This window comes from Cydia pomonella, unplaced genomic scaffold (genome assembly GCF_033807575.1).
Source record: "Cydia pomonella isolate Wapato2018A unplaced genomic scaffold, ilCydPomo1 PGA_scaffold_159, whole genome shotgun sequence".
In the NCBI taxonomy this organism is placed as follows: Eukaryota; Metazoa; Arthropoda; class Insecta; order Lepidoptera; family Tortricidae; genus Cydia; species Cydia pomonella.
The window spans coordinates 384,926-457,014 of record NW_026907801.1 but is presented as its reverse complement, the minus strand read 5'-3'; the positions used below and the strand labels follow the sequence as shown (position 1 = coordinate 457,014).

General features: G+C 37.4%; 3 protein-coding genes across 3 annotated transcripts; all 3 read left to right on the top strand.

Moving 5' to 3' along the window:
- The first annotated feature begins 20,986 nt into the window (after positions 1-20,986).
- LOC133533356 (ionotropic receptor 40a-like) lies at positions 20,987-69,098 on the top strand. Its single transcript, XM_061872314.1, has 15 exons — positions 20,987-21,362; positions 22,129-22,222; positions 22,470-22,565; positions 24,483-24,619; positions 40,402-40,561; positions 42,327-42,433; positions 44,778-44,871; positions 49,462-49,620; positions 54,333-54,486; positions 56,177-56,409; positions 56,908-57,067; positions 57,984-58,080; positions 61,992-62,142; positions 63,764-63,860; positions 68,268-69,098. Exons 1-15 carry the CDS (start codon positions 21,178-21,180, stop codon positions 68,459-68,461), a joined length of 2,118 nt encoding a protein of 705 aa, XP_061728298.1. The 5' UTR covers positions 20,987-21,177; the 3' UTR covers positions 68,462-69,098.
- On the top strand, positions 26,853-33,531 carry LOC133533350 (uncharacterized). Its single transcript, XM_061872307.1, has one exon. It carries the CDS (start codon positions 28,106-28,108, stop codon positions 33,416-33,418), a length of 5,313 nt encoding a protein of 1,770 aa, XP_061728291.1. The 5' UTR covers positions 26,853-28,105; the 3' UTR covers positions 33,419-33,531.
- LOC133533367 (uncharacterized) lies at positions 59,623-61,020 on the top strand. The gene has a single exon (XM_061872332.1). The coding sequence runs from the start codon at positions 59,812-59,814 to the stop codon at positions 61,018-61,020; it is 1,209 nt and encodes a 402-aa protein (XP_061728316.1). The 5' UTR covers positions 59,623-59,811.
- Positions 69,099-72,089: the final 2,991 nt, after the last annotated feature.

The following is a 72,089-nucleotide window of genomic DNA, read 5'->3' as shown; positions in this document are numbered from 1 at the left end:
AAAGATGAATAAATAAAATTACTTAAATAGAATTACTTACCTATGTTTAATTAAAAGAAACTACTTATACATAATAATCCTTACAGTTTTAACCTATTTAACCTACCTACCTACCTACTTTTAATAGTAGCAGTTCGGTTCACTTCGTAGAAATACCTGTTCTAAGAATAATGAAAAAGAAAGAAGAGTAATAAAAATAAAGAATCTGGAAGTCGTTGAGGTATTCCGTTCTTCATCAGCAATTCTACTTCAACAAATGTCACTTTATTGAGTAAAAATGCTTGTAATATTGATGAAAATCCTAAAATGACTATATGTATGCCTATCCTATACAATATGAGAAGCTCCTTCAGTTTCTCGTAGAACCTATCATCAGAACTGGACCTTGACACAAATGTTCCTTAAAAGCCTTACATGCTATAAACGAAATAAAATAAAAAAACGCCTAAGGTAAAATACTTGTCGTTGAAGAGTTCCATTTCAGCAGTATCAGCATAGTTTCAGTAATATCAGCAGTTTCACTTCATCAAATGTTACTTGTTCAAATAAAAAAAAACTTGATATGTTGACGAAAATCCTCCTAATTGTGAATTCAATTCGATTTAAAATCCTCAATTCCTCATTGAATCCATCATCAGAACTGGACCTTGACACAAATGTTTCCTAAGAACCTAGCTTGCTACAAACTTAACAAAGAATAAGAATCGCGCGCGTTGAAGAGTTCCCTTCTGGTCAATATCACTAACTTGTTTAAATAAAAATGCTTGATATGTTGACGAGAATCCAAACATTACTGTATGTATTGTATGCCTATAAGATTTGAGGAATTTCTTCGATTTCTCATGGAACCCATCCTCAGAACTAGACCTTATGACACAAATGTCTTCAAGAACTTTACTTGCTACAAAATAAACAAATAAAACATATCGCGCGCGAATTGGCGAGTTCCATTTTGGCCAGCATCAGCTGTTGCATTTCGTCAAATGTCACATTTTAATAAAAATGCTTGATATGTAAATAAAAATCCAGAAATTATAAGATGTCAGGAATTCCCTCGATTATTTATGAAACCCATCATCAGAACTGAACATTGATATAAATACACCTTAAGAACGTTACTCGCTACAAGCTTAATAAAGAATACAAAACGCGTGCGTTGAAAAGTTCCGTTCTGGACAACATCAGCAGTTCCACTTGATCAAATATAACTTTTTTTAAATAAAACACCTAGAGATATTGATGAAAAAAAAAACTATATGTATTTCTATAAGGTTTGAGGTGTCCATCATCAGACCTAGACACTAGACACTGGTGTCTAGTACAGATATTTCTTAAGAACCTTACTTTCTACAAACTTAAAAGTTCCGAGGAATTGTTCGGATTAATCTCTGCCGCCTCTTTCCGTCACCGCTTTACGCTACATCATTTATATCTTCACCACTTAGATGGTTGGCAATCCTCAACTGTGCATTTCTCTAGAAACTTCCTGCCTCATACAGCTAAACTATGAAATGATCTGTCGCATGCGGTATTTCCGGCCCAATACGATCTTTAAAACTTTAAGGAAAGAGCGTATTCCTATCTTAAATGCCGGCACCGCACTTACAATCCCTATGGTGTAACAGATGTCCATGGCCAGCGGTAATTGCTTACCATCAGTTGATTCGTCTGCTAGTTTGCCTCTTATATCACAACAAACAAAAAAAGAATAAAATCTCACGCGTTGAAGAGTTCCGTTTTAGTCAACATCACTAGTTCCACTTCATCAAATGCCACTAATGTGAATAAAAAAAGCTAAAGATATTGATGAAAATCCAAAATTACTATATACCTATAAAAATTGAGGAGAATGAGGAGTTCCGTCGCTTTCTCATGAAACACGTCATCAGAACTGTACTTCGACAAAAATGTTTCTTGAGAACCTTACTCGCTTCAAACTTAACAACGAAGAAAAATTGCGCGCGTTGGAGTTCCGTTTTGGTCAACATCAGTAGTTCCACATCATCAAATGTCACTTTTGTGAATAAAACTTGATAATATGTTGATGAAAATCCAATAAGTACTATATATATACCTATAACATTTAAGAAATTCCCTCGATTCTTCATGGGACCCATCATCAGACCTTTACCTTGACACGAATGTTCCTAAAAACCTTAGTACTTAAAACTTACTTGCTACAAACTTAACTAATAAAACAAATCGCGCGCGAGTTGGCGAGTTCCATTCTGGTCAACATCAGCTGTTACACTTAGTCAAATGACAATTTTTTAATAATAATGCTTGATATGTAAATAAAATCCCAGAAATTATTACATGTATGCCTATAAGATTTTAGGAATTCCCTCGATTCTTCATGAAACCCATCATCAGAACTGTACTTTGACAAAAATGTTTCTTAAGAACCTTACTTGGTACAAACTTAACGAAGAAAAATTGCACGCGTTGGAGTTCCGTTCTGGTCAACATCAGTAGTTCCACATCATCAAATGTCACTTTTGTGAATAAAAGTTGATAATATGTTGATGAAAATCCAATAAGTACTACATATATGCCTATAGCATTTAAGAAATTCCCTCGATTCTTCATGGGACCCATCATCAGACCTTTACCTTGACACAAATGTTCCTAAAAACCTTAATACTTAAAACTTACTTGCTACAAACTTAACTAATAAAACAAATCGCGCGCGAGTTGGCGAGTTCCATTCTGGTCAACATCAGCTGTTACTTTTAGTCAAATGACACTTTTTTAATAATAATGCTTGATATGTGAATAAAATCCCAGAAATTATTACATGTATGCCTAAAAGATTTTAGGAATTCCCTCGATTCTTCATGAAACCCATCATCAGAACTGGACATCGATGTATTAAGTACACCTTAAGAACCTTACTCACTACAAGCTTAATAAAGAATACAAAACGTGTGCGTTGAAAAGTTCCGTTCTGGAACACTTCAGCAGTTCCACTTGATTAAATGTAGCTTTTTTTTAATAAAACGCCCAAAGTTATTGATGTAAATCCAAAAAAAACTATATGTATTTCTATAAGGTTTGAGGTATCTATCAGACCTGGATCTAGACACAGATGTTTCTTAACAACCTTACTTTCTACAAACTTATCAGGACAAATCTATTACGGCGAGTGTTCCATCGAATTGCTCGGATTAATCCTTGCCGCCTCTTTTCGTCATCGCTCTACGCTACAACATTTTTATTTTCACCACTTAGATGGTTGGCAGTCCTCAACTGTGCATTTCTCTAGAAACTACCTGCCTCATACAGCTAAACTATGAAATGATCTGTCGCCTGCGGTATTTCCGGACCAATACGACATTTAAAACTTTAAGAAAACAGCGTATTCCAATCTTAAAGGCCAGCACCAAACTTACAACCCCTATGGTTTAGCAGGTGTCCATGGGCGGCGGTAATCGCTTACCATCAGGTGTGACGTCTGCTCGTTTGCCTCTTATATCATAAAAAAAACAAAGAAGAAAAATCTCGCGCGTTCAATAGTTCCGTTTTGGTCAACATCAGTAGTTCCACTTCATTAAATGCCACTAGTGGGAATGAAAAAGCTTAAGGTATTGATGAAAATCCAAAATGACTATATGCCTATAAGATTTGAGGTGTTCCCTCGCTTCCTCATGGAACCCATCGTCAGACCTTTACCTTGACACAAAGGTTCCTAAAAACCTTGGTACTTGAAACTTACTCGCTACAAACTTAACAAAGAAGACAAATCACGCGCGTGGAAGAGTTCCGTTTCTGATCAACATCAGCAGTTCCACTTCACCAAATGTACTTACTTACCACCCATTTATTTGAAACAGTACCTAGTACTCCATTTTGATGCCGCCAGCTTGAAACTTCAATGGCCTCAGTGTCCGATGAACAACTTAAAAATGCTGAAAGTAATAACAATTATAATAAGTTGGGGAGTAGCGACCTTACACACCCGAGTGCTCCTGGGGAGTTCTGTTACCGGACATACAATAATAATAACAATAAATAAATATTATAGGGACATTCTTACACAAATTGACTGAGTCCCACGGCAAGCCGAGAAGGCTTGTTTTGTGGGTACTCATACAACGACATAATAATATATAATATACAAATACTTAAATACATAGAAAACATCCATGACTCAGGAACTATCTGTGCTCATCACACAAATAAATGCTCTTACCGGGATTCAAACCCAGGATCATCGACTTACTAGGGCAAACCGGTCGTGAAAAAAAGAGCAAAAAAAAAGAAAAATATGTCAAAAGAAAATGCGATTTGGAAACGTTATTCGCCACTTAATATATTATTATATCTGGTTCACAGCATTTATTTGGTGCTGATATAATGTCTGCAATATTACCCGAGTACATTAAAATATGAATAAATTATCATAAATTCAGAAGATGGTCCCAATAACAGTTCATTTTTACATGGAAAAATGGCTTTCATGTAAAATGTTTGTCAGACATATTTTTGGAAGTATAGTACAATCATTAACTTAGAAATATAGGTAACATTTCCCGAATAAAAATACGGTAACACATATTTTTAATTATTTTTTTAACTTATCCTACGCAAAATAGAATTGGAGAAACTGACATAGGGACTATCATTCGACACGACACGTATAGTAAAGTATGAATCCGCTCTAAGTCCCCTTACATAGACAGTGGGAAGTAAAATAATTCTTGTTCTGAAAACAATAAAATGTAAAATGATTAGGTAGGACAATCCAAACTTCTAAGGTCGCGTAGATCAGAAGTAGATATGAATTTGTTCGACAATACGATAGGAAACTTTTCAGCATTTACATTGGCGCATTTTTTTCTGGAATACTATCTAAATTGCACTTTGTATATATGCTATATTTTTTATATAATTTGGAGCCTTTATTTTCCATGGAGTCGAACGCTATATAGCAGCTATACGAGAAAAAATAATACTTTTATCTTACCTACCCCATGAATAGTGAAGATCATCAAGGAGCATACTCTCTGAGATCAATGGAATGGAGTGCCTTTCGATTGGAGAAAATTATAGCGTATTAGAAATATACTATTTTGTAATTACAATGTTGAATATTTTAAATTGCGTGTTTTGACAATTATTGTTGACAATATTACATTCAGAGTCATCTTGACATAACTTTAGAAATCCATAAACTAGTCTATACTTTTTAAAATGATGGAGTAAGACTGACGAGATTACCGCTATGTATAAATGTTTTACGTCAAGTAGAATTTTGCTTTAGAGCGACATCTGGCGTTGAGTAGAAAAGTTAAGGCGTAATTAACTACAATTAATTAACTCATTAAATGGTTTTATTTTGGTCCCTGCAACGATTTGACCCCAGTTATATTATACGAAAAATAGCTTATAAAAATACTTTTCACATGATATACATGGCATTTGTATACACTCTTATTTCGCTGTGTATCAAGTAATTTTTAGAATGACGATTTTTTAAAACTGTACATTGTGTCCCTTTAAATACTTTATCATTGGTGTTGATACAAAAAACATAAAGCATTTTTTATATTCTTTCGAATAAAATACGCTAAAACTTTTTATATCCCGCGTATAAGGAAATATAACTGCTTATATGCGCAACTTCTTTTTTTATATAGCTCGGTCCCTGCAAGTGGTCCAAGGTTGGTGCCATACATTAAAATAATACTACGATTAAGAGCTTTAAAACGACATATGTCTCAACAGTATACATCCATGGGACACTCCCCATACAAAAGTGCCCATTGTCCTTTGCTGAAATTTGCGGTATAAACGGCTGTATCTTAGTTTCTCGGCTGTTAGTTTAGAAGTTTGATTTTTTCACACCTCCAAGGAGCAGTAGACAGACAGACGGACGGACAACAAAGTGATCCTATAAGGGTTCCGTTTTTTTCCTTTCGAGGTACGGAACCCTAAAAATGGTCGAATGAAAATGCACTATACTTTTATTTAGGAAATATAGAGCAAAACACAGTCTTAAATATTTGGAATATTAGAGAAAAGAAAATATATATTAGCAAAATAACGTCCGTTCGTTATGCCTCGCATTCGGATCTCTGCTTGGTGGGTTCGTCCCTACCCCGCGCGCCCTCACCCCGAACGACGCTCGGTACTCGTTGGCAACAAACGGCCCGAGTCGAAGAATGATTAAGACACGTTTAAGATCTAGGAAAGATCGATAACTAAACGACATGTCAAAATTGACGTTTATTTCGATTCCGCTGTGATCCCAGTAAGATCTATCTACGATATTTCTAACTTCAAAGTGACATTGGTTGCCCGAATTGAGCTGCTTCTGTCAATTATACGACATACAAACGATATCTAAATGAGAACTTATCTAAACCAGCTGTGGCAGCATGGTTCCATTTCTATCACTTGTCACTATGCCCGTCACTTTCAGGCTTACATACTTGTTAGAACGTGACAGGCATGGTGTCAAATGATAAAGAGCCGACCATCTTAGCCCAACAGAACTTATCGTTATCGTATCTCATTCTTCGAATCGGGCCGAAACATTATGAATTTGATCTGGATTTGTTACAGATACCGATCTGTGAGTGTCAAAAGTGACATTCTGTCTATGGAGCCAAAATTATAGCGGCACAAAACTACAAATTCATCAAAACATTACTGAATACACCCAGATACCAACTACGCAAAACAGTAGGATTAATTACATGACATAACACACTAAACAAACACCTATATAATATACAAACAGACAGCCCCTTGTGCAGAGCGTGGAAGAAGAGGAAACAGCGAAACATATTCTCTTAGACTGTAAAAATGTAGAAGTATACAGGAACAAATACCTCGGGAAGTGCACACTAAAGAAAGCAGTTAGCAACCTCAAGATACTGCTGAGTTTCATGAAGGAGCTGTGGTGACTAGAGTAGCGCTACCTCGCCTTAGTAGGCACAATGGTTGTCGATTTGCGGAAAATGCCCAGCATAACTAACTATGGATACGACCTGTCAGTGTCAAATATAATGGTTGACGAAATGTCACTAACAAACCCAGATCCAATTCATAAGCTGTTATTAGAATCTGAATAACTCTTGTTACTATGTTGATTGATTTCACTTTTCTAGGAAAGGTACGAAATCCTCCATTATACAGTTAGATGCAGAGATAACTGCCCGCACCCCTCCCCCCACTGCATGTTTCTACATGCTCCGATGAATGTTTTTTAACGGTTTTTTTAACCCATTTAGCGATTAGAGATTGACCCAACATCCAGGTCAGTCAATATCCACAACACAATTTATGCCCGCGGACGTTCTTGCCCGGCCAACCGGGTAAAGGCAACAATAAATTGACTCGGCTTATCTCTTAAAAGCTTTCGGCGAAGGGGTATGTCAACTTTTAGGGTAGGGTAGCCAGCGTTATACAAACGTGACGTGGGTAGGTAATTTGGAAAAATGTGTTTTGATGACGCGTTGACCACGACAGTTATGAACAGATTGTTATGTGTGATTTTATAAGATATTTTATTGTTGTTAAAAATTTACTGCGGACGAAGACAAACCTTACTGATTTAACGATACTTTTGTATTTAAGTTTAGTATTTTGTTGTAATTACCTGAATGAATAAATAATAATAATATATAAATATTGAAAACGGTAAAAATAACCTATGATATTATCAAATATAAAAAACCGAAGTGCAAAAAGCGGACTTAATGGCTCATGGCATTCTCTACGAGTTTTAGTGCTTAACAAGAAAACTTCCTGCCTTGCACATTTCAATTGTGTTATAAACTATCGCTTGCGATATTTTCGATAAAATACGACCTTCAAACCTTCAAGAGAAGAGCGTACCCCCATCTAAAATGCCGGCAACGTACTTGCAACCCCTTTGTTGCAGGTATCCATGGGCGATGGTAATTGCTAACAAGGCGATTCGTGTCTTTGTTTCTTATATCATAAAAAAGGTGTATCCTCATGACACCTGAGCTCTTTCAGCAACTCCTTCTTTTGCTTTCTTTCAACGGAGGGCAACTTTTCGACGATGACTCTAATGTAAGTTGCCTTTAGTCGCACCCGGGCAAGCGAGAAATGTGCACGTCTTAACGAGCTGCCACTCACCGGTAAAGAAAGACGGCCCGAATCGAAGAATGATTAAGACACGTTTAAGTTCTTTGAAAGATCTTTAAAAGATCGATAACTGAACGACATGTCAAAATTGACGTTTATTTCGATTTCGCTCTGATCCCAATTTATACCCTACGATATTTCTAACGTCAAAGTGACATTGGTTGCCCGGATAGAGCTGTTTCTGTAAATTATACAACATACAAACGATATCTAAATGAGAACTTATCGTCATCGTATCTCATTCATCGAGTCGGGCCGAGAGACAAACTCATGTTTAACGACAAGTACCTATAACAGAGATGAATAGAATGCGAAAATTACCTAAACTCAGCTCAATTGTTGTCAAAATAGCAGATCCGATTGAGCATCAAGATAAAAATCGAAACGACAAAAAATTACGAATTGACTGTGTTTTTAAAATGTCAACTCGTTCGCAGATTTGAGAATTGATACGTTTCAACAGCTAAATTGAATCATTTCTATGGATACCAAAAACTAAAAAAAAAAATATTTTTAACTGATGGCTTTTCAAAGCGCTATTTTTAATTGAATAAACAATGGCAATAAAACCATTCGGCGAATTACTTCATAGTTTGTTTTTTACACAAACTGCAGAACAAATTCGATAAAAGTTTTATTTTCACCACGGCAGACGATGTAGTGGAAAATGTTCGCAAGAAAACCCGTTACGTGCTGAGGGTGGTTTAAGTTGCGATCGCGCCATTATCGGCCCGATTCTGCGATGCCCGAGTTCTGTAGGGCTAAGATGGTCGGCTCTTTACCATTTGTCACATTGTCTGTCACGTTCTAACAAGTATGTAAGCGCGAAAGTGACGGGCAAAGAAACAGGTGATAAAAATGGAACCATGCTACCGCTGGTTTAGATATGTTCTCATTTAGATATAGTTTCTGCCTTCATAACGTAAAGTGCAATAACTCATATTAAAATATAATTTAATTTTTACCATATTCTCATACAATTACGATACAAATGCGAAAAATAGGAGATTCGAAACGAGTGGCGATATATTAAAACACGACCGAAGGGAGTGTTTTAAATCGACACGAGTTGCGAATTACCAAGTAGCACCATATGTACTGTAAAATTAGTTATTGCACTTGACGGAGAGCAGGTTTGTATATCGTATAATTGACAGAAGCAGCTCGATTCCCACCAATGTCACTTTGACGTTAGAAACATCTTAGATAGATCTTACTGGGATCACAGCGGAATCGAAATAAACGTCAATTTTGACATGTCGTTTAGTTATCGATCTTTTAAACATCTTTGTAAGATCTTAAACGTGTCTTAATTGATCTTCGAATCGGGCCGGAAGTCTACTTTAGCTCGTTTGTGGTGCGCGTGCCGCGGTCACTGCTGGAGACCATCGCAAACGCAGATTTCTGGCCGAGAAGTGTGGTATTTTGGCGGATCCATGTGGATCTGCCGAATACTACACTGAGACAGGTGACGCAACAGAAAACTGTGTTGCCAACTGTATTATAATTATAAAGTAACCTATCGGCCTGTATATTATTAACTCTTCACACGTAAGGTGCTGTACTGCTTTTTCAGATTACAATACGGTTGCCAAAAATGTAATTACCGTTCTTGAGGATTTTCTCGAATGACTTCATTGATTCGAATCCACATTTTTTTGCTTTCGTTCGATAGAAAAGAATCATGAACATAAGTCTAAAACGCACTTTGAAGAATTTATGCACAAAAGCTAAAAATATGAAAATTGCTTCTAAAAATGCGCAATCTTATTTCTAAGGGAACTTATCTTTTTTTTTTTGTTAAAACTTACAACAAATTAAAATTCAAAAATATGATATCCGCGGTCCTGATCACGTACATCCATTTTGCTCACGCTTAGACTCAGTAAGAGGAGAGAAAAATACGAACCTACTGGGCCTTAAACCGCTTCAGATGAAATTTCGGGTTGATGATGATGAAAATGGGGATAGTTTGAGTTTCGTGAAAGGACATCGTATAGTCCTCGTTACAGACATCTTTCTACGCAGACAAAGCTACCCTTTTATCCCTTCAAGAGGCAGGCCGTCGGCTCGTGGTTGATTACGTTATTTAAATTTGAAATTCGACTAATTAATATAAAATAAAATTCCAACTACTGAAAAATGACGTATTCCACTTGAACGGTCAAAGTTCAACCAACCAGTTCTTCAACCAGAAACGTCACTTTTGACACTCATACTCATACCCATAACAAATCCAGATCAAATTCATAACCTGTTATTACAATAAAAACGCCTAAACTCCTTCCAAAATGTAGCAGGCGCGTTGCCACGTGGTAGCTTCATTTAAAACAACAGGTCACTGCCTAAAAGGAACTTTGCAAAATAAAAAATGCAAGAACGCTCAAATGAGGTTTTTAATAGGGAAAATCTCGAGCGCGTAATTAGACCGGCGTTCCTAAGACGTATTAAAATTAAAATGGACGGTGACAATCACAAGGCTTTGTTCTCTGACGGTAATTCATTTAAGAGATAGGAGTTGCTAAACCTTTGATGGGTTTATTTGAAAGATTCTTTTATGTAATAAAGGTATTGGCTTAACAGGGATATTCGGTACTTATCTAATCTTAATAATAAAAAATCGTGATTTGCGAACCAGGATTGCCTGGCTCGTAATAGCATACGTCCTCATTGACGCTCGTCTCAAAAAGCATCACACTTTCTAAAAAATCTCATGGTTTGGTACTAAGATTAGTTGTACTCAGACTTGTACGCTATGACGCTAATTTGAGAAAAAGCGCTGCGCTGGTTGCGTGGCATACGGAGGTAGTGGAATCGAATCCTGGCTCGCACTAGTTTTTATGAGAGAAATACCATTTTATATTAAGTTTACCAGTGGTTTTTTGTCAATGATAAGATCGGAAGGGAACTAGAACACAGTTACGAAGTTAAGTTTTGGCAGTCTTTGGTGGGATTCCTTCCTTTTCACCCAACTAGGTATATGAATATGAATACACATATAGTGTCATGAGCAATTAAATATTAACCATTTTGTACCATTTGACGTTGAAACTCTAGGTCCACGGAATCCCAGCGCGCACAAGTTGTTTTCAGAAATCGCGAAGCTTCTGGAGACCGAAGAGTTGGCTTCCTCGCCAACGTATCAGTATTGCGATACAACGAGGAAATGCCGCCAGCATCTTTGGTATACCTCGATGGCCTATTTTAGATTTAAAACAATTATAGTAATCCTCTGTATATATCCATTATATAAATAAAATGTTGATTAAAAATTAATCGATTGATTTTCGACCGTCAATGACGTTGATAACATTTTCAATAAATTCTCAAGATCTTCTTAATCTTCTGTTCAAAAAAACCGCAATAAAAAAGGTTCTGTTACTTTTTTAATGTTACTTAAAAATAAATCTGGTGTTACAAGCGATGATTTTAACAACCCGACAATCCTCTTAATTATTCATAAGAGTGCTTAACGAATTAGGGGCGTATTACAAGTCGAACAAAAGACAAAACTCCCCTATTACGCGCAATAATAAATTCATCTTTAATTATACCGGGCGGGGCGATCTCGTCAAATGAGCGCGCATTAACCGAACGATTGAGCCATTATATTACCACAGTGGACTTTAATTGAGTCTGAATGTCGGCTTTATAATAGTCATTTGCGGGTCTTGGTTCATGATCAATCATTTTTGATAAACATATCCCTCAAAGGGTTTTAAGTTCGCGTTTATAGTTAGCTTTTCCCTATTGTACGTTAGTTTGATTTACCAATGTGATTCTGTTTAACACAGAATTTCCTCTTACTATTTGGTACTACCACTATGTATTAGGGTAATTACAGAAGGAAAAATTACTTGAAAAGTAGTGGATATCTAATTTCGAAAAGGGCTGATGAGTGATTTCTAAACGATTTTATGCATTGCGCAATTTTACAAGATGTTTTCTATAAGAAAGTTAAATGTTTTGTCGCGATTCCACCGATGGTCACTTCATAAAATTTTCTCATTTATGATAAGTAATGATCATGATGAATGAATGAAGAAATAAGTTTCTTCACCTCCAAAAATGGACTAATAGTAAGATGTGTACCTATACACGTGGACAAAAAACATTTCTAGTTTATAAAATTTGTTACAATAAATTTTCGTACTTAATATTGAAACCCCAAAAAGTAAACAAAGGATGGAAAAACTCAAATTTCCTGTATATATCCGGAATCTAATTAACAAATACTTGCTAGCGATATTTCATTGTTGATTTATCGCTCCTCGGTAAATCATTGCGTAGTTATAGAAACACGAGTGAGGGGGAATCACTTGAATTTCTCACGGAAAAGTCACTGGGAAATGTGGCTTATTTTCTTGTGCTAGCATATTGTTTGACCCAAATATGGTGGACATCAAATCGTCACTGTCCCAGTATATGTCAGGTCTGGCACGGGTCACCAAAAATGAGATGCTAATAAAGCGGCATCTCCTGGGAATTTGCATGAAGGATTTAATACTAAACTATTGTGAGTTCACTGTGATAACGACTCAACGAACTAAGAAATTTTTACTTTTTCATTTTCTAAGCTTAACGCGAGGTCTACAGCTCACAGAGCCACTAGTTTTATTTTTTTTTGGTATTTTTAGATCTATCCTATTGGCGTTATTGTTAAAACGTCCAGGAGTTCAATTCAAAGTTAGTCTACAAGCTATGCACAAATGGTACGCGTTCCATTAGACCCCGTGTAGTAGGAAATCCAATCGCGCTCCCCAAGGTGTCACCCGGCTGCTCATATCTTGAGTGGTAGCACAAGCGACTAGATACAGCGATTATAGATCGTGTTATTCACGACAACGCGTGCCTTGACTCGTATTGTCATGTTTTTATAGGTCGTGGATGATACGAACTATAGCTTTCAATATCATATAAGACAACGAAAGGAATCACAAGAGGCGATCAACATACATACTTATAATACCGGTTTTATCGTGAAAACGCGATGTCTTCCAGATTTCTGTAAAATAGCAAAAAAAATATGTTGTTGTCTTAATGCACTCAGGTGTACAGAGCTTTCATAGACATTCGCCACGGCTTATTATTATCGCCAGCAACCTTTAGCTTCTTTTTAGCTCAGTCCAACAGCTTGTAGTTGGCTTTTGACAGTCCGACGCCATTAGCGTACAGAAGGCCCTACTACGGCTTCATCCCGGCTGTTTCCATAGCATTATTTACTTTTTCTCTGCAGATAGTGTGACTTAACGCGTTAACTGACAGCACGTCGACAGACACACGACAACGCTTAACGCTAGTTCTTTTCCATGTTAGTCGATGATTGTCAGTATACTTCATCGTTTCGTCTGCAACACAAATGGAAATTTGTTGTCCAAGACATTAAAATGAAAAACAAATGTTAAAAGCGTATGACTTACGGCAAGCGCTCAAACTGTCAACTCCCATCCACCAGTCTGTTGTGGCTTTCAACACTATCGAAGGTAACCAGTTATTTGATGCCGCCAACTAAAGTGTTTCTGTTTCGCTTGCAGAAAGCCCCGCTTTAATACATTAAGAATGCATAGGATCGCCACATGCTACACCGTGATGAGCCCGAACCGCTTCCATATAACCTGAAACTACTATTTGGCTGTATAATAACTGTGACTTTGGTATTAAAGCTCATGTCATCTACCTATCAAGATGAGATTTGGACTACTCCAGCATTACTGCAGCATTACTGTATAGCGACGTTACTGCCGATTGTATTGCTGCCGCATATGTCAAATTTCGGGATAGTAACATCGGTTTAGGCAAACAAGCATACAGCCCGCCTGATGGTAAACAGTCTCCGTAGCCTATAGACGTCTGCAATTCAAGAGGAGTTACATGCGCGTTGCCGACCCTAAACCCCCGCCTCGTTGAGCTCTGGCAACCTTACTCACCGGCAGGAACACAACACTATGAGTAGGGTCTAGTTGGTTTTGCTTTTGTATAAACATTGTCGAGCTTCTTGTTTTATTTGTCCATGACGATACACGGACTTCATTTTTTTTTTTTTTTTTTGGGGACAATCTTACACACAGATCGACCTAGCCCCTAACTAAGCAAAGCTTGCAGTATGGGTACTAAGCGACGATATACATAAATACATACTTATATACATAGAATACATCCATGACTCGGAAACAAATTTCTGTGTTTATCACACAAATTAATACCCTTACGGCCCGGCCACGACATCGCGCGGCGGCAGCAGCGGCAAGCGGCGGCCATGTGGGAACAAAAGGTCGGATCGCTGTGTCTCGCTCCAACCTATGGTCGCCGCTTGCCGCTGCCGCCACTGCGCGATGTCGTGGCCGGGCCGTTACCGGGACTCGAAACCGGGACCATCAGCTTCATAGGCAGGGTCACTAGTTACTACCCACTAGGCAAGACCGGTCGTCATTGTCGGTCCATTTAGGGTTCAAGCTAATTTGTTTGTTATTAACTAATGGTATGAAATATCCAATGTAAAATAAACTCTAAATTGCTCAACAATTAAAGACCGTGGCTGTACCTACTAGTTAAAATAAGCCACCCGCAGTGAGTTCTAGGAAAAATAACTCCGTTCATTTCTATGCAACCGTTCGTTTTGTTTGTACAAACGAATCCTTTGTAAAACAGTTTACCTATTGCCTTTATTGGGCTATGTGTGGTTTGAGACTACTTTTATTTGGTTTTCCTACTCCTCTACTGTTATCTGTCATTTATGCATTCATTAACACGAATATAAGAACATACATAAAAGATTTCCGGCCGGTCGGCGACACCTCCTCGTAACTTATGAGGCCCTGGTACTTGCTACTTGCTAAATTAATTTTTTGGACAGTATTTTCTCAATTTTGGCCACCGTAGCCTACGGAGACTAACAAGCAACGCTAAGCGGTCTTCGTAGTCTATGGGTGTTGCTATATTACGGGTGTCACATGCGTGTTTCTGACTTATGAAGTAATTATTTTTACTATGCAACCAAATGAATATTTTGTAAGTTGGCATCAATGGACTTAGTTTAAAACCGTATTCGTTTTGGTTTTGTTAGGTTGGTAGCCATTAATCGCAGTAACGTTATAGCGTATAAAAGCACAAGAGCTTTTATGAGGAATAGACAATATAGACTTTTCTTGAAATCTTTTATGTATGTTCTTATATTCGTGTTAATGAATGCATAAATGACAGATAACAGTAGAGGAGTAGGAAAAATACTATAAAGGTTTTTTCAAAAAAAAACTGCAGTTGTCAAACAATTAATAAAATGTTCAAGAGTGTTTTGACGGGTAACAATCAGAACCCCTAGTGTAAATTTATTCGATAGCGAAACGTGACGTACGCTAGTTTCCATAACGCCCCGCTTGGCGCGCTGTTTGTAAATCGCATACAAAATGAGACTTAACGCAAAAGCGAACGTCACGTTTCGCTAGGTATCGAATAAATTTTACACTAGGGGTTCTGACGTGTTCATACAGGCGTATTCGAATTTTAGCTTTTCGATCTGTTCCAGGTATGATACTGGTTTCCCAGTGTCAAAAATGTCATTTTGGTTAAAGAAATCGAAGAGATCGGTGTGATAAAATTTGAATACGCCTGCTTGATAAATCTTAAGGTGATGTTAGGATGGTTACTGCTGTGGCCTAGACTCAGGCGCTGTCACTGTTAAATGAAATTTTTGTTTTATACTACGTCGGTGGCAAACACGCATACGGCCCGCCTGATGGTAAGCAGTTTCTGTAGCCTATGTACGCCTGCAACTCCAGAGGAGTTACATGCGCGTTGGCAACCCTAAACCCCCCTCCCCCTCGTTGAGCTCTGGCAACCTTACTCACCGGTAGGAACACAACACTATGAGTAGGGTCTAGTGTTATTTGGCTGCGGTGTTCCGTAAGGTGGAGGTACTTCCCCAGTTGGGCTCTGCTCTAGATCTGGAATGACATCCACTGGCTGTGCCCTACCACACAAAGCGAGATGACATTCACAATGCCCATACCTCTCTTTTATTAACAACTGGGCAGCAATTCGATGGCGAACGTCACCCATTTTTTTAAGGAAATTGACATCAGCGCGCGTTCAACGAGCGTTGAATCGGGCGGCGCGCAGTGCAACCAACGCCTGCGAGCACAAGCCTGAAGAAGGACCCCCGATGGGTTCAAAACATGTCGCCAATAGCGACGAATAATTCACGCGAGTATAGCCATAATATTCACGTGATACTTTAGAACATGTCTAACGAAAGTTTAATTTATTTATTTATTTAAATAGTTTTATTATTAATTCCCTTGCCCAGACCCAGTATAGTATCGGTAATAGTGCCATCTCATATACTCCGATACAAATAGACAGGCGCTTTAGGTAGGTATTGACAACCTCTTAAGAGTCAAATGAACCCGCCGCCAAAATGCCGCTCACATACAATCAAAGATATACTTTCATTTTAAACGACATGCTTGAATTACATGAAACTTCATTTTAAATGACATTTATTCGAAAGTTTTGTATGTAAAACTTCTATTCGTTCTAAATTTTAGCAACAAAAATGATTAAGTACTTACCAGATATAGATATATAAGTTACTTTTGCATTAACTTTTATTTCCGATTAATTGCAACATAGATACTGTTAAGTTTGTTGTCCCAATTTCCTGATAGATGGCGCTGTTCCAGACGCAAACTAGGTAACGCTAGTTTATCATAGAATCTGTATAAGAAACGTTACATTACATAATAAATGATTGGTGGCGTAGCAACATCTATCAATTTTGCTAAACCCCGTCGAACCGAACCCTTTGGTTTGATTGAAATCACAAATAGAATTAGCGTGTATTATATTATGCAATAGGCCCCTGCATATTGGCTTTTTCTTAAGCTTTCACGTTAATAATACTAGTGGGATATATTCTACACGATCGAGGGTCAACCCGACACCTATATTTCATTTTTTCTCGTTATATTTCGACATGATATTAATAATTCTTGGTGGATTGGAGCGACTGACAGCTTTCAAGTCAAACCCCATTTGCTGTTTAGGGCTGTGCAACACTTATCATATTTTTATATAAAATTATTTTAACTCCGGGGGTAAGAATATTTCAAACTCGGGTCTTTAATTCCCTCCAGCCTGCGGCTCTCGGGAATTAACACCCTCGTATCCAAAATTTCGCTTACCGCCCTCGTTGCATAATGTATTATAACTGAATAGCTATTGTTGTGAGTATAACAATCAGAAACATAAAAGTGTACAATACCTATCAAACAATGTACTTCATAATCCGTTTCAGTATTTTCTTCATTAAATAACGATACAATAATGATATAAAAATGATGAAGATCTTGGTGAGCGACATTCGAAATGATGTAAAGTTGACAACATGCTGACAGAAGTACGAAATACATTATTAGATGAGTAACATGAAAACATGGAAGAATCGAGCACTTTCAAGCAAAGAGCGTACTCCCATCTTGAATCCGACAACGCACTTGCAACCTCTCCGAAATAAAAATACATTTTTTATGATCTTGTTAGGTGAAATTCAGAAAATCAAACTTTTGAAAAAATATAAAAATAGAAATAAAAATGTTTTTGTACTTCAAAACTTAAAAACCACATGTTCAAATATTTCACATAGATATATACAAACAGATACTTAAACAAAAAAATAAAAAATAAATCTTATTTTTCATACAACAAAAAAATCAAAGTTTTTGATCACCCGCTTGTAGTTGAGATAAAGTTACAAAACGGCGTATTTTATCAGCATAATAATGGTAACAAAATAAGGGGGTACCCTGATGGAAAAAAAAGTTACGATAATTATTTAAGTACCTTCAGCGATTCAGCTCTTTTGCTTCCAATATCATCAAAAGCTTAGATTTTACGATTTGTTGAGGTTTCTCAAATATATATAATAATGACTCAAATCAAATGCCATAACATTTAAATTAAAACTAATGAAGTTTGCCGGTCGAAGTATTTTTCAGATGGCGCCAGCATAGGTTTTAAAACTAATCCTAAGTCAGTCAGTAGTCAAATCTTGTTTTTTTGGGAATTTCATGACCCTTAAGCCAAATCCCCTTGAACCAAACTAGAGACAGATAGAATCTATACTGGCGCCATCTTAACGATGATAGTAGCCAACCTTATTCCACAAATATGAGCCCACTCTAAACCTGGATACAACTGTACATAAACCACAGGCCGCCCCAAATCAAATCGCTCAAATTGATCATGTTCGATAGTAAAAAGGGCCCATAGCCGACCCTTGTGGCATTCGGCAAGGTGTTACATGGCAAAGCTCTCAAGCTTCAGTCAAGCGAGACCTTTAGACTGCCATTATCGAGTCACACGTCATAGCACATAGGGCTGTTAGTATGTAGACTGGACAGTAGAAGGTAAGCACTACCTATAAAACATAGGTTTGATTCTCGGTAAACGCAATATGTTTGTGAGTTTAAATGTTTGTATGTTTGCCACCAATGTATGTATGGCGGGCCGTATGCTTCTTTGCCACCGTCGTGGTATAAAGAATATTTAACCACTTTATTGTACAAGAGATTTAATTATGTTCATTTGAATTTGATTTGTAATATTTTACAGTTACTATTTTGGTTGGTGTATTTCACTCGCAACATCAAAGTTTGTTAAATCCCCGTGCCTTGAAATCTTCGCGACGCTCAAAATGCCACTTTTTGAGCCACTCACTACACTTGTAGTTCAATTTTGATATCTTTCGCTTGCTTGTGTATCAATATTAGCACGATGGGTCAAACAACACTTTGTCGCCTTGTATAACAAATAACTTCTGCGCGGATGAAATTAAGTGCGGAAGTTAGTATATTATCATGAGGGTCCATATTGGGTTGCATACAAGTTTAAGTCATATCTTTGATACGCATAACAATTTGTGTCATAATCATCATTGCGCATACAAATGAAAAGTCATATTATATTGTGTCATACATTTTTAGCCATAACATTTGATGACATACATAGCAGTTGTCTTTTTTTGTGCATGCCTAACGAACCTAACCTAAAATTTTATTGGAATTAAATTAATTGACTATAAAATTTTGACATAAGTAACTCATTTATGACAAAAACCCAGTTATGCTCAGGAATAATTCTGACTAAAGATTTGTACGACTTACAATTTTATGCATAAAGTTTTATGACAATTAAAAATATGACAAAAGTTGTTATGCGATCAGAGGGAGTCCCCATTAAACAAGCTTGTCTTAATAAAGTAACTTTCCTGTAACAAAGTGATATGAAATATTTTGTAATACGTAATATTATTCAATGATTTACATTATATGCAAAGTAACCGTCATGATGTCAGTTTCCTTTCCAGCAATCACAATCACGAGGTTGATTGAGGAAATCATATTTTGTGCTCTGATCCAATTACATTTGTACGAGCTATAATATGCACAAATGTAATGAACTATAATTACGGGAAATACCGATTGTGCACATGAAGCCATTTTCACATTACCAGAAAGCGTACTACTTACAATAACTAAGGTGCATTGGGGTAATTTTGGCAACGGGATTATTTCAAAAATCGCTAATATCTACTTAAAAAATCGCTAATATATACTAAATAACGACTGGCAGTAAACGGTCGCGGCGGCCTCGTACCACATAGAGGCGATCAGTTGAGAAGGAGGCTGCCTCAACTGGACTCGGCTGGAAAGAGCTGGAAGTTGCCGCTCAGGATCGCGACAAATGGAAAATTCTTCTGCGAGTCCTATGTCCATAATGAGGGATACCAGGATTACATCATCATCATCAATATCTACTAAAATTTAAGGTCTTGCTTATTGTAACAACGACATATTGGAAGTGTTTTATTCATAAGGCGCTATCTCACTCTTGCATTATTAAATAAATAAGTAATAAATAAATTAATATTGTAGGACATTCTTACACAAATTGACTAACAGTAACTAAGCCCCACAGTAAGCTCAAGCAGACTTATGTTGTGGGTACTTAGACAACGATATATATAATATACAAATACTTAAATACATAGAAAACTGGTGAAGCTTAATGTTACAACAGGTAGAAAACGCTTCTAGTTTTGTTTTGTACCACGCTTTCGAATTTACCCCAAAGCACCTAACAAGTAAGTAATAGAATAATAGTCAAAAGCTTACGAATAGATTGGACCAACGTATTAGGTAGAAACACCGACATGAAATATTACTTTCTGAAGAATTATCTAATCTACATAACGACTTATATAATTCAGTAACACTGTGCAGTATAAAAGCGATAGTCACAACTACTTCATAATAACTCCGAACGTACGCAAGTTTCCAACAAAAAGTTGTACTCGTTATCGTGACATCGTTTATCTCAACAATTTCGCTCCTAATAATAATTCTTTAGCTTTCAGATAATAATAAACATTTTACTAAACGACATTTTTGCGCATCATAGCTTAGATTATTTCTAGTTTTTGCCGTAATTCTTATTGGAAAAATTGCTCCTAGAAATTCAGATAATATTATAAGTACCTAAGTAATTTATGTCTCATATTATTTTGTTTCTTTTCTTTTAGCTTGTTGCTCGTTACCTGCCGTTTTTATTTTGACTTGATGGTCTCATCAGAATATCAGTCTGGCAGTCGCCAACAATATGCTGAGATGTGGCCATTCCTTAGCACTTTCTTCTTTCTTAAGATAAACGTTTCTTATTGTAGATATGTAGGTACCTATTTTGTTTCGTTAGTGTTTACGACTAATTATATTTCTATTCTATGCTATTCTATAATGTTGTTTGCATTATTAATTGTTATTTTTTATTATTAGATATTTTGTCAAACAATCATTCAGCCCGTCACATACTGTATCCTATGTTTTCTTACCAAACAATTCATTCATTTTATTTTTGTATGAACACATCAATTTAGGATGTCGATATTAATTTATTAGTAACAAAATATTTGCCAAAATTAAGCAAAAACTCTACAGAATCCAAAAATAACTCAAATCATTCAGCTATAAAACTTTCCCCGTTAATTCTCGCAAACAAGCGAAAATGAATCGCGCATTCGTCTTCTTCCTAACTTTCTGTTCGGGGCACTGTTTCTTCGACATACGAGATATAATGTCGGGCACTATGAACCGACTCCCCAGGGAATTCCCGGCGGCCATTAAGGACATCGCGGAGGGTCTGCCCGCGAAAACGATGACCGTTGTCCGGGGGAACTCGACGAATTTAAGGTAAATAATTGGGTTGTGAATGTTGTGATCATTTTGCCGTAAGTTTTGTTTGTTTTTGAAAGCTTTTCATTAGCTTGATGTGTGTGTCAGGGTCCAGAGAGTCTACTGCGAACCATGTTACACTTATGTACGAATTTACAAGTGCGACAGATAGGCAACACGTCGAACATGGCTCGCGGTAGGCCCTCAGACTTCCAACATTTCGTTTTCTATAACGGGTAATGGTGATCACATGATACTCGTAATTTCTATAGAAAACTGAAGTGTCAGACGCCTCGTTCTGGACCCGGACCCTTCGAGATGGAATCATCCTTTAGAGGGATTTACATAAGATACTCGTAAATATGTACATCGAGATGCTAAATTGTATGGACCTATTATGAATGAATTCATTCATAAATCTTTTTACAAACAAAACTAATGTTTGCTCTATTTCTTTAATAATAATTTTTAGCTACAAAAACTATAATCAGTCAAAAAACTTTGTCAGTAGTAGAAGGCGCGAAATTAAATGTCTATAGGACGATAACCCTTCGCACCTACATTGTTTAAATTTTCAACATTTTCTACTGAGGGAAATGGCTTGACAGACTATAGTAACAGTCGTAGATATATGTTACTTAATGTTCATGCTAAGTTTGACGTAATTTAAGCATGTACTTTTTACATATAAACGTAAGTTTCCAAAGTGACTTAGAAGACGTAACCATGGCAACAACTCAAAAGAACAAGTTCCGTCCAAATAAATACATTTTTAACGTTGTAGTGCCGAAGATATGTACGAACTTTTCTGCTTGCTGAGCGCGCACTCGGTCCAAGTTATCAATTTAGACATCACGACGAAGGAGAACAAAGAAAAGGTACCTAATGAATGTAATTAATCATTAGAAGATAGGAATGTTTTTAAAAGTCATAGTTCGTGTCATCCACGATGACGCGCAAATTTGTCAAATATAATCTTTAATAACATGATATTATGAGTCAAGGCTCGTGTCCTCGTGAGTGACACGATCTATACATTGGCGGCAAGTACGCCACCGCAGCCCAAGAGTAATGCAGCTGTAATTGACATGCTTGCGTTACCTTTATACTCATATGCTATTACAGTATTACACATTCGTGAAAGAAGCTCTGGACGTCTCCGAAGAAAGAACGAGTCTCATACTCTGTGAGCCGTATGAATGTGAAGCAATTCTATCAGAGGTTTGTATTCAATTAATTTTGTTCTTATTTACTTTTTTGCACAAAATACAAAAAAATGTACAAATGGCGAATCTAATGCCTGTAGGCATTCTCTACCAGTCAACCATAGGGATAAAATGGCGCAAGTAGCAAAAGTAAGAGAATTAAACTAGGAACTATTGCACGCAAGTGAAAAAACCCAATAAACTACATATATAATATACAAAAATTATAACCCTTTCGTAATCGGTGATTATTTTTAAATAGCCACAGCCGAATACAGAACCTACTCCTTCTATAAAATTGAAGTCGGTTAAAAATATCATAATATTAATATAACATACTAGACACATTTGTACTACGATGGATACTACTCATATATATGGATATTCGTTTCGGAAGATGTTATGTAGCAAACTCTTAAAAGTAACCTCGCTTCTGTATACTATCGTCCATAGCATTATGTGCGTAGCCAACATGCCAATAGTTTACCCTCCGTAGCGAACAAACGCAACTGTCGTTGTCGCACTAGTATTGAAGAGTGACTGAGAGACAACACGTGAGAGTTTTAAATTGAGAAATATTGACAAAGTCAGTATCACAAAATAAAACAGAAGAGGAAATGAAAATTTCCCCTTTTTAGTGGAATGTTTGAAACACAATAAAATTCATGAAAATAAAATTACAAGTGGGCGTAACAGGTAAATTGTGTTTATATTCAGATATTATGAACGCTTTTTATAAAAGAAAATAATACAAAAATAAAGTTATTGTTCAAATAAAATTGAAAATAACAAAATGAAAGTAGATATGAGCTTTTGAGTAATGGAATCTTAAAATAAAAGTAATAAAAAAGATTCCAACGAATCGGAAACCTCCTTTTATTGAAACATTTAAAAAGAAACAGTCATTATGCTCCAAATACTACGAATAACATTAGCTATTACCCACAACTTTGTACGCATAAAATATGAAAGTAGGTTACTTACCTACATATAAGTAGATTGTCGGCCCGATTCGAAGAATGAGATACGATAACGATAGGTTCTGTTTTATATAAGTTCTCATTTAGATATCGTTTGTATGTCGTATAATTGACAGAAGCAGCTCGATTCTGGCAACCAATGTCACTTAGAAATATCGTTGATAGATCTTATTGGGATCACAGCGGAATCGAAATAAATGTCAACTTTGGCATGTCGTTTAGTTATCGATTTTTTAAAGATCTTTCCAAGATCTTGAACGTGTCTTAATCATTCTTCGAATCGGGCCGTGTGTCATAAATTATTAATATCGTTTTCAAGGAACAGTAGCTAGTTCTTTTTGTGGCGCAGGTTTGCCTAAATTATACCGTTTTCCTTTTTCATGAAATACTCGTATTGAATTGATATACTAAACTAACATTTTTATTTTTGTGGAATGGTTGGCAGTGCCGGTCCTCAAAATATTTCAGCGCGTGATGGAGACAGGAGTAGCCTGATACTGTTAAGATAAAATATTGTATCGACGTAGATTAGGAATGAAGTGTTAAGATTCCACACATGTGTATAAGTACTAGTTAATTCAATTCAATTCTTTATCATAGATCCACACAATCCACAATACAATAAAATTATTAAAATTACATTAAATAACGTATAGAGTTAAAATAGCAGTAAACAGACAATTTTTTTAAATCCCGTACAAATAAGAAGATAGGTACATTTTAAAATTACAGATAATCTCAAAATAAATATTAATAATAGTTCAAATTCTGTCTATTAATTACATGCAGACTATTCCAGTGTCTCACTATACTCCTATCGTAAATAATAAATGAATGGACTCTCCAGTCCACACTGCTAGTGCACACACCCAGAATGCTGTTGTTATTCATCAACCGCGGCCCCCAACGTTGAAAATCAAAAATTGGTTAATTTATGTTCTTATATTGTCTAGTTGGTGGATAATAACCTGATCCACCGCACGATCCTGTATCTGTTCTACTGGTCGTACGGGCCCGTCAGCGAGCGGTTCTTGCTCACACTCTCAGAAGCTATGAGGGTAGCTGTCATCACCAACCCTCGGCCTGGTGTGTGAGTACATTTGTTTAAGTTGTTGTGTTAGATGACGGAACACAATCTGATTCACCACACAATGTGTTCGTGTTCTACTGGTCGTATGGGCCCGTCAGCGAGCGATTCCTGCTCACCCTCTCGGAAGCTATGAGGGTAGCTGTCGTTATCAATCAACCCTCGGCCTGGTGTGTGAGTATATTTGTTTTATGTCATTATGTTAGTTGACGGAACACAATATGATCCACCGCACGATCTTGTACCTGTTCCACTCATCATACGGGCCCGTCAGCGAGCGTTTCTTGCTCACACTTTTGGAAGCTATGAGGGTAGGTATTGTTGCCAACCTTCGCCCTGGTGTGTGAGTATTTTTGGTTTAAGTCGTTGTGTTAGTGGACGGAACACAATCTGATCCACCGCACGATTCTGTTCCTGCCCGATTCGAACTTTACGATACGTCAAATATTAGGTCTAGATACGATATGGATCGGATATGTCAGTGTCAAAAATTACGTTTTTGTTTGAAGAAACGTCACTTTTGACACTGACATATCCGATTCATATCGTATCTAGATCTAATATTTGACGTATTTCAAAGTTTCAATCAGGGCGTAAGTGGCTAATTATTATATTAGATACGGTAAATTATTATATTAGTATATTTTAGGGTCGGCAACGCGCATGTAATATATCTGGTGTTGCAGGCATCCATAGGCTACGGTGACTGCTTACCATCAGGCGGGCCGTATGCTTGTTTGCCACCGACGTGGTATATAAAAAATATATTAATGAACATATTAAAGTTTTGCTTGAAGTCCACCCATGCGAACATAATCTAAATAGTTTCAGTGTGAATGTTTTCATGGCGTTTACCCCAAAACGTGTAAAAATTCGATATAAAAACTACAATTTGCGTTAGCTCCTACTTAATGTATTAGGTACAATAAAATACTTACTCGTGATAGTGTCACCTGCTTAATAAATCAACATAGAACAGCCAAAACATTTTTCCGTCGCCGTAGCCGAAACCAAACATCACCCCTATTCGGGACGGCAATAATTCATTTATCTCCCCCGGGAACAAAATAGACGCCATCCAATTACTACTAATTAGTAAATAATAAATGAATGGAGTATGTAATAGGTAATTTTCCCTATTAATATTAACTATATCACTTGGGACTAGAAGTATAATATTATACCCTGTTTACTTTTAAACTGAATGGCGGATTTCTTTTTTACGTAGGTACTTAGATGAAAATGTATATTTTGCTAATTATGACTACGTTTAATGGGTTTCAGATCATATCTTGAGCGTTTTTTATTAGGGTTCCCTACCCTTAGGGTAGAAACGGGACCCTATTACTGAGACTCCACTGTCCATCTGTCTGTTTGTCTGCCACCTGGCAGTGGTATCTCATAAACTGTGAAATTTTCACAGACGATGTATTTCTGTTGCAGCTATGAGAACAAATAATAAAATATATATTTGTTCTCATAGCTACATATTTTTTTGCCGTTTTTTCACAACGGTACGGAACCCTTCGTGCGCGAGTCCGACTCGCATTTGGCCGGTTTATTACCCAATATTTCTTATAATTTAGCAGGAACCTTGTTGCGATAACTGTGTGTTATCTGATGATCGAAAGAACTTGGCACCGATTTAGATGTCTATTATTATGTCAACGAAGTCGACAAGGCATATTCTTACTATATCCACATTTGTTTGAATAATATATAATAAAAGTTAACGCAAACGATGTCGCGGGTAAATGCTAGTTATTAGTAGCAAAGATAATTTGAAGAGGTGGATTTTCAAAATAAATTTTGTAGCTCGCTCAAAATGATGCCGCCATACCTTTGGCCTATGCTCTATTAGATGGCGCCACTTTTTAATAATTCATAAATTTAACACATATCAGTGAAAGAATAAGGATCAAAGTCAAATGGCGTCCTATAAGTTTTAATAATGTGTCGAAAGATGGCAGTAGGTTTACTGTAGGTACAAAGTTTTTTTTCGCAATCCACCTCTATTTCAAAATCTCTTTGCTAGTAGTAGGGTTCAAGTGTTGAGAGTTTTTATTTGTTTTGACGACCTCCTAGCCTAGTCAGTAGTGACCATGCCCATGACTATGAAACAAGAGGTTCTGGGACTTTCGGGTTCGAAACCTGGTAAGGGAATTTATTTATCTGTTTACCACAGAATAGATACTAATTCCTGAGTCATGAATGTTTTCTAGTAATAATAATATAATAATAATAGCTGTTGCGGCTCCTACCAACGAAGGGGAAGCGGGGACTGCATACCAATAAACCAGTTGGCCCAGCTGCCGCGCCCCTCGCCGCCTCTAGACGCCTAGCGAGCTCACTTGGCTCTGAGATACGCGCTCATGTGCGCGTCACACGCATTTCAAAACATATTTTTCTATTTAAGCATAAGTATCTTTGTGGAACTCGAATTAGAAGTTTTTAAAAGTATCAAAGATTTTTATTTTAACACTCAAGACTACAAACTTGAACATGGTGACCCATCGACGTGATTAATACGCAAAGATAGCTTCTGCCCGAGTCGAACGAAAGTCCTACGTGTGAAGAAGGCAAAGGTCACGACAGCAACAACGTGGCACAAATTGGACAACCCAGCGCCAACGCAGTTTTTTGGATCCACCTGTTGGATTGTACCTATCCACGACGCCAGTTGTACTGTACAAATATTTGGAGATTTACGACGCCATTTTGGAAGCTGCAGACACCCTTACTTCAAGCCCGCCGGTCAGAACTACGCCGTAGCCAGGTTTAGCAAGGGAAGTGCACCATTCCTTCATATTTCCTACTCTCTGCTCGTACTTTCCTCCACCTATTTGACTATTTAGCTTTGCCGTCTTCACCCTTTGCCGTGCTTAATTTTAATTGTATGCCATTTTATTGCATTAGTGACGTAAACATTTGTTAGCCACGTATCCTCTTTTGATAGCAAGTGTCAGTGAAATTACCTGGTCGCTGCTTTATAGCCAATTCAAAACTTATAGCCTTTTGAGCTAATTTAAGCATTTATTTAAAACTATTTAAGAACAGAAACGCTTATTTGAGTGACATTCTTATTAGTTAATTTCATCAGCTTATACTTTTCTCCATTTCATAAAGCATACTCCTACTTTGTGCTAAATACACAAAAAGAATACTGTCTAGCGATTTTACTAATTACGCGCAGTTAAATCTCAACGCATAAAAAAAATCCATTGCATTTCATAGTAACACAAGTGTTCGTGCGATCGTGTTACAGATAAGAACCGGTCGCGTCGCTCCCCGGCAACAGCTACCACTCAGCTGCAGCTGCGGTGTGTTTTCTGCTGACTCCTGCATTTCGCATAGCACTGTTGCCGACCGAGCCAACCACTGTGACTGTGAACATAGGCCAGAAAATTTACGTATTTATTCCATATTTATATTTTTTATTTCTGATTTCCTCATTCGCTGTTTTCATTGAAATCAGATCTTTGTCATAAGATGGCTACGTTGATACCCACTAGAACGTCTATTAAGGGACGTATTACTAAATTTAAAAATTACATTGCCGATTTGAATGCTCAGGAAAGCATTTTCTCGAAAGATGTAGACGAACTTTCGTTGAAATTGGATCGTTTTCGTAGTATGTTCGCACAGTTTGACCAGATCCAAACTCAAATAGAAATTGCGACTACATCAGAAATGCAGACCGAAATTGACATAAGAGAAGAGATGGAAAATGATTTTATTTCTCTTATTGCCACGGCTCAAAAGATTATTGACAAGACAGCCGAAGGATCTGATTTCGCCAGCGTAAAGTCTGAAGTTCAAAGTAACCGTGGTCATGACAATACATGCAACGGTTTAAATTTTCGTTTGCCTGTGATTAAAATCGCTAGTTTCGATGGTTCGTATTTTAAGTGGCTCGAATTCAGAGACACATTTGATTCCCTTATTCACAGTTCCGACAACATCAAGCCGATTCACAAATTTCACTATTTAAATTCTTATTTGGATGGTGAAGCGGCTCAGGTGATTAGTAATTTAGAAGTGTCGGACAGTAATTACGCTGAGGCCTGGCGTCTTCTCTGCGAGAGATATGACAACAAAAAACAGCTGATTAGCAACCATTTGAACTCATTGTTTAATTTGCAAGCGATTGGTCGCGAATCAGCAAAGTCCCTTCGTTACTTAGTGGATCATGTGTCCAAAAACCTACGGGCTTTAAATACGTTGGGCCTGCCCACTGATAAATGGGACACGCTTCTTATACATATGGTCGCAAGTAAACTCGATAGTAACACTAGCTTAAAATGGGAGGAATTTAAAAGTAATTCATTTTCAAATGACGATTTGCCGTCATTGGCCGATTTTAATCGCTTTTTAAAGGGACGTGCTGATGTTTTGGAATCGGTTCAGCGTAATAAATCTGATATGAAAATTAATATCACAAATAATAATAATAATAAACGCGAACCTATTGCCTCGCCGCACAATAAACGTGAAAAGTCTAGCACCAAGTGTTTTGCGGTTTCAGCCACTCCTGCTGCTTCGGCCTCGGCCTCTCCTCCTGCCTGTGTGTTCTGCAGCGGTGAGCATCGGATTTACGATTGCTCGTCATTCCTGTCCCTGTCCATCGAAGACCGGATCTCCGGAGCTTCAAGGTTACGCCTTTGTCTCAACTGTTTGCGGAAGGGGCACACTTCTCATCGCTGCAGAGTAGCTCCGTGTCACACTTGTAAGAAGCGCCATAATATTTTATTGCATAGGGAGACTCCTCAGGTTGCCACTGCGCCCGTAGATGCGCCTCCGCCGCGCTCGGAGCCCGGGCTCGGGCTGTCGTCAAATATGACCGTATCGCGCTCAAATCAGGTACTTTTACCTACCGCGTACATAGACATATATAGCCCGGCTACTAATGATTATGTAACGGCGCGCGCTTTTTTAGATTGCGGAAGCATGACTTCTATTGTTACAACCGATTTTAAACAGAAATTGCAACTCTCACCGCTGCCCAGTAATACAAATCTTTTCGGATTATCTGACGTGCCTATATCTAGTAATCCGGAACGCTGTTTTGTGCAAATTCGGTCTAAACATGATAAAAATATTAAATTCGATATCTCATGTTTAGCGCTGCCCGTAATTAACAGCAATTTGCCACTAAGGCCTATCGATGTGTCGAACGTCAAGTGGCCACGTAATAAAAAACTCGCCGATCCTCATTTTAATCAGCCTGGACCTGTAGATATTTTAATTGGGGCTGACGTCTTTTGGAATTTGGTCGGAGGCGAGCAAATTGATTTAGGGCACGATACGCTTGTTTTGCGCAAATCAAAACTAGGATGGTTAGTTGTCAGTAAGTACAATGCATACTCAGCGTTCGATGAAAAGTCGTTCAATTCCTTTTTACAATGCAATCACCTATACACAACCAGTGATAATAATCTTGACGACTCGCTTACTAAATTCTGGCAGCTGGAGCAAGTGCCCCAACCTAGTCAACCGTTTACCGATTTAGAGGCGGAATGTGAGCAACATTTTGTCACTCACACTTATCGTGACGATAACGGTAGGTTTCACGTACGCTTGCCATTGGTTACGGAGCCCGATTGTTTAGGGAACTCGTATCGCTTAGCTAAAAAACGGTTCTTTGCATTAGAGAAACGATTTAAACGTAACCCTGATTTAAAAGCGGCTTACGAGCAATTTATAAATGAATATGCCGAATTAGGCCATCTCTCTGTGTCCAATTCTGACATTCCGGACCCTTCTTTTTTTGTGCCACATCATTGTGTGCAAAAGCCCTCCAGCGAATCTACGAAATTAAGAGTCGTTTTCCATGGTAGTGCCCCCACCACGTCTGGTTATTCTATAAACGACCTGCAGATGGTCGGGCCGACGATTCAGGATTCATTATTTAATATTCTATTGAGGTTTCGCACTTACAAATACGTTTTGACTGGGGATGTCGCTAAGATGTATCGGCAGGTCTTGGTTCAGGAGTGTGACCGCGATTTACAATTAATTCTTTGGCGCTCCAATGAGAACGAACCTTTAAAAACTTTAAAACTTAACACGGTCACTTACGGATTTTCAAGTGCTAGTTTTTTGAGCACACGCTGTTTATGGCAGTTGGGCGAAGAATGTGCAAATGAAAAAATTAAGACCATCATCCAAAATTATTTTTTAGTGGATGATTTGCTAACAGGATCGGACACAGAGGAGGAATTATGTTCTATTAAAGAGTCGGTTGAGCGTGCGCTGGCAGCTGGTTGTTTCCCTCTGCGCAAATATCGCTCAAATTTATCGTCAATTTTGCACGACTCAGAAAACTCAGAAAATAAAGGTCGCTTGATCATTAGCTCGTCGTCGCATACGTTAGGAGTGGACTGGGACTCTGAGACAGATATCATTCATTTCCCTACTCAATATTCGGCCAAGGACGGCCATCCTACGAAACGATCAATTTTATCGGACTCGTGTAAAATATTTGATCCATTAGGCCTCCTTTGTTTGCTGACGATTATACCTAAAGTTTTAATTCAAAAATTATGGATTGAAAAAATCGACTGGGATGCTCCCGTGCCGAGCTACATAAACGAGTCTTGGCAGGATTTTGTAAACGGACTAGCGTCTTTAACTTCGATCCAAATACCTCGTCATGTTCTATGCGACTCGCCGACGTATATCGAGATGCATGTATTTTGTGATGCGAGCTCAGTTGCATATGCGGCCTGTATTTATTTAAAGTCAACAAATGAGAAGGGCGTTGTTATGGTCAGGCTGCTGTGCGCCAAGGCCAAGGTCACGCCGGTTCAGGCTACGACTATTCCTCGTTTGGAATTATGTGCTTGCCTTCTAGGCGCGCAGCTCGCGTCAGCTGTCTCTAAGACGTTGCGCTGCCAGATTGCGCAAAAATTTTATTGGACTGACTCGTCAATTGTGATCGCATGGCTTAAAACAAATCAAAGTAAATTAAAAACATTTGTTGCCAATCGCGTGGCTCATATTTTAGAACTCACCGATGGTAGTGAGTTTCGTCACGTTCCTACCGCTTCAAATCCGGCTGACTATCCATCTAGAGGGGTCGAAGCGCGTCGCTTACCTGATTTGCAAATGTGGTGGACCGGGCCGTCCTTTTTGTACGAGCCACAGAATAACTGGCCTCAGTTTTCCTCAAACTCGGAATTCGATTTACCCGAGCTAAAGGTTAACGTCGCGATCACTAAAGATTCACAAAAAAATGATGTCGTTGATTTCGATCGATATTCGAAACTTAAAACTTTGCAACGTGCGGTAGCTTATATGCTTAGGTTTGTGCATAACTGCCGTCTCTCAACTAATAAAACTACGGGTGTGCTACAACCTGAGGAGCTCGAGGCTTCTTTTAAAAAATTGGTCGCTTTGTCGCAACAGGCTAGTTTCCCCCTCGAATTGAAATTGTTGCGTGACAAGCAATCTCTAGGCCCTAAATGCCCTATTCTATCGCTTAACCCATTTTACAATGAAGACGACAAACTTCTCAGAGTTGGTGGACGTCTGTCCTCTTCGTTTTATCAATTTGATAAACACCACCCAATGCTTTTACATGCCAAACATAGATTTACTAGATTGCTGTTTCAACAGGAACACATCCGTCTTCTGCACGCTCCTCCTCAGCTGCTTTTAGCCGCCATTCGCGAGTCGGTATGGGCCGTATCGGGGCGCACACTTGCGCGCACCGTCTCGCAACAATGCGTCACCTGTCGCCGCGTAGCTGGCAATACTTCTGCTCCATTGATGGGCGCTCTACCCTCTCAGCGCGTAACGCCTGATTTTCCGTTCATTAGTGTCGGCGTAGACTTCGCTGGGCCTTTTATGATTACGGACAGGCATGGCAGAGGTTGCAAAATAACGAAGTGCTATTTAGCGATATTTGTTTGTCTTCGATACAAATGTTTGCATTTAGAGGCAGTAAGCACGCTATCGACGGATTCGTTTATTCTTTCGCTGCGACGTTTTATCTCTCGCAGAGGGCGACCTCGCGAGATCTTCTGCGATAATGGACGTAATTTTGTAGGAGCGGCCAAGGAAATTAGCGATTATCTTAGTTCAAATTCAGACACGGTTTGCAATTTTGCAGCAAATGAGGGAATACAATTTAAATTCCAACCGGCATATGCTCCTCACTTTGGTGGTTTGTGGGAAGCAGGAGTCAAATCTGCCAAATTTCACCTCAATCGCATTCTAGGTAACGGTCATTTAACCTATGAAGAATTGGCAACTTTATTTAGTCAGGTTGAATCTATCCTGAACAGTCGTCCTTTATGTCCTTTATCGTCCTCACCAAACGATTTCCAACCCTTAACCCCAGGTCACTTCATCATCGGCCGCGCGCTCACTTCGTTGCCGTCGCCCCACCTCTCGGATATAAACCCAAGCCGTTTAGACAGGTTTCAGAGGCTCGAGGCACTAAGACAGCACTTCTGGCGACGCTGGCAAATGGAATACGTCTGCGAGCTCCAGCAACGGACGAAATGGCGTGTTCCAGGACGAGCTCTTCAACTGGGTGACCTGGTCCTAATCAAGGAAGAGAATACTCCTCCACTGCACTGGCGGCTTGGAAGAATCTCCAAATTGTTTCCTGGCGCCGACGGGATTTCGCGAGTAGCCGAAGTTGCCACTGTAACAGGCACCTATAAGCGAGGTGTGAAATACCTCTGCCCTCTGCTGGACGAGACCCATGAAGCCTTGAAGGCTAACGCCTCCAAGGGCCCCCAGGATGTTGCGGCTCCTACCAACGAAGGGGAAGCGGGGACTGCATACCAATAAACCAGTTGGCCCAGCTGCCGCGCCCCTCGCCGCCTCTAGACGCCTAGCGAGCTCACTTGGCTCTGAGATACGCGCTCATGTGCGCGTCACACGCATTTCAAAGCATATTTTTCTATTTAAGCATAAGTATCTTTGTGGAACTCGAATTAGAAGTTTTTAAAAGAATCAAAGATTTTTATTTTAACACTCAAGACTACAAGCTTGAACAATAGCCTTTTATTTCATGCAATTTTAAAATAGCAATACAATAATTACAATTACATAATTAGCAAAAAACATGCAAATAATATCTACTTATTTATCAATACTTTTCCATAAGTAATAAATGTATATTTACCGCTGTCTATTAGGTGATATTAATATTGAATTTACGAATTTTATTATGATTAAAAATAATGAGTAAATTATCATAAATTAACTAATTGCATGGCGCTTTACGCGCAAAGGCCTCCCCCAAACGTTCTCATTTTTTTCTTTCTGGAGCTGATCTCCACCAGTGTTTGTCATGACTTTTCAGATCGTCTCTCCATCTAAGTTTATGTCAATGGTTTTTCCTTTTTCTATATCTGGGCAGCCACTCTGTTGTAATTTTAGCCCATCTATATCACCTAGCATTCTACATACATGTCCTGCCCTGAATGTTTTCTAGTATTTAAGTATATCTATATAATATATATTTTGCCTACTACCCCTAACACAAGCCTTAATTGAACTTACTGTGATACAAATATTCGGATGAAAATCGGTACTTATACAATTCAGTCTGTTTATATCACAAGACCTTTGCGAAAATAGAATAAACATTTTTACAGCCTCAGTCTTTGATCGAAATCCAATTATTTCATCTCCGGTTGCTCTCTCAATTCATCAATTATGAAGCAAAATAAAATATTTACTGTTCGATAATTCAAAGGGATGCTTGATTTTCCCCATTTTCCGGGGAAACGCCAAACAACGCCCGATTGTCGGCCGCTCTCGCCGTATTTCTTAAAATTACATTTTGTCCAGAGTTCAATAAGTCAGAGTCGAAACAGTGGAAGATGTCTCACTCTTTACAATACTGTATGATATTGGGGTCGTGAGCATGCTAAGAGGATAAATAGCTTTTTATCAAACTTGCTATGAAATTATGACATGACTTACGTCAAATTAGGTCCGGAAATACTACATATCAGGTGCGATGAGTGAAGATGATATGTAAAGAAATTTCATACTGTCTTACACACCTAGGACTGTAAAGCAACCTTTTTTGTTTTTTAACGTCAAATTGTGACACAACGTCTTGGCATCCAACCATCAACTAACTTCAGTTAGCTTGGTACGGTGATTTGTTGTGCATATTCGTTGCTAAGCAACGGCGGTGGCGCATCGCACAGGCGCGCGGACTTACGCGCGTAAGGATGTACACCGCTGGTAGAGTGGCGAGCCGAGTAGGTCGCCACGAAACAAATTGACTACAATTTTTTGTTTTAATTGCAAGTTTGAGAAAAGCACTATACATATCTCGGCGAGAAACGGGGTTGCCGGCCGCGTATCTCTATCCGGCTGAGCTATTTCTATGAAATTCCATTTCGGGAGAAAACGTTTTCCACTAACTAAATCTTAATAAATCACTTTGATTTTGATTTCGATCGCTTCAGCATAATATATTCTAGTGCTATAGGTTTCGCTTTAAAAAAAAAAAACAATTTTTCTTTTTTTTTTTGTTTTGCAAATTTTGAAAAAACAGGAAACCTATAAACCTAGTTTTTCATTGTGTCAATAACATACTAAAAATCATGGAGAATGGAAAATGTTTAGAAGTGGAAAAACGTTTTCTTCTTTTGTATGGGCGATCATGTCGTTTTTTTTTTCACGATTTTCATATCGGCCCTATAGGAAACCTTGTTCAGTATGATCATCTCAATACACTGGGGATCACGACCCTGAAGTCACCCAGTATAGCCAGGAAAGCTCGGATGTTAAACAAAATAGTAGTTTATGTGACTGGTACACAATTAGAGGCATTAAAATACGAGTGTGGGTTTATGAAACGAGCCTAATTATGTACAGTTACATACAATACTCTATCTACACACATAAAGCTCTAGGATATGTTACGACCGCTATTGCGGCGGATGACATACTCAATAAAAACCGGTCAAGTGCAAGTTCGATTTACTCGCGCACTGAGGGTTCCGTACAAACTTTGAATTATCTTGTGTAACTATAAAGGCGAAAGACTTTTGATCAGAAGTACCTATACTAAGTATAATTGTACACAGTGCCATCTATCGGCAAATTATCTGATTTGCGCCAAGTAATGCACGTATGTTGGTTTTTCAATCAATGTGAACCGATTTCAAACATTGTTCTTTTCTTTGAAAATGGGTGCCTTTAATGTAATCTCATAGAAATTTCAAGTCTAATAAACACACGTAAAGTTGGTTAAATTGCAAACTGAATTCGGAAATGTTTTTTTGTTAATAAAAAGAAAGTTATCAAGATAAAGGTCTGATTATATTTTTCGTGTAAAGTTTATAGTAATGTTAATATTATGTAAAAAAAATCATAAGTTTGCTTCGGTGAACTTCGGAGATAAGGGGGGAATGGTATTTTTTTTTAACATTTTCCTTCATAATTCAATTTTTTTTTTCATTATGAAAATAAAAGAAAAAATAGTTTTGAATGTAAAATTTGAGCTCTTTTAAATGATACCTCACTTGACCTAGTCACTAGACTTTAAAATTTTGCCTCCCCCCCCCCCCTTCATATTCGGCATTTCCCATAGTTAATTTAAAAAAATACTTTCAATGTGTCCGAGTTAGCGTTATTCATAACATCATAACTATTCCGAATTTCAAATCTATAGCTTAAGTGGGTCTTGAGATATTTATCGATGTGACAGACAGACAAACGGACGGACGGAGTCGCACCATAAGGGTTCCTTTTGAACATTTTTGGCACGGAACCCTAATTATCTCGACTAATACTAGAAACGGTTAGGTCAAATCAAATTCCTTTGTTATTATTACGCAATACTAATATTTTTACAATACGAAATTTGGTGTAAGTAACAAAATGGTTTATCTTTTTGCAGGCCGTAATTTGCGGTTTTTGAACGCATTTTTTTGTACGAAAAGTGTGTAGATAAAGTCTGTATAATGAAATTGTGTTATTCGCGCAGTACACGGTTATGGCATTTCGCGGGTACGAGACACATTAGTTGTCTGACAGTTGACAGCTGTCAATTTTATTAGTATGGATACGTTTATTTTATTTTATTTTATTTTATTCGGAAAACCAACAGCTTAAGTAAACTAAAACTAGGTTAACATAAATATGTATCAGGGAAGCCAATTACAGGTTTCCACAGACAGGATACAAAGGTAGTCATATTACAGGTTAGCACAAAATTAAAGACTTTACAAACGCCAAAACATGAGCTATGAGAAAAGAAAGAAGTAATTTGTTTCTTATTTAAATCAATAAATTAAAATTAAACCTATGCTAATCTTCTGCAGGCAGGGGAGCAAAGAAACTAGATGCCATGAGGTTTTTAATTATAGCAGGTTTCATTAGATGTAAATCCAGTTGATCGTTGCTATGACACAGTTCATTCATTGACCTCGGAGCTCGGACAAAGTATGAATTTTGACGATAGTTGCTTTTGGTCGGTGGAAGTGACAAAGGTCGGTAGTGCCTAGAAGAAGCTCTGGGGATACGAAAACTAATATTAATAGTTGTCACATGAAACTTACTTTTTTTTTGTAAAAACAATCGATTTTTAGGGTTCCGTAGCCAAATGGCAAAAAACGGAACCCTTATAGATTCGTCATGTCCGTCTGTCTGTCCGATTCTGTCACAGCCACTTTTTTCCGAAACTATAAGAGCTATACTGTTTAAACTTAGTAAGTGGATGTATTCTATGAACCGCATTAAGATGTTCACACAAAAATAGAAAAAAAACAATAAATTTTGGGGGTTCCCCATACTTAGAACTGAAACTCAAAAAATCTTTTTTCATCAAACCCATACGTGTGGGGTATCTATGGATAGGTCTTTAAAAATTATATTGAGGTTTCTAATATCATTTTTTTCTAAAATGAATAGTTTGCGCGAGAGACACTTCCAAAGTGGTAAAATGTGTGTCCCCCCCCCCCCCCCCCCCCGTAACTTCTAAAATAACAGAATGAAAAAACTAAAAAAAATATATGATATACATTGTCATGCAAACTTCCACCGAAAATTGGTTTGAACGAGATCTAGTAAGTAGTTTTTTTTTTAATACGTCATAAAATATAAAAAAAAAATTTTTCATCTAACCCATACGTGTGGGGTATCTATGGATAGGTCTCCAAAAATGATATTTAGGTTCCTAATATCATTTTTATCTAAACTGAATAGTTTGCGCGAGAGACACTTCTAAAGTGAAAAAATGTGTGTCCCCCCCCCTGTAACTTCTAAAATAACAGAATGAAAAATCTAAAAAAAATATATGATATACATTGTCATGCAAACTTCCACCGAAAATTGGTTTGAACGAGATCTAGTAAGTAGTTTTTTTTTTAATACGTCATAAAATTTAAAAAAATAATTTTTTTCATCTAACCCATACGTGTGGGGTATCTATGGATAGGTCTCCAAAAATGATATTTAGGTTCCTAATATCATTTTTATCTAAACTGAATAGTTTGCGCGAGAGACACTTCTAAAGTGAAAAAATGTGTGTCCCCCCCCCTGTAACTTCTAAAATAACAGAATGAAAAATCTAAAAAAAATATATGATATACATTACCATGCAAACTTCCACCGAAAATTGGTTTGAACGAGATCTAGTGAGTAGTTTTTTTTTAATACGTCATAAAATTAAAAAAAAAAAAATTTCATCAAACCCATACGTGTGGGGTATCTATGGATAGGTCTTCAAAAATGATATTTAGGTTTCTAATATCATTTTTTTCTAAACTGAATAGTTTGCGCGAGAGACACTTCCAAAGTGGTAAAATGTGTGTCCAAAGTGGTAAAATGTTGAACAAGATCTAGTAAGTAGATTTTTTTTAATACGTCTTAAATGGTACGGAACCCTTCATGCGCGAGTCCGACTCGCACTTGGCCGCTTTTTTTTTAAAAGTAATTGTCAATTCAGAGGCGATATTTAAGTTCCGAGTAAAATGCCTGTAACATACGGACAGACGTGACAAAATTATAAAAATTTAGTTTTTGCTGTATATTATTACTTAATCTGCTAAAGAAAGTAAAGATTAATTTTATTGATGGATGCGGTTATATTTAATAATACTTTCAATAACTATCTAGTGATCAATCTTTATATACTTTCGTCTTTCACGAAGTTGCACAGAATACAAGCCTAGCGGCCACGTACTTAGTAATTTGATTGGCCGTCCGGTTAGGACTTCGAAACATGTTTTATGAGTACCAACGAAAATACGACTTATTGGTCTGGAAGTTTTTTTCACTACTGATGTCTTGGGTTATTGGATTTCGTGATTGCTTGGGGCCAGACAGGCTTAATTTTTGAGTGGCTAGGTGGAACTTCGTCCAATAGAAATGAGGAGCTTTTAGTTTCGCGTGTTGTTCAAATGCTTCATCATTATTACGTCAAAAAAGAAATATTGTAAGAATGTGCCATCAGTACAACGACCTGGTATCTAAGCATAGGCATATTGATATTTTTAACTCGAGCTTGCCATCTCTCGGAAACAAGTTACAGAAGTTCTTTGCCATCAATCACCATTACGTTAGGTTTGTATTCATCTTACACCTGTGTTTCAATCTCATTTTATTCTTTGCTTTATTTTCTTTATGCAAATTGTTTTGTGTCTAATAATTGTTTTATTATGTAATTAAGTGTAGTTAGTATAGTTGTAGTTTTCGCTCTTTAATGTGTAGTATATGCTGCGCATACATGCTTTGGATTGCATTCCCAACCAAAACTCAACTTAAAATAATTATTACATTGTGTGCCTAATATAAAATAAAAAATAAAAACAATAGACATTAGGTACGTTGTCATGTAAGGTAAAAAATAAAATGTATGTAAGGTAACATGTCATTGTCTTAAGAGTTCTACATATTAGATTGTGTCGGATAATTTTGCACGCTTTACTGTGCAAGATATTATTGCACGTGATTATACATAATTGTCTTATTGTTTTCAATCAATTTCCCATTAATTAAATGTAATGTAAATATTTACAGGATCGGCCGTCCGCATATTGCTCGGTATCTTGTGTTTACTTTATAATTAATACAATAATAACATTGTATAATTTTTAATTTGTTAAAGTAAAAAAAAATGTAAGTAAACAAATGAAAAATCATTATGAGAAATGAATCATTATGGTGAATCATTTTAGGTCAAACTAAAGGACAAATGAGAGAGCTTGGGCTACGCTACCCCAATGCGGATTGGGGACTTCGAATACACCTTTGAATTTCTGTACAGATGTATATAGGTTACCTCACGATGTTTTCCTTCACCGAAAACCTAGTGGTAAATATCAAATGATATTCCGTACATAAATTTATTTTATTTATTTTTTATTAAGAAACAAACGATTACATTTACAATTCAACAGAAATATATGGTAATATTAAATTAAACCTACAGTTTCCCTAATTGAAGATACGATAGCTAATTACAATTATAAATACTTTAAACAAACAGATCTGAGTTATAAATGAATTTATTTATCCGGGTACAGTCAAGGTCGCAAAATTACATTATCATTAGTACTTAATCTTTTATTGTTAACATCGTATATCGTGCAATTAAATATATCGACTTCAGACAGTTTGAATTATTATTAAATAACTTACAAGCACGCCTGACATAATTATGTACATAACTAGTTCTAGTTTTCGGTAGGTACAGTATGATTCGAGCCCGCGACCTCCGGATTAAAATCTGGACGTCATATCTCGACCACCACCGCTGCTTTTGCCTCTGTACATACTATCCGTGTTGATTTTTTCCACAGATTCCGTATTTACTACAACCAGGCTACGCCCCACCAAATCCACCATCTTTCTCTAGTCAACTGGTGGTCAGGAACATTGTACAAGTCACCAGTGTTGCCGCCTGCTGACAAGGTGTACCATGACTTCAAGGGGAGGGTGTTTAGAGTACCCGTGTTACACGTAAGTTACATCCACATGTATTTGTCTACTATAAAAAATTATATTAGATAAATTGAGATGGTCACATTTTTGATATTAACTAATTATACAGTGGAACCTCAACTTCAACTTCAACATTCGATAACTCGAATCTCGATAAGGCGAAATCCTTGTTAACACGAAATAAAAGGTGGTTTCCTTCGAAGCCCAAAACCTTCAAACCTCGAAATATGTGCGCGCGCATGAAATCATAGCAAGCAAATGTAGCCCTACGAGGGATTTTTTCCAGTACATTTTTTACCTCCATATGTCGAAAAATGGAAGTTGACCTCTATAACTCGAAGCAATACAACTGTACTTTACGCATTTGTATAATTAAGTACCTCTTCAATACGATTTTTTCTATCGTTTTACCTTTCTAATTCGAAACCTCTGTATGAAGAACATAACCTTATAGAGACTTCTCTAAGCTGATATTATGAATTCGTTCTATCGAGATTCCACTGTAAAATAACCACCGAGTTATAACTTTAGAGTGCTCCCGCATTGGCTGTTATAAAATGCTATATAAGATCGTGTGACAGGGACATCATGTTATTATTTATTAAGTTGTCCCCATCACACGATGTCATATAAAATTTTACAACAGCCAATATGGGAGCACCACTATGTACACCGCGCTGTTCTTTACGCAAGTCTCGGCACCGAATTACCCTCTTTTACGCATTTTAAGAGGGGTCGATTTTTTAATATGTTATTGACACAATGAAAAACTAGGTTTAAAGGTTTTCCTTTTGTTCAAAAATTCCAAACAAACAAAATGTTTTTGTTAAAGCAAAAGCTGTTAACCTAGAATATATTATGCTGAAAGCCATCGACATCAAAATCAAATTGATTTGTTAAGATTTAGTCAGTGGAAAACGTTTTCTCCCAAAATGGAATTTCATAGAAAAAATACCGTTATTACGCTAGGATCGCAAAGTTATTCTTCGATCTTACCCTTACACGTGGATGACCAGCCCGCGTAGCCAACATGCTCAGCGTTAACGCTCCGCAACTGTCACTGTCACACTAATACGAAAGAGTGATAGAGAGATGACTACGCTACGCTACGGAGCGTTAATGATTGGCATGTGAGCCACACGGGCTGTTTTCCATACAAACGTTGTCCCATTTTTTTTTCTCCGGACATTGAAATTAAGTATGCGAAATATTTTAACACAATTGATTAACCATAGCTGATTGATTGACTTATATCGATTTTTAACCGACTTCAAGATTTCAAAAGGAGGAGGTTATCATTTCGGTTGTTTTTTTTAATGTTACTCCATAAATTCGTCATTTCTGAACCGATTTTGAAAATTATTTTTAAATTACGATTTGATTTAAATATTATATTTACTTATAGTTGTGTCACAGTAACTTTGTCGGCGGAGAGTTAGGTTCTGACTTATTGTTAGATTATCTCTATTATTTCGCTTTTCATCGCACTTGCTCGTAGAAGGTACGTACGCGATGCAGTCCGTAAATCCTAAATTTCGACCTAGGGCTGTAAAGCATGTACGTAATAGACAGCAGTTTTATTTATTTCGCTGTTTCTTCCTCACGTGAAGTGTGTTGAAAAACATTGTGTGTGCCAGGATTGTACAGGAACTACGAACAGTACGAACTCGTTGTGACTAAGCCCTCGCTTTTGGCTTCGGGCTTCAATTCACACTGGTTCGTAAATTCTTGTTAACCTTTAATACACAATGAACTATTTTGAATTGGAATCACATTTCCACAGGCTCCGCCCTGGCACTTCGTGAAGTACAACAACGACTCGACCGTCAACGTCACCGGGGGACGAGACGACAAGTTACTTTCCCTGCTCGCCAAGAAACTAAACTTTCGGTAAGTAAATTATTTTCTTACCATCCATCCATCCATTTTCGTTTTTATTTTGTTTAAAAAGAATTGTACAGTTCACGTCAAAGATGTGTTTACACTGTTACCCTTGTAATAAGGTAAAAAAATGTAAACATCTTTGACGTCGACTGTATATATCTATTAGAAAATATTATATTGTGTATTAAGGGCGATAAACAAGAATTTACGAACAAGCGCAATTTTTGAACCCGAAGCCGAAGATGAGGGCTTAATTAACACGAGTTCGTAATTCTTATACCGCCCGTGGCACAACGCGTGGTATGGTGGGTTAGGGTCGGCAACGTGCATGTAACACCTCTGGAGTTGCAGGCGTCCATAGGCTACGGTGACTGCTTACCATCAGGCGGACCGTATGCTTGTTTTCCAATGTCGTGGTATAAAAAAAAATCATCAATTGTTTTATCACACTTGCGAGGAATAAACTAAATTTTAAGCGAAATAATTCTTAAATACGGTGGCTTTTGAAACTTTCGTCCGCCATATTGTCGTTATTGACAGGTTCGGCATCGAAGGTTATCCGACATTCAGCCATGATTGAATTGTGTAAAAAAATAATTAAATTATCAAATTAAATATTTATACATTCGCAAAAAAAAAATTTGAACGATAGTATTTTAAAATTAATACTCATTTTATACCTACCAGAAGAAATATTATGCCCATAGGCGTAATGAAATTAAAAAAAAAACTATTACGCCCGTGGGCATAATATAGCGCATTCCATCTCAGTATGCTGTCATATAATAACAACGTTTACGAGCAAGTCTGATGAAAAAAACATTCCGGTTATCGATATAAACTGCAATGTGTACCTACTGCCAAAAGTCAAAAGTACTGGCAATACCTAGTTATTAGTGCAACAAGAGAGGAAAGTTAGTTTTTCTTGCGAGTGTTGATTTTGAGTCCTGAGTAAGCGAAAGATTCTATAATTGAATCACGAACGAAGCGAGTGATTCTAAGTAAGAATCTTGAGCGTAGCGAGGGACTCAAAAACACGAGATGTAAAATAACTTTGGTCTCATGTGACATATGCAACTTTTCACCTCAGTAGTCAGTGAGAACATATTAAAGGTTAAAAAAATTCAACATCAAGTAAGGTTTTTATTCCTGTATTCATTGCCTTCACTAAATTATAAAGCTACTTTGTCTCACTCCCTGGAGTGACGAAAGTAGGCTTGTTCGAGCTGCTGAGGTGAAATGAATATTTTAACACGGTTATTCAACTTGTATGCTACGCGCTATGCTTTGCTACTTCCTAGCCTAAAACATGCTTAGTTTTGCCGCTGTTGTAGCAAAAATGGTTGACTGGTAGAAAATTCCTTATAGCATCAAATACGTAATTTTTACTCTTTTTTGTAAAGGAAGATGGGCAGATTTGTATGGACACTGGCCCATGGACCAATAAAAATAAGCGACATATCATCGGAAAGGTTATTTTTATATAATTTATTTTTTGTTGTATGGCGCGACTTGTCAAAATTCTGTTTAAAAAAAATATATGAATAAAATATATATTAGAAAACTAATAAAAAACTAAAATAAAAATCATCGACAGTAGCAAAACCTTTTGAACACAGGAACTTAGTATCGTAAAAAAAAATACAGTGACGTTTCAACTCACAGTATTTTTTGCGGCGATAACTTTTTTCACACAAAGATTTGTGAGTACCTGCCATAGTAAATTTTTTACAACTTGGAATAACCTACCCGGTGATTATATGGCTTGCCCTTATTGGTCAAATAGGCCAATTAGCCCACCTTCCTTTGTGTAATAAATTTTAAATAAATAAATAAAATGTTTTTAGTGGCTTCATGACAATATATCGTGATAGAGCTTAATGGGTTAATAAAAGTTTATTTTTAGGGTTCCGTACCCAAATTACTGAGACTCCGCTGTCCGTCCGTCCGTCCGTCCGTCAGTCACCAGGCTATATCTCATGAACCGTGATAGTTAGCCAGTGGAAATTTCTACAGATTATGTATTTCTGTTGCCGCTATAACAACAAATACTAAAAACAGAATAAAATAAATATTTCTTTCCAATCTCGAGGTTCTCATCCAATCACCGAAGTTAAGCAACGTCGGGCGGGGTCAGTCCTTGGATGGGTGACCGTTTTATAGAATAATGTAACTATATAGTCCGACTAGCACTTTTCCGGTTTTTTTAATTTAAATTCTTCTTTAGATTGGTTTCAGTATCAGAAGGATGCGGGTAATGTGTCCTGCATTACCCGCCTTCAAAAAGCAAATGTTCTACCCGGAAAAAACAGAATTGGATTTACATTTTTCAAACGTTTGACTTGTTTAGGTACGAATACTACGACCCACCCGATAGAAGCCAGGGATCAGGGATTTCTGGAAACGGGACTTTTAAGGGCACGCTTGGCCTAATCTGGAAGAGGGTAAGATGATTCAAAGGGTGCTTCGTATTATAAGTATTTTTACTTGATTTACATTCAATCATCTGATAAGATTTCGCTACACGCGTACAGAAGATACACGCAAAATACTAGGACGATTGAATTTATATTATGTTTTAACTCATCCAATTATTATTTAGGTCCTATTTATTTTCTTGCTACATCCTATGTTCGAACCTTCTAGTTGTTAAAAATTGTGTAATGAGAGCTTTTATATATGTGCTTGTCGAAATTGTTAACACTGATATTTTCCACGGGAAAGCCGCTGTTTTCCGAAACCTTTTTCAGCCAATTGCCGAAGCTAATTCGTTTTAATTTGATTTTGATTTTCTACCCAGACATGTCTTTAAGTGTACCCAAGTGTGAATAGGTAACATTAGGAAAATAACATAAGTATATGAAGAATTTCGGTGTTATTCACGATTCCAAACTTATATTTGACAAGCACATTGCTAGTATTATTAGTGCAGCACTAAAAGCGTTAGCCTTTATAATACTAAATAATACGAAATCCTTTATATTTCACCCAAGCTAAAACCCTTAAAGTGCTTTATTGTGTCTATGTGAGGAGTAAACTGGAGTACGCATTACAAATCTAGACCCATTGCTATAATACTTACGTTGACCGAATCGATGGCGAACAGCAAAAAATATCAAATATTTATGCTTAAAACTGAAATTTCCCTATAGTTCGTCGTCGTCCAACTATTTTTTAGAAGCACCATCTAGTCCCCTTACAAAAAAGACGTGAAATGTCTGATATTAGGTACCTTTCTCCTGTACCCCTAGTGTAAATTTAGTCGATAGCGAAACGTGACGAACGCGTTTGGGTTAAGTCTCATTTTGTATGGGTTTTTGAACAGCGCGCCAAGCGGGACGTTTTGGAAAGTCAAAAATCTCATACAAAATGACACTTAACGCAAACGCGTACGTCACGTTTCGCTGTCGAAAATATTTACAATAGGGGTACTGAACATCAGCAGTGGCGTAACTGACTGTTCCGAGCTACTAAGCATACTTTCATTCAATACTCCCTACCTATCTAACAGGTACTATCCCCCTATATCTGTAAACACTGCGTCCTCCAAGTAAAGGCAGCGGCGGCATCATGGTCACTATTTTTATTACTTGTCATGCCATACGTCACTTTCGCACTTACATACTTGTTAGAACGTGACAGGCATGATGACAAATTATAAAAAGCCGACAATCTTAGCCCTGCAGAATAGCTTCCTGCCGGCCTAGCTATCACTCACTATCGCTTCGACAACGAAATGCTGTGTATCTCTCTATCACTCTTCCATATTAGTGCGACAGTGACAGTTGCGTTTCAATCGACCTGGTTTTCGTGAGTCGAAAGCTAAATGAGTTGTTGAAGGAACTTGATATATTCAATTGTAAAGTTCCTAATGTGTAATGTCTGGTTAAGCGGTATTTTATGTAGGCGTTCTTTCTATTAATGTATTATTGCATATATACTCGTACTTTTTTATTTCTTTATTATGTTTTGTTTTCATTGCGCGATAAATGCATTTAATTCATCAAACTTCATGTATTTACATATGTATTAGCTTGATATGAACTTGAAAATATGCTTTCAGCATTAAAATCTGATAAATTTACTTTATGTTGTTTTCTCTCAGTTATTCAGGGCGCTAATGAACTAAGTTGTTCGGAACCTGGGATCTATTTGTAAGGCTTCTATTTTAATTTTAAATTGTGTTTTAATTTTTTCTCTTTGTACGCATGTGTGTTTGCGTAAGTGCATTACTTTTTTTAGAATACTTTGTAACTAAGTACCTGTGAGTGTCTGTGAGTGTGGCTTTTTGTTTTAATCTTGTTGTCATAATGTAAGTTTAAAGCTGTTGGTTCTCTTTAACATAAATAAATACATAATTGGTAGGTATTGTAACAATACATACTACTAATTTTTAAATTAAAGAAAAAAAAATATTCACCGCTTTGGGCAAGACTCCAAACTTGGACCCATCAAAGTGTGACCAATACTCAGAATGATGTCAACTGTAGGGTCAAGGCGGCAACAGTGGCTTAGTCACCCAAATATCGCCTCACTCACACAATGTTTTAAATACTTCAATTATGTTTAACAGAAAACAAAACGTTTTTCCACTTCCAAATATTTTCCATTCTCCATGATATTTAGTATGTTACTCCACACGTAGGAAAAATAATTATGTTTTAACTATTCCAACAATCAAAACTGCATTTGCTAGGAGCACTGGCTAGGAGGCAATACGCTTCACAATCTGATTACGTATATAACTTAATTAATAAATATATAGATATTTATCCCTCTTCCAATTTCGAGTGCAAAAATAAAGTAATAAATCACACACACACACACACACACACACATACACACACATACACACACACACACACGCGCGCGCGCGCGCGCGCGCACACACGCACGCGCACACGCACACGCACATGCACACGCACACGCACACGCACACACACACTCACACTCACACTCACACTCACACTCACACTCACACTCACACTCACACTCACACTCACACTCGCACGCACGCACGCACGCACGCACGCACGCACGCACGCACGCACACCTATATAATATTCTGAAGCGATCGACATCAAAATCAAAGTCAATTTGTTAAGATTTCTCCCGAAATGATATTTCAGGAATAGAAAACGTACCGTGATTTCATTTCATTGTACTCCCATACAAATTGTGAGTTTAACGTCTTTTTTTATACTGATATTTGGTTTGCCAAAGAAGCAAAGCAAAGAGACACAGGCAAAAAGGGAAAACCATTCAAACTCTGAAGAACTTGCTCTGAGAAATTACCTGGCCATTTTTAGATTTTACTCAAATATGGCTCGAACTAACGTGACTTTACAGCTCTAGTCAGCATTAGAAGTTCTAAATAGTCTACTCGGCACAACTTTATTGTAAGGGAGTAGATATAGTTGCGTGTGCAGAATAATTTTATCCACCTAATCTGCGTAGCCACTTCTGCTGATTGTACTTATTTGCGTTCCATATTAGCAAAGAACATTTGAAATAGAGGTGGATTGTTCAAGAAAGCTTTGTAGCCACAGTAAATTTACTGCCATCTTTCGACACAAGATTAAAACTTTTAGAACGCCATTTGACTTTGAACCTTTTTATTTCACGTTTGTGTTAAATATCAAAAAGTGGCGCTCAGTAAAGTGGTATCAGTGATAGAATAAGGATCAAAGTCAAATGGCGTTCTAAAAGTTTTAATCATGCGTCGAAATATTTTCTTTGATAATCCACCTCTATTTCAAATTCTCTTTGATATTAGCATTCTTTTCTCAGGATAACGTTTCCATAATGACAAAAACGGAAGCCTAATAGTTTCCTCATGTCCGTCTGTCTTTAGTTTATGACTTAAAATTTAAAAAAATTGAGGGGGCACTCCATACATGTAACTAAAAGTGAAAAAACAATCAATAAATATCAAGATTTTGCTGATCATTCGATAGGATTCGAAAAGCAACTAAGATTTCATAAAAAAGTTTTTCGATAAAATGAATACATTTGAAAATAATCGCTTCGAAAGTACAAAAAAATCGGAACCGGGCATACAAAAAAAATTAAGAAATAGCTTAGAACATACATCCCACGAAAATTGTTTTAAACATGATCGGTTGGGCTATTAATGAGTTTTTCCAAAAATCTTATTCTTTGTGAAAAAAGACGTAAGTGCCGCGAAGGTGTGACTTTTTTATTTTTATAGATTTATCGTATCGTATGACGGAACCTTCCATTATGCGTGCCCCGACACGCTCTTTGCTGGTTTTCATAATCAAAGCCTGCCCAACGCCTTTGACTTTTATAAAATATTTTAACAATTTAATGAACAGAGTATTAAACTTTTTTGGAGACAGTAAATTATATAAATTCGCTCGAACGAATTTGAACAAAGACATAAGATTTAATATTAATTTTTTTTGCACTTCAACACTGTTTTCATTTCATTTGATAGATTGTAGTGTATTGAGACAAGGGCCCTTTCAATTTACTTTGCAAATAGTAATTTAGTTTTCGAAGAGAATAATTTGTGTATATTGTTTTGTTTGTGTTAAAATAATTCTGTCTCAATTGGTATGTATAACGATTTATGGGATATTTACTATAATCCATGGAAATAATTACTAAAGTTGTCTTCTCGTTCGCAGCTATAATTCTGTTCTTTTTTTCTTTTAAGATGAAAGGGGCCACCGGTTCTCCATACAAAATTAGTCCCCATTTTCCGCTCTAAATATTGATATTACTGAAAATATTTTATCTAAAGTAGTCCTTCGTTTGATTTTTATGGAAGTTTTTTTTAATTATTTGATTTATAAGAGCTACGAGCAAAAAACAAATTCCATGCAAATGTTTAAAAGCTCCTAACTGTTATTATTTTATTTTTTTCGTTTTTTTTTAATCGAAAAATTCAAACATAGTCCATAACCATTAAATTGTGTAAAATTTTTTTCTATAAATTCCATAGCTTGGGAGGAAAATGGTAAACCAAGTAAGAAAGCGACCTTAACTTAAAACAACTTTGTTGGCAGAAAGCGGATTTCTTTCTCGGTGACGTGTCAATGACATGGGGAGGTCTCCAAGCAGTAGAATTTTCATTCCTGACCCTAGCAGACTCTGGGGCCTTCCTGACTCATGCACCAGCCAAGCTCAGCGAGACCCTGGCCATCATCAGACCATTCCAATGGGAGGTAAGGCACATCATGGAAAGGTCTACCAGTAGGAAATATCAAATATTTTGATGACATTTGGTCGATAGATAGAGTTGTCTATTATTGTACAATATAAGTGTGATTCCGCCGTAAGTCCTAAAAAAAACGTTACGAAAACATATGATACTTTTCTAATTCCACGGAAAATTACCTTTTTTTTTAAACAAGTTGGGATTATTTTTCCGCCCAGACTGAGGAGCTCTTAAAATGAGCCAAATCTCCAAACCAAACGAAAAAAAATCTTCAAGATGATAAGTCAATCCAGATAGTGTTAAAAAACTTTAATCGTTGAATACAATATTACATTTCGATCGATTTTATATAATATGCTTTTAGTTTTTCATGAAAATGGAAGAAGTTCGAAACCAATATCGTTAAGTGGCTTCAACAAACTCGTTTTAACTTTGTTTGCAAATAAAATACATTCTCATATATTACATATATTCCTAAAACTTAAATTGCAGTTTTGAATCAAGTAGTTTAGTCACCAAAAATATAATTTGCTAGTTCATCGATGCGCTTTAAGTAGAATAAAGGCACTCATATCGTTTCTACATTATAATAAATACGTTTCCCGGTGCAACATAGACATATTCATTTATAGGGTACCACATTGTCCGTTATAGTGTCCGAGATATCGATAATTTAATAAGTGAAGTCAAAATTTACTAAATGTTATTTTGTTCAGAAACAGTCTCTAAACACTTAAAATAATCATGTGCAGGTATTATACAAAAATTGCAAATCCCAACGACAACTTGACAAAAATGCCTGAAGTTTAATTACAAGGGTACCTCATTGTCGGTCGTCCTTACGATCGACAACCCTAGTCGTTAAACTTTTACGTCGAAAGGTACGATACAGTTTAAAAAGCCTTAACATGTTTAGGTTATTATTAAGTAACTTTCAATATGCCTTTTATAAGTTCCCATAGTCCATAGTATTTATTTCCTAAACATCTGTACTAGTTAAGACGATTAAATTTATGATCGCATATCTTTGACCACAAAAGATACGAGAAACATATGTGCCAATGCCAATATGGCGAATGCGATCACGAAATGTATTTATAAAAAATTACAATGCGCTTACCGCTGCCTTCACCGTGTCAAACAATATACGGTCATTAAGATTATTTGATTTAAAATGTAATTTTTCCTACATTCCCTTGATTACATGCTTTCAACGCTTCGTTGATCGCATAAAACAACCGCGCTCTAATTAGTTTATCCTCACACCCTTGAACCTAAATGGTCGTGCACCGTGCGGTTTAAGAGGAATTTCCTCTCAAGGACGCTCCGGCTGTGGAATGAGCTTCCTATCGAGGTTTACTCAAGGGACTACAAGTATGGGATTCTTGAAAAAAATAGTGTATATGTCAGTCAAGGGCGTAGCCAGCCAGTGAACAACGGAGAGGGGCAAGTGGGTCGCGTCATACATTATATTGCATGTTCCTTCCTACCTACCTTCTCCCAAGCCCGGAGTTTCAGGCATCCAAAGGCTACGGAGACCGCTTTCCACCAAGCCGGCCGTACGCTTGTTTGTCAACGACGTGGTATAAAAAGTGGTCTCTGAACTTTCAGCGGCAATCGATTTGGTAAATATTTATTAATATCAATGCACTTTCATAAATTTTACAAAACAATACAGTAAATAAAACAAAGATAGGTATCTAATCCAATCTGAGCTCATCAAAAGTACATTCTAGAATAGATCCACTGGTTGATTCATATTCATTTGGTTATCAAATTGGTAATCCCCCGGCTGCAGACGGACAACGAACTTTAATTGGCTAGGTGAATGTTCTATTACATTTCGATTCCAAGGAGAGGGATTTATCGAATTCGGGGCTTACGATTCACCGCCCTGCAACCTAATCGTAATATCTCGCGGCGATTTTGCACCTTTATTAAACGACTTCAATTTCGTAGAAGGAGAAGGTTCTGTATTCGGTTGTGGCTATTTTTTTAATATGATATGATTTAATACTAGCTTTTGCCGCGACTTTGTCTGCGTGGGATGATGATGATGATTGATTAAAATAACCCGATATCCTCTCCTGGGCCTCAAATTATCTTCATACCAAATTTCATCCAAATCGGTTAAGTGGTTTTAGCGTGACAGACTGTCAGACTGTGACATGCGATAAAAATGCAACCAAGCTGCCACCGCAGGAAAGAAAACCTTATGTCGTGTTTTCAGGCATTTTATTTCGGTTGTCAAAAAGGAATTTACAATCACTACGCAGAGTTAAGCATTTTTATTTACTTAGTAGGGATTATAAGAATGTAAATTTTATTTGGTTTGGTCGTGTTTTCGTTATATGTGTCATTCTCAATCAAAAGTTAACTTATTGTCGGTATTGAGTTATACCATACACCACCACCATATAGCCACCATCACGATGTACATAGTTACCAGCAAATAGTTCAAAACATGCTCTTTTATATGCAAAAAGAATCAAGCCTTTAAGTTTAGTACTTATTTTTCTATGTTTTTTTGAAAATTTACCATGTAAATGTACTGTTTAGAGATATTTGTAAACAAGCATTGTTCACATTAGTTTATGCATAAAATGAACCAAAAAGTGTAAAAGTAATACAAAATAATGTTGTTTTGTATTAAAAACCCGGCTTCGAAGATTAACTTTGAGTACAAATTTTGTATGAAAAATGATTAAGGGTACCACATTGTCGCTATTCGTAACTCTACAGAATATTATAACATATTATGATCAATCAATAATATCTGGCCCGCATAACAGCCGTAACAGTCATTGAACAAAAACAGTTTGATTTTTTATAGCGTGGAAATACGGTTAACAATAGGGGCAGGGGCGTCATAACAATAAGTCTGCAGTGCGTAAATCAAATACGGGCGATAAATTAAAGCAAATATATATTTTATCCGTGTAATCTTTATTTAAGAAGTTTTTTTAAGTTACACTTAATTAAGATAATTTTTGAAAATTTTCCGAGCAGCAATGTACTGCAAACATTACGGTACATATTGACATCGGTCTTTAGAAAGAGAATAGGGAGACAATGAGAGATAAAGAGACAACGCTCTAGGAAGCCGAAAATCCAATGTGCAATATTTAACCGCACATACTGTACGAGATAGGAGCTTTTTATAGTAACTGCCAACAAGCGACTTAGACGTTGTGTGTTGCTTTACATTGTGGGCCGAATTATTTTCTCTCTATGCAAAATTTATCTTATTATATACTTCTCCGGTCCTATTATAACCACTGTTTAAATATTCGCCCGTTTTGAATTTACATAGGTATTGTATAATGTTACTAACCAACCTAACCTAAACTACATTCATTTATACCCACCCACACCTAAAATACCGATGCCACAAATGTAGCATAATCAATGTGTATATTGGTATCGATCTGTTCTATACTGAAATCTAACTTAATTTTATAACAAATTTAATAATATCAAATGTAACTTTATCCGTTTCCCCACGAGGCTCGGATTTCCGAGAATAAACCAAATTAACATGCCAATTCGAACTTACACTGACATCAAAATGATATTTGAATCATATGATTTAGTTATCCTGCGTCTCGCCCGCTCCAATACATGTACAGGCAAGTATGAGCGAAATTCAAATACCATTCTGATGTCAAATATCTACGTTCGAATTGGCCTGCAAGTTTTGTTCCGAGAATAAACCAAATTATTGGTTTACACTCGTTGGATTTCGGCTCATAATAGCTGCCTACAACTGACGTCGACAATAACTTTAATTGCACGTGTTTATTTGCACGTTTCAGTTGAATGCGCTAGACGAAATTGAAATGTCACATTGACATGACCTCGTCACGTCTGTTAAGACAATTTAGGAGTTAATTACATAGACCTAGTATTTAATATAGACATGCCATCCGCTTAGAGTGCGACTTTCAATCTGGAGGTCGCGGGTTCAAACCCCGGCTCGTACCAATGAGTTTTTCGGAACCCATGTACGGTCACGTCTGAAAATATTGATACGAAAAAAGTGCCTAAAATATAATATATTCACGACTTTATTGCCCATATATTAAGGTAGTGGATACATATTTTTGGCACATTTTTCGTATCGATATTTTCAGACGTGACTGTACGATATATCATTTGATATTATCAGTCGCTTTTCGGTGAAGGAAAACATCGTGAGGAAACCGGTCTAATCCCAATAAGGCTTAGTTTCCCCTTTGGGTTGGAAGGTCAGATGGTAGCCGCTTTCGTAAACACTAGTGCTTACGCCAATTCTCGGGACCAGTTGGCAAGCGAACCCCAGGCTCCCATGAGCCGTGGCATTAGCTGGGACAAACGCTAGGAAGAAGAACTTCGCTAGCGCCCGCCAGGGACTAAACGTACGCAATGCGACGAAATTAAAAACCCGTTTTAATATACCTGACAACATACCAAACATAACCTACGTAATTTGGTCGGGTTATTTGTTACCCACCATAAACCATACTAAATTCATGGTGGGGAAAAATGTGAGACTATGACTGTGACAAGGACAAATAATATCTGCTATTCCTACTGAAGGTTCCATAGAGCATCTCGTTCGGTCATCTCCCCCCTCCCCCATTTCATCTCTATATTATTATACCTCTATGTCTTAATTAGGGCTTTATTTATCCTACTACGACAAGTCTTAATTGTATATATTTCATAAAATATGCCCAGGTATGGCCTCTGGTGTGTGCAACGCTGCTGGTGACGGGGCCGGCGCTGTGGGCGGTGATCGCAGCGCCATCTCTGTGGCGGAAGGGCCGGAAGAATCAACTGGCGCTGTTTAGCAACTGCTGCTGGTTTACCACGTCTCTGTTCCTGAGGCAATGTAAGATACAGATTTCATAGATAATCTCCGTTGACATTTTTCATGCCGCTGCTTATTAGGCCAATTCGTGTTTTAGTTCATTTATTCTTTCTTTTAAAATTGTAGCTTCAGTCCAGTGGGACTATTTCGCCAGTGAAGTCAAGGTATTAGGAGCTTTAAATACGACTAAAATTGTACGCTTAGTACAAGACAGTGTACGGTAATTTTATAAGCTCTTATAAAGCGATAGCTGGACTTTACAAGAAGTACCTAAGTGAATTACCGGGTGTTGACTCCAAAATGGTGGTTTTAGGAGCACTACCACATTAGTTGATTGTATAATAAACTATTGATATTACACTTAAAGCAATATGAATGAGCAACAAAGAAATAAATTACTTTCACGAGACGTGACAATCAAGATGGCGCTCAAACCGGAAGCCAGTGTCTTACGTGAGCGAATAACTCGCAAACGCGAAGCGGCGCGGCGCAGGTGAATTCAATCCTTTGATACCTATGGAAGTATCCTACGTGGGCGATCTCCGAATGCCGTTGGGCCGCCGCGCCGCGCCGCGCCGCGTCAAAAGTAAAATTTTTTCAACCAAAAACGTCAGTTTTCACGTTAAAATGTCAAAATCATGATGTAATTTTCGCACGGCGTGCCGTAGCATGTTCAGTGCAAGCAAAAGCTTATAAAGGTACCATTCCGATCAGACAGCACCATCGACAACATTGCTGCTGCAGCACATCATGACTGCCGCAAATGTCAATATCCATGTTGTTGCTCGGATTTTTGATTTTTGAACAACTATGCAGTCGACAGCAATGCTGCAATACAATATTGCTCGTAACTGCCGCAAAATTAATATAAATGTCAAAATATCTTAATAACTCTTTGACGTTTCTTACAGCAATGAAGTCAATAATTATTTTACCAAGAAATAGACGTCAATTGAATTCACGACAAATGCTGCGTAAAAATAGTTAGTATAATGACCAAAATAAAAATTGTGAAATAACCTTCGCCATTTTAGCGCTTGATATTTTTTTTATTCCTAAAAGCGGAATCATACTGAACGCCCATGATACAGATTATAGTGAAATTATGATTCAACGCTAGTTAAGGCGAAGTTATGTACTAAAGGTGAATTCAGGGTACGTATATCCTCCAACCCTGTGTTTAAATGAACATTGATAACGAGGTTTGCTCCTGACGCTGCTGATCCATTGACCAATCAATCAAAACCTTTCTGGTTCAGCGAGATGGCCATTTGGCCATGCTATAGTTATAGCTCCTCTACACGATGGCCCAGCGCTGGACCAGCGAGATGACCCTACGACGTTTGAGAGCACTCACTATGGAATGCACCACGTGTAGACAGATACGTACGCACCATCGCAGACCCACTAACTTTGATATGCAAACGAAAAGCCGGCACCGTGGCCATCCCGTCACCATCCCGCCAAGCCATAAGCCATCCGACACCACTACCCTCTCTACACGCTGGCCCATCTTAGTGGGCCAGTATGATGGTCCATCGTATAGAGGAGCCATTACAACATGGTATAGATATTACAATATTTATATAAGAATACCATTATCCTTATTGCCAAAGAATCTAAAAAATGACTGGCACTATTTAAACTCCAATAACTTCAGATAACTCGTCAGGTCGAGTCCATTGATGAAATAACTATAACCTACTTTCAGCATCAAGCAAAGAACCTTCCAGCACCCACAAGGCTCGTCTCGTCGCGGTCCTGATATCCTTAGGAGCCACCTACGTCATCGGCGACATGTACTCGGCTAACCTGACGAGTCTGCTGGCAAGGCCTGCGCGGGAAGCACCGATAGGGACTCTGCAGGCTTTGGAAGAAGCAATGAGATACAAGGGATACGAGCTGGTTGTCGAGCGGCATAGCTCTTCATTAGCAATTTTACAGGTGGGTCAATCACTTTTCACCGCGCCAGCTTGTACAGGCTCTCTTTATTATTCAAAAACGGATGAGAAAATTGTATTTTATTCACAAGAGTGACAAATAATCTGATGCAAATTTTGAGTTCCTCATGTGGGCGGGTGGAATAGACTTTTAAGTGGTTTTTAATGATACCGTTAGTATTTTTTTCGCGTTGGTATTGTGAAAATTTTGTGTTACACTCAGCAGCAAAGCGTGTTTAACCTTCGTGCCTTGAAATCCTCACAACGCTCATGATTCTACTTTTGGAACATTCAATTTGGGAATAATTCGCTTGATCGGGCATCAGTATTATCACTAGGAGGTAAAAGGATAGTGGACGACCGCTTCTCCATACGAACACAGTCCTCATTTTTCTCCCTGCATATTGACTTCCATAGTTAATCAAACAAATAGGGTTTGATTTTGTGGGACTACGTTTGTATGGAAAACCACTATCGGCTTAATATCTTTTCGACTTACCAGAATGGTACAGGCGTATACGGACGGCTGGCGCGGTTAATGCGTCGGCAGCGCGTGCAACGCGTGCGCAGCGTTGAGGTCGGCGTGCGGCTCGTACTGGCGCGCCGCCGCGTCGCCGTGCTGGGCGGCCGGGAGACGTTGTACTACGACACCGAGCGCTTCGGTAACGACACTCACTGCTTCTACTAACCGACTGCTGCAGATGAGGGCGTAATGACTATCTCTACGAGAGACTCCACACTAGCGTCTTTCGAACGCTGGCATCTAGTCAGCGCTATGGAAAATGGTATCGCCGCGCAATTGCGCCAACGTTGCGTCGAGCAGCAACCATAGAGCTGACTAGACGTTGACGCTCTGGAGACGCTAGCAAGAGGTATCTCTTAGTATTTTATTAGAATGGTACCTACGGGTGTAGGTATACGGACGGATGGCGCAGCTGATGCGCCGGCGACGTCGGTGTGCAACTTGTACTGGCGCGCCGGCGCGTTGCTGTGCTGGATGGCTGGGAGACACCGAGCGCTTTGGGAAACATCCTTCAGCAAGATAGGCATAAAGGCCAATTCGAACGTGAACCTGACATCAAAACGATGTCTAAATGATATCAGTTAGTTATCATTCGCGGATTCATTTCGCTCGGACTTGTCCGATCACGCATTAACGCAAGCGAAACGCATGGGCGAGTGAGAACAAAATGACATTATTAAGATATCGTTTTAATGTCAGGTACAAGTTTGAATTAGCCTCCCTCCTGCCTGTCGAACCATTGCTATAGTAATCTAAAAAGTGATATTAGAAAATCGGTTTAAGATTGTACTTTATTGGGCGAGTTTTTATATAACTTACTATTGTTATGGGCAGTCTCGCAAAGCTTCAAGTTCACTTTAGAAATTAACGAATTTTAACTTCTATCATTTGCACTTAATCTCATAAAGACATTTTTATTTAAACCTTATCAAAATATAATAAGATAACACACTCAACGAATTGTATGTTATTATAACAAATATGAACTAAGCGTCAAAAGTGCAATCCAAACACGCGAGCAACTTGCCCGCAACTTGGCCGCAACTTTGTTCCAGGCTCCCACAATTTCCACCTGAGCGAGAAACTTTACACGCGCTACTCGGCGATCGCGCTGCAGATAGGGTGCCCGTATCTAGACACGTTCAACCATGTGTAAGTATTATATTATTGTCTTGGTTGCACTCAGATGAATAGTTATTATTATCACTAATTTTCAAGCAAAGATTGACTGACTAATACATGCTTCGAATTTGACAGCTTAATAGGTACGAGTAGCTGGCGCTATAGAAATGTGAAACGTCTGGGCTAAAACCGCGAAAGTCGAAGTTAATCGTCAATTACGGGCATCTTTTGCTGTCAATCTAATTACGTCTTAGTGAGAGTAAAAGAGAAAGATCCCCGCAATTTGCGAATTTCGGTATTCGCGGTAGGCTCCCTGATTTTTCTTTGACTTACACGCCCTAGAGGTACTTAAACGCAATGAATATTTATTTTCAACCGTACCGACTTTTGAATAGAATTATTTTGACTAATTTAAGTCATAAGTATCATTATTTTTGCATTAAAATTTAGGTTTGTGGGAGTAACTAATTCGAAATCTGTGAACTTTTTTGATTAATTACATAAAACATGTGTAGAAGTGATAATATTTAAATTTAAAAGTGGTCTTTGCATTTCAGAACCACCCCGTTTTTAACTCCCGACACAAAAAGGTTATAAGATTATGTTATAAGTTTACCACTATGTGTAAAACTCTGCTGGCTAAACCCACTCCATGACGTTATTTTTCATCGACCTTAACGAATATTATTATTTTTGTTACGATAATTAAAAATAACAATCCAATAACATGGACATCCGCAATTCTGGGCACGCATGGCCGTCCGCTCAGTGCTCAGCGAGCTGCGTCCGGAGAAGGACCTGAACGAAACAAACGATAGTTTGGTTTATCCGTTTTATTAAAATCGGTTTATCCGTTTCATTGCGTTGGATTTATTTTTTATTTAATCATAATGTGTACATTTTGTGTCACTGCCATAGTAAAAATTACTATAAAAGTTTGTACAGTCGAGTTCACAAACATAAAGATGCTAAGCCAACATTGCAAAAATACACACGATCTACTCACCTTACTGTTACCTTATTATCAGTGTTTTTGAGGCGTGTACTTAAAAAATATACTTTTTTGGAATGTTGGCTTGTTAAGATGTTTTTCTACTTGTCGACTGTAATGGTTGAAATTTCGTATGCGATACTATAATTGTGTATTTTTCTTGTATGGGCTCCCAACTCAACTATAATATTCATTTCGATACGCTGTAGTCAACTGTAAAGAATTTGACCAATCACACGCAGCCACGCTCTCATAGAAAAGAGATAAACGGGCGACAATAGTCACTCGTTTATGTCTTTTTTACTTCATTTTGTGTACTGAGATATTTACTAATTTTCATTAATTATGAAGGCATCAGAGTAAAAAAAAATATTATTTTAGATGACTCGTAGAAAAAATATTGTATACGATAGCGATATAATCAAGCTTTTTAATCTCGTACCTACTCCTTACTTACTAAACACGGTAGTCGACTCCAAAGTTCTCTATTATATCACGATTGTATAAAATACTATTGTGAACTCGACTGTATGCTATAACATTTGTTATTAAAATAAAAAATACATTACATTGGTGTGACCTTTTCATTAATGATTTATTAAATGTTATTGAAGTTCATTAGAGTTAAGTAATTGATGGCTACGAAACACTTTTTTCTATTAAATATTATTGGTTCTAAGTCCAATACGCATTACAGTCTTCAAAAATATTTCGAGACCGTCACACGGGCTTCTTAGTCAAAATTCAGGAATCGAAAAGAAAGTTATAATATGAGTACTAATATCACTGTGAATACAAAGGGCCAGATAAATGACAAAAGGAAAGATAACAATGGAATACATAAAGTGATTTATTCTTTAAAACCACTGTTTATCTTCGAACACATTTTTGGAGTGTTTAGATTTTGCATTAAAAATAACGATATGATCGCTACCGACTGGAGAGTTAAAGGATTTGGATTATTTTTAGCGATGATTTCCGCTGGCACGTTTGGATCATTTCTTCTCAACTATACGCCTATAACAGAAATCAAAACAATTGCTTCATTAATTGGAATTTTAGAATTTTCCAGCTCGATACTATGTTACATATTGTATATTGCAGTTGTAATAATTCATTTGTTATGGAGGAACGCTGAAAACATTCGTATCGTCTCAAATTTTGCGGAAATCGACTCAAGATTGAACCTCACTTTGATGGAAAACTTTTACAAAACTACAAGGAGATATAATTACACCATTATTTTTGCAACACTCGTCTTAAATTCGGTATACTTCGTGTTGTACTCCTTGAGTAGAAATATCACTAATTATATTTATTTTTATATTGTCGGCAGTATATACACGTTGCATGACGTTGAAATATTGTTTGTATGTGTCTTGGTTCACATGCTTAAAGTTCGACTGGTTATAATCAATAACAGTCTCGATAGACTTGTCAAAGAAAATGAAAAAAAGCACAAAGCATTCGCTACGACAATTCGCCAGGATAAAATGGAGACAAAACTGCATGAACTCTCGCAGGTGTACGACGTTATCGGAGAGACGAGCCGCTTGATAAATAACCTCTACAACTTTCAAATCTTCATGTCATTAATATCTACGTTCATTAACGTACTGCTTTCTATATGGGTGTTATTGTATTCGTTTCAAAAAGAGATGATTATTGTCGACTTAATATTGTCCATTGGTTGGAGTGGTATCAAGTTGTTTTACTTGCTGGTATTGTCGCTTGTTTGCGATGGCTTGCTGTCGGTGCGTGGGCAAACAAAGGTGTTGGTAAATGAGCTGGTGATGGACTACGACCTGCAGCCGAACGCGCGCGCGCAGGCTAAGGCGTTCACTCAGCTGATCGAGGCGCGCCCACTGACCATTCACGTTTACGATATGTTCACTGTAGATATCACTTTGATGTTGAAGTTCATAAGTGTTTCCACTACATACTTAATTATCATTATACAAATTACAAATTTTGTTTGAATGATAGGATACCTAGTCAAATGATGATCGAGTATTGCACAAATTTGATATAATGCACCGCGACTTTCATACGTTGCAGTTTTACGTTACGTGCTAAAATTAAAGTGTAATTTTTCCTTGTTTCCTTCTAGTTTTATTTGTTCCTTTGACCAAAGTCCCAGAGAATCAAATTAGCCCCTTGAAGAAGAATTTGAAAATGAATTGCCTAGGTATAATTCATTTATTATCCACTTAATAACCTTTTCTAAATCTATGAATCGTGTATTTATTTGTTTTTTTATCATTTATTTATATTTTAATTTAGTAAAAAGTATATTATGTTTCTTGAATAAATATTCAATTTCTCCTTCAAAGTTCATTAAATAAAAATGTTGTCTAATGAATTAATACCATTTGCTCATACATACTTAAACCTAATGGTTTTATTATAGACGTAGCTTCAGTACACTCAATTTGCTTTATTGGGGTATACCTACACAATACCCGTTACTATGACGACGGAGAGTGACAATAAAACTAAAAAACAAGAAATTTCCTTTTGAGTAAAGATTTTAGTTCGGTTACTCCATAATAAAATGTCTGCGATCTTATTGCCTTAATTATATATAAATTTAACAAAAGATGGTATCAATTAGATGCAAAACAAATCGTGAATTAAAAAATAATCGTATTATTTTAAATTCCAGGTAAAGTGTAATAATTATACTAAAATGAGGACGCTAAGCACGCAGAATTACGTACATTGACACGTAACTTTCCATCTCTATCGCACGGGCATAATTATATCGCTGTCCCGCCGACTAAGCCGGCGGTCAATGCCACTGTGCAAGCGACATAGCAACATAAATATGATGGCGTAAAATGGAATGTCAATGAACAAAGTTCTTCGTTCTTATCGTCCTTACTTTAAGTTTATTTCAATATTGAGAAAATACCCCAAGCTGCACAAATATAACCGGGTATATTTTCAGCATAATGTCGCTATTCGAAGCCGGCATCATAGCCAAGATGACGATGGACGAGTACAAGAACCTGCCGGAGCACTCTCGAAGGTCCGACCCGGTCAGCGAGTCTGATCAGGACGGCTCGGAACTGAAGGACTCCACTGGTACTACGTCACAGGTAATGCTTTTTTCAATACACTTGCTCAAAACGGTGTTTTTATTCCACCGGTTTTTGGCTCATAATTCTAGATATTAAACTCGCGTGCTTTTTCAGTATATTGTAACACTCGTGCTTTTTCATTACATTATCCGACTGAGTTAAGAAGGTAACGCCAGCGGCGGGCCGAGGGGTGGCAGGCAGTATGACAGATGCAAGACTGCATACTAACCGATTTAACAATTAAAATCTAGACACGCGGTAGCGTGTTCAGCCAAGTTCAAAGAAAAAGGAACTGGCGACGCAACCTTTTTTTTTTCTAGGGGGAAAATGCATTCCGAATACCACCCGGGTGCGGGGGTGACCCGAGTGGTTATGTGGGACTCCCGTCTAGGCTAATGAGGCCCACGGTATACCCACTAAAAACCCCCCATATGCCACCTCACCGCCTTATTGGTGGGGTTACAGGAACGCTTGCGTACTCGTCCGCGACCCCACCGGCGGCAGCCGCCAGCGAGCGGCTCCTTCGCGATCCCACCTCGGCCGTCGAGGATAGGGAGAACGGCTCACCGCAATACCGACACTCCTCTTCCTCGACGGTCCACCTCCAACGCGTCACAAGCGGGCTTGCCAAGCCCACTTGGAGCGTCCTCCTCGGGCCAGCCCGCACCTCAAACAGGCCGGCCCTGGTTGCCTCTTCGCTTCACCGTGGGAGACCAAGCCACGGCTACTAAGCCCCTCCACCACGACAAGGTGGGCAACCCTCGGGGGGTGGCGACGCAACCGTGTGTAATATTACACCAACCATTTCGTGCTACTTTTGACCCCTTCACAACTTGAAACCTATTTAACCTACACACATGAAATTTGACAAAGTTATTCAAGCCCTTTAGCTGGTCTAAAATACAAAATTTCATAAACGTAGCTCAAACAGTTATTGATAAATTAATGTTTAAAAAAAACCGGCATTTTTGTGACTGACTTATAGATCAAAAACCTAACCCACTTCCAGATGACCTAGAAACTTGAATTTTGGCACCAAGGTTGGTTATTAGGTGTACATAGGGGAAAAAATATGAAAAAAAAAATTATTCAAAATTCTAATTTTCAATAATTATTGAAAATTAGATTGCAAAAAAATTGGAATCTTGAGCGTTGTGAGGGTTTCAAGGCACGAAGGTTAAACACACTGCTACCGAGTGAAACACAAAATTTTCACCACACCAACGCGAAGACAGTAACTGTGAACTATTATATTATATTATATTATATTAATCTATAACTATAAATGAAATTCAAATGGATGCTATTAAATATTTATCATTCAAAACCACTCAAAAACCAACATGAAGAACTCAAAATTTGCTTCAGATTATTTGTCAATAATAATAAACTTTGAGCTCTAAACAGAAACAGACAAATATTTGTAGAAATATTCGTTTGGTTTAATAGTGACAACTCTCGTAAACAAAATGCAATTTTCTCATCAGCTTTCGAAGAATAAAGAGAACCTGTACAAGTACTAGGTGATAAATTTTTCCAAACTGCTTTCTTTGGTGAACTTACCCTTCCTAATTCTGGATACGCCCTTTATACATTGTAAGTCACAGGGGCGGCGTAGTAAGGGTAATTTTGGTTGTAGGCGCAACAGGTAGAGTCGACGAAAGGCCTCACCCCCGTGTCACTGAGCATGCTTCGGGGTGCGTTCTGCTTACTGGGGATCGGCCATTTACTGGCAGGTAACCCTTCTGTTCCATTTATATCTCTTTGACACTCTTCTACGACAATACGGGTAATAATTTGATTTGTTTTAGATCCCATCGCATAATTTTAAAGATAATCGTACCTATACTAAAAGTATCACATTGAAAAAATGTTTCTGTTCTACAATTTACTCTCAAAATGATTGTTTTGGAGATACTGTCTGTAAATTATGAGGAAATACAAATCAGCCTATGTGTAGATGTGTTATATAAGTGTCAACGTTTGCAAAACTATTTTTTTATCAAGCAGACGTATATTTTACGTCAATCTGCAAGCTATACTACAAAATTACAAGTTAAAGGAAAAAATATAAAAAAAGCGATGAATTATTCAATTTTTTCTGTAATTCAAAAATTTTTACGGTTGCAAATCAATATTATCTATAACTATAAAGATTTTGAATGGTGTAACTGAAGAAAGATGATTGAGCTTTTAGAAATCGTCTACCAATTTGTTAATTCTGTTTTTATTTTCATTTTTCTATCATTTCCCAGCTATAGCCCTAGCCGTCGAAATTCAACTCCACCGTCGTTCCAAAAAGAGGACGACCATAGAACATTCAACAAGCAGAAGGGTGGTCCGAGTGAGCATTCTAAGGAAAGCAGTCAAGTGCCTGAGGAGACTGATCAGGCGGCTGGCTGCGGCTGCTCACCGTCAACTTGACAGAGCTTTGGGACCTGCAGTTTAAAAGTCTAGTCAAGTGCCTGGAAAAAATACAACCATAGAACATCCAACAAGCAAAAGTGTTTGTGTTTGAGAATACGGTTCAGGAGGCTGGCTGCAGCTGCTCACCGGCAGCTCAACAGAGCCTTAGGACCTGCAGCTTAAAGTCGACTCACGACGACGACTGACGACTTCTGTGTCTGAAAAGAAGACGACCATAGAACATTCAACAAGCAGAAGGGTGGTCCGAGTGACCGTTCTCAGGAAAGCAGTCAAGTACCTGAGGAGACTGCTCAGGCGGCTGGCTGTAGCTGCTCACCGACAGCTCACCAAAGCCTTGGGACCTGCAGCTTAAAAGTCAAGTAAAGTGTCAGAAAAAATATTTAGAGGAGCAGAACATGTCTGCCTAGCTAAAAAGGGCCTTAGAACAAGCAGGTTTAAAAGTTAAATGTCTGAAACTATATTTATTTTGAGAGGCAGACCAGCTCAACAGGGCCTAGGACCTGCAGTTTAAGATGTTTATATTTCTTTGGATACAAATAGACAGGAAATGCAGTTTAAGAGAGTCTTCACTAAAGCGGTCAAATGTCTGAAAATATTCTTCAAATGTCTGACTTCGCAGCTTCTTATCAGCAGATCAACAAGGTTCTAGGGCCTGCTGTTAAAAAATAACCATACTGGTGTTTTGCTAAGCAGAAAATGTCTTATAAATAATATTTATAGACTGTCAAGCCATGTTGTCAGTAGAAAAAAGGCATAGAAAATTCGAATTTCGTGCTTTTTCTACTGACAAAGTTGTTTGACTATAATTTTGAGCTTCTAAGGACAAATACATATAAATAAACCATACCTTTGTTTAAATATATTCAAAGACTACGAGTAGACTATTGTAATTAAATTAAGCTTCAATGTAATTGATCCTTTAAAATTGTAAGTTAGCTTTCATCTCGTTAGGCATAAATTCGACTTGTTATTAATTACGGTCTGTGAAATTGCTTTACATTATAAGTTTGTACCTTTTACTTACTGTAGCTAAAAAGGATCTTACTCTGATGAAAGTTATTGAGTAGGTACCTATATTCCTATCGCAAAGATATAATAATAGTAAATAAATGATATTATAAGGATATCCTCACAAAAACATCCTCATCATACAAATAAATGCCCTAACCGGAATTTTGAATCCAAAGCCATCGGCAGTATTACTGACTAGGTCAGACCGGACGGTCGTCAAAATAATACCTATATATTCTGTGAAATAAATTTTTACTTAGGTCACAAACCACTTAATCATCCTTTATTACGTTAGTACGCCAGCACCGACAGCTGAGACTAGATTATTGTATCAAATAAGTTAGCCCCGTGTCAACAGAAAACAAGATAAGAAAGTTAGGAACTCGACGCTTGGTTTATACCACAACTAAAAGTGATCAGACCTTCACGTCATGAAAAAAGTTGTGCACGTGCTGGTATTCAATATTTATGACGCTGCCTATAATAGTTTTATCAATAATCGCTATGTTGGTTATTTGATTTTATATTTTTTCATTAAATATATTAATATAATATTTTTCTACTCGTCGGCTGTAATGATTGAATTAAGATTTCGTATTCCAAACTGTAATTGCGTACTTTGCTTATTCTAGCTCCCAACTCAACTATAAAATTTATTTTGATACGCTGTAGTCAACTATATGAAAAATTAACCAATCTCGTGCCGCCGCGCTCTCATAGAACGGGGGACGGGCGGGCGAGAGCTCGCGTGTTTATGTATTTTTGTCTACTGTAATTGGTAAGTATCTCATTTTCATTATCTATTTAGGTTTTATAATAAAAAAATATGATTAATGACTCCTAGAGAAAGTATTGTATACAATAGTGATATAATCAAGCTTTTCAATCTCGTGCCTCACTTAGGTAACTCAGCAAGCTTCGTTGCTTAAACACGGTACTCGACTGAAAAGCTCTCTATTATATCACCGTTGTATAAAATACTATAGCTCACTTTACTATACCTATTTTTCAAATTAGAAAATAGTAGTTTATGTGACTGTTACATAATGAAAGGCATACAAATACGAACGAGCTGAAAGCGAGTTTCATAAAACATCACACCAGTTCTTGATGCCTAATTATGTACAGTTACATACACTGCGTTATCTACACACATATTATAAGCTCTCTATTATGGAACGCATGTTGCGCCCGCTATTGTGGCATTTAATCACATACTGAATAAAACGTCATCTTAAAATGAGGTCAAATCACATTCCTTTGTTATTCAGAGATGTTCAATTGAATTTCATTATTAAATTGATATCGACGTTACTATTACGCAATAATAACATTTTCATAGATATGAAATGTGTTGTAACAAAACAGGTTATATCTATGCTGGCCGAAATTTGCGGTTTTTAAACGCATCATAGAGGGTATGTGTGTAGATAAAATTAAATAGTTTATAAACGGCCCGATTCGAACAATTAAGAAGTCACAACGATCCGATACCGATCTGTCAGTGTAAAGAAATGTCACTTTTGACACTGACAGATTGTATCGTATCGTTGTGACTTCTTAGAAGCATTGTTCGAATCGGACCGATACTCATAACAGCTATAACAGCCATTTGGATTCAATTGTTAACGGTATTCTCCCACAATAAATTCCAAACTAGTTCACCATTGGATGTTCCGGCTTTTTGGGGTTGAAGTGTACAGACTTTTATCAACGACCGCCGATTAAAATGGCTGCAATATTTATCCTTAAAACTGAATTTAGTAAAAAACGATGCAGAAAAACTAAAACTCGTTTAAATACTTTACCCAGTCATGGAATCTCTGGCTGTTTAAACCACAGAGTGATTTTTTTTGTTACTGGCTTCTGCCGGTGACTTGGTCTCTGTAAAATGATGATGATGATGATTAATAAAAACTATCCTCAGTCCTTTTCCGGGCCTTAAACTATCTCTATACGAAATTTCATTTCAATCGGTTCTGTAGTTTAAGCGTAAAGAAGTACTTAACAGACAGAGTAACTTTCCGCCCTTGCTAAAATAGTCTTATTTCCGTGTGATTTTTTTTCATGGCATTTGCGTTTGATTAAAACGTGTAAAATCTTCACTTTTGCTTTAACCCCCTCTTAAAAAATGGTGTCAATCAAAGTCCGTACGTCTCCAGAAAGGAAACGATCTTATTGAATTAAATCGCCTTTGTAGGCTGCTGCTAATAAAGTTAATCTGGCCCGCTTCAACGTCTCTGACTGTCCAACTGTCCCGCTGCTAACAATAATTCCAAGAATTAAGATCTGTCTAATTTGAAATACTTTGCGAATTTACTCTCAAAATGATTGTTTTGGAGATACTGTCTGTAAATTATGAGGAAATACAAATCAGCCTATGTGTAGATATGTTATATAAGTGTCAATGTTTGCAAAACTATTTTTTATCAAGCAGACGTATATTTTACGCCAGTCTGCAAGCTATACTACAAAATTACAAGTTAAAGGAAAAAATATAAAAAAAAAACCTTTTGTCCAGATTCCAAAGCGATGAATTATTAATTTTTTTCTGTAATTCAATAATTTTTACGGTTGCAAATCAATATTATCTATAACTATAAAGATTTTGAATGGTGTAACAGAAGAAAGATGATTGAGCTTTTAGAAATCGTCTACCAATTTGTTAATTCTGTTTTTATTTACATTTTTCTATCATTTCCCAGCTATAGCCCTAGCCGTCGAAATTCAACTCCACCGTCGTTCCAAAAAGAAGACGACCATAGAACATTCAACAAGCAGAAGGGTGGTCCGAGTGAGCGTTCTCAGGAAAGCAGTCAAGTGCCTGAGGAGACTGATCAGGCGGCTGGCTGCGGCTGCTCACCGTCAACTTGACAGAGCTTTGGGACCTGCAGTTTAAAAGTCTAGTCAAGTGCCTGGAAAAAATACAACCATAGAACATCCAACAAGCAAAAGTGTTTGTGTTTGAGAATACGGTTCAGGAGGCTGGCTGCAGCTGCTCACCGGCAGCTCAACAGAGCCTTAGGACCTGCAGCTTAAAGTCGACTCACGACGACGACTGACGACTTCTGTGTCTGAAAAGAAGACGACCATAGAACATTCAACAAGCAGAAGGGTGGTCCGAGTGAGCGTTCTCAGGAAAGCAGTCAAGTGCCTGAGGAGACTGCTCAGGCGGCTGGCTGCAGCTGCTCACCGACAGCTCACCAAAGCCTTGGGACCTGCAGCTTAAAAGTCAAGTAAAGTGTCAGAAAAAATATTTAGAGGAGCAGAACATGTCTGCCTAGCTAAAAAGGGCCTTAGAACAAGCAGGTTTAAAAGTTAAATGTCTGAAACTATATTTATTTTGAGGGGCAGACCAGCTCAATAGGGCCCAGGACCTGCAGTTTAAGATTTTTATATTTCTTTGGGTACAAATAGACAGGAAATGCAGTTTAAGAGAGTCTTCACTAAAGCGGTCAAATGTCTGAAAATATTCTTCAAATGTCTGACTTCGCAGCTTCTTATCAGCAGATCAACAAGGTTCTAGGGCCTGCTGTTAAAAAATAACCATACTGGTGTTTTGCTAAGCAGAAAATGTCTTATAAATAATATTTATAGACTGTCAAGCCATGTTGTCAGTAGAAAAAAGGCATAGAAAATTCGAATTTCGTGCTTTTTCTACTGACAAAGTTGTTTGACTATAATTTTGAGCTTCTAAGGACAAATACATATTAATAAACCATACCTTTGTTTAAATATATCCAAGACTACGAGTAGACTATTGTAATTAAATTAAGCTTCAATGTAATTGATCCTTTAAAATTGTAAGTTAGCTTTCATCTCGTTAGGCATAAATTCGACTTGTTATTAATTACGGTCTGTGAAATTGCTTTACATTATAAGTTTGTACCTTTTACTTACTATAGCTAAAAAGGATCTTACTCTGATGAAAGTTATTGAGTAGGTACCTATATTCCTATCGCAAAGATATAATAATAGTAAATAAATGATATTATAAGGATATCCTCACAAAAAACATCCTCATCATACAAATAAATGCTCTAACCGAAATTTTGAATCCAAAGCCATCGGCAGTGTTACTGACTAGGTCAGACCGGACGGTCGTCAAAATAATACCTATATATTCTGTGAAATAAATTTTTACTTAGATCACAAACCACTTAATCATCCTTTATTACGTTAGTACGCCAGCACCGACAGCTGAGACTAGATTATTGTATCAAATAAGTTAGCCCCGTGTCAACAGAAAACAAGATAAGAAAGTTAGGAACTCGACGCTTGGTTTATACCACAACTAAAAGTGATCAGACCTTCACGTCATGAAAAAAGTTGTGCACGTGCTGGTATTCAATATTTATGACGCTGCCTATAATAGTTTTATCAATAATCGCTATGTTGGTTATTTGATTTTATATTTTTTCATTAAATTTATTAATATAATATTTTTCTACTCGTCGGCTGTAATGATTGAATTAAGATTTCGTATTCCAAACTGTAATTGCGTACTTTGCTTATTCTAGCTCCCAACTCAACTATAAAATTTATTTTGATACGCTGTAGTCAACTATATGAAAAATTAACCAATCTCGTGCCGCCGCGCTCTCATAGAACGGGGGACGGGCGGGCGAGAGCTCGCGTGTTTATGTATTTTTGTCTACTGTAATTGGTAAGTATCTTATTTTCATTATCTATTTAGGTTTTATAATAAAAAAATATGATTAATGACTCGTAGAGAAAGTATTGTATACAATAGTGATATAATCAAGCTTTTCAATCTCGTGCCTCACTTAGGTAACTCAGCAAGCTTCGTTGCTTAAACACGGTACTCGACTGAAAAGCTCTCTATTATATCACGATTGTATAAAATACTCTAGCTCACTTTACTATACCTATTTTTCAAATTAGAAAATAGTAGTTTATGTGACTGTTACATAATTAAAGGCATACAAATACGAACGAGCTGAAAGCGAGTTTCATAAAAATATCACGCGAGTTCTTGATGCCTAATTATGTACAGTTACATACACTGCGTTATCTACACACTTATTATAAGCTCTCTATTATGGAACGCATGTTGCGCCCGCTATTGTGGCATTTAATCACATACTGAATAAAACGTCACCTTAAAACGAGGTCAAATCACATTCCTTTGTTATTCAGAGATGCTCGAAATTTGAATGTCATTATTAAATTGATATCGGCGTTACTATGTAATATAGATAGACAGCATAGACAGCATAGAGATAACCTGTGTTGTAACAAAACAGGTTATGTCTATGCCGGCCGAAATTTGCGGTTTTTATCGCATCATAGAGGGTATGTGTGTAGATAAAATTAAATAGTTTATCAACGGCCCGATTCGAACAATTAAGAAGTCACAACGATCCGATACCGATCTGTCAGTGTAAAGAAATGTCACTTTTGACACTGACAGATTGTATCGTATCGTTGTGACTTCTTAGAAGCATTGTTCGAATCGGACCGATACTCATAACAGCTATAACAGCCATTTGGATTCAATTGTTAACGGTATTCTCCCACAATAAATTCCAAACTAGTTCACCATTGGATGTTCCGGCTTTTTGGGGTTGAAGTGTACAGACTTTTATCAACGACCGCCGATTAAAATGGCTGCAATATTTATCCTTAAAACTGAATTTAGTAAAAAACGATGCAGAAAAACTAAAACTCGTTTAAATACTTTACCCAGTCATGGAATCTCTGGCTGTTTAAACCACAGAGTGATTTTATTTGTTACTGGCTTCTGCCGGTGACTTGGTCTCTGTAAAATGATGATGATGATGATTAATAAAAACTATCCTCAGTCCTTTTCCGGGCCTTAAACTATCTCTATACGAAATTTCATTTCAATTGGTTCTGTAGTTTAAGCGTAAAGAAGTACTTAACAGACAGACAGAGTAACTTTCCGCCCTTGCTAAAACAGTCTTATTTCCGTGTTTTTTTTTCATGGCATTTGCGTTTGATTAAAACGTGTAAAATCTTCACTTTTGCTTTAACCCCCTCTTAAAAAATGGTGTCAATCAAAGTCCGTACGTCTCCAGAAAGGAAACGATCTTATTGAATTAAATCGCCTTTGTAGGCTGCTGCTAATAAAGTTAATCTGGCCCGCTTCAACGTCTCTGACTGTCCAACTGTCCCGCTGCTAACAATAATTCCCGGAATTAAGATCTGTCTAATTTGAAATACTTTTATTAGGAAGCGACTTCCGTTTTTATTATACGCGTATATAAGACACGAGTAAATAAGGCTAAGTTGTTAATACTCAACAATTTATTCTATTTCATTCCTATTCGAATTAAAGAAGCCTTGTGTGTAGACTTATCGAGGTGTACAAGATTTCTCTTTGACGTGTGTCATTTTCTATCTATTTGTGTCATCACAGATTGCATTTTGTATGGAGTGAGTGAGAAGTGTGACTGTTTGCACTTCCCCCCCCCCCCCGCGCATTAAATAGTAAAACAATTTGTACGGTAAGATATCGCTTGGGCTCTTCCTTTCCGACGTGT

Bases quoted from the DNA above. Each gene is read 5' to 3' on its own strand.
- LOC133533356 (XM_061872314.1), top strand. From the start codon at position 21,178: ATGAATCGCGCATTCGTCTTCTTCCTAACTTTCTGTTCGGGGCACTGT. The intron at 21,363-22,128 runs GTAAATAATTGG...TTAACGTTGTAG, and splicing joins GGGAACTCGACGAATTTAAG to TGCCGAAGATATGTACGAAC. The intron at 62,143-63,763 runs GTAATGCTTTTT...TTTTGGTTGTAG, and splicing joins CCACTGGTACTACGTCACAG to GCGCAACAGGTAGAGTCGAC.
- LOC133533350 (XM_061872307.1), top strand. From the start codon at position 28,106: ATGGCTACGTTGATACCCACTAGAACGTCTATTAAGGGACGTATTACT.
- LOC133533367 (XM_061872332.1), top strand. From the start codon at position 59,812: ATGAGTACTAATATCACTGTGAATACAAAGGGCCAGATAAATGACAAA.